Genomic DNA, 72,089 nt, shown 5'->3' with positions numbered 1-72,089 from the left:
AACATGGTGGAGACTGAAGCTGCCATTTGTTTGTTTGCTTAGTTTGGTCTTTGCTTAGTGGAAAGCAAGACCTGACTCTGTGGAACTCCACCTAGTACTTTGACCCAACCTCAATCCCCAGCTGGCCTTCTTTGGCCTAAGGGTAATTGGCAGGCCAATGGTGCTTGTCTGTTGGCTCCAAAGAAGCACAGAGGAGGCACAATGAAGCCCCAGATGGGACAGTGGGAATGCAACAGCCAGTGGCATGCACTAGCATGCCCTCATTTGGCCTTTCTATATATATATAGAAATATATTACTACTGTAAAGTAAAATGTAATATTCAATTCAATAATAGTAATAAATATTACAACTACTACTAATAATAATAATAACAATTGCAATATATTCAAACAATATCTCACAAGCAAGAGTGCTGTTGTACAGAATTAAAGTTTTAATCAATTATTAGTACTGTATTTGATCAAAGAATTAAAAATAAATAACTTCAATATTGTGTTTTGAATTGTGTTATGGGAAACTGTATAGAAGTAAGTGTTCTGTTTTCAACTGAATAGACAGCCTTTGGATTATAAAAATGATTTAAACTTTAAAACACATAATACAAAAAAAAAGAACAACATGGAATTTGAGAAAGAATAACACAGAATTTTGAAAAAAATTAAATAAAAAGGATTTTATAGGGCACAATAAAAGCCAAAAAACTTCAATCTTGATTTAGTGGGGGCCTTTAAAACACCTGTACAGTCTGTAACAGGGTTCAGAGGTGGCAATAAAACCTCTATAGGTCTGTGAATTGCCATAAGATACGACCTTAGTAGTAAACAATTTATATGAAAAGATATATAATGAGGAAAAGACCTCTTGTGACCTCAGGGGACTGTGTTGAGTATAGGTATGGTGAGTTTGTATGTCACCTCCTGCAGTCCCATTAACTATCAGTTCTTGTGAATAAATAGAACAATTTCAATTAATTCTGGCTAAAATACAGCTAATATTTCACATAAGGATTCACTGATTTTTTTCAATTATGTTAAACATATCACACAAGCTTGTATATGCCATAGTTTGAATGATCCTGATGTAATCCATTAGCTGCAATAGAGACCAGACCTTCGCCATAGTCAAAGTGAAAAGAGAGAGATAACAGTGCTGTAGAGTTCTGTCAGAGATATCTGGTGGTATCCTGAGATAACCTCTGTGGTCTGTGTGCCGTTATTGCAGTCTGATTAGTCTGAAAATCTCATGAAGGAATATGGAGCAGGAACTCTGTCTACAGACACTCTGTCTCACTGAACCTCACCATGTAAGTGTGCTGAGTGCCTCTGTAATAAAACACTTTCAGTGGAACATTCTCATACGACTTTAAAAGACAATGTGTCCACATTAGTGTGTGTGTGTGTGTGTGTGTGTGTGTGTGTGTGTGTGTGTGTGTGTGTGTGTGTGTGTGTGTGTGCGTGTGAGTGTGCGTGCATGCTTGCAAGTATGCGTGTGTTTGTGTGTGTTTTTGTGTGTGTGTGTGTGTCGAGGAGAGGGAAACGAAGAGAGATCACTTTCAAAAATCACAGTCTCCGATTGGTGAGTTGCTGTGCAGAGCTTAAAGGTGACCTCCAAGCTCTAATAACCACCCACTCCCACATAGTCTCTGATACTAAGTGTGAAGCCTGATCGCTTTCTGTATAGATTTCACTGAAAGCCTAACAAGAAAATTCACCCAAAAATTGCTCAAAAATTATTTTAAATTGTTATTATTGTCTGCACTCCACGATGCATTGCACCTTGCAATAACAGTCAAAAGCAGGAGAAGGAATATATTTTTACATTACAATGTATCCTTTTCCCATGTTCTTGGACAAGAGCACTCTTTCTGAGATATGAGTGCTCTAAGAAAGAAAGAAATGAAGAAAGAATGAATCTCAGGTTCAAATCACTTTACAATCCTAAAGAATAAAGGATAAACCGCTGTGTTCTCCATGGTGTAAAACTAACCCCCCTATAAGCCCAGCTGCCATTACTGTTGCAGAGGCTGCTAAGCTTTCCTACCTGAATCTGTACTTCCACAAAAACAGAGAGAGAAGCGATTGAGATTGAGTAAATTACCTCAGGAATTAATAAATAACACCTTTGTCAAAAGCACATTTATAGCTAGTAGGCTATACCAAAAAGGTTTCCCAACCCTCTACGATCATGTTAGAGAATGAATCGTCATTGGCTAATACATTTTTGTTTTTCAAAATGTTGTTTTCATTGTTATAAATCAAAAGAATACCTTAAGTCAGATCATGTTTACCTCCATGTTCCGATTCTCTCTGTCACTAACATAGCAAGCGCCACTAAATATAAAGTCTGTTTTTTCAACAAATAAAGCCATATAAAGCCAAAATGTCAACAGTATACTTCCACAATGCAATCTGATCAGAATAAAGCCTTTAGCCATCACTATGACAGCACCGTATGATTTTCTGTCACCTCTGACTATGACATAATTATTCACAAGCCTCTTATAGGACAGATGAGAAATCCTAACAGGCAATACATTTACATAATTTTACATTCAATTACCATGATCATTTAAAGTCTATTCCATTCCTTACAATTTAATAAGCACAATCTCTCTGATATCATCTGATATCTGTACACTCAGTGCACAAAAAGGTATAGTCTGTGTTTTTTATTTATTTATGAAAAGTCCTGGCTTGCTCCTAAATGGGAGAACGACCCTTTAAGACTGACAGAGTCGCCACTTGGCTCCATCTGTCTCGATTAATATTTGATCAGCTGAACAGGCCAGTCCTGATGCTTATTGATCTGTACTTTTACCCCACAGTTCTAATATCGATCATTGTTTGCAGGCGACTGTGCCTCCTCTCCATCCAGGAAGTTACTGTCACTCATAAATCTCAACAGAGCTCCTCAAGATCACATTCAAGGATCAGGGTTACTCAAATTGGCAACTATGGGTTGGGAGACTCTGATATTGAAGCAATAAGCCACAAGAGGATGTGTATCACCATAGTTAAGGGGTAGTGTTAGGCTTGAAACTCCATAATAACCCTGTTACAAAAAAACATAACATGGATGTGAGTTGAATATTGCTTTTATAAAATAGTTTTTAAAAAACAGAAATGTGAAACTTATAATTTTATAAAAGCTCTAACATTAATTCTTCTGTTTAAACTCATGTGTTATTTGAGCAGTAATTTTTTAAATCCTAGTTTTATGGTTGTTTTAGGGTTTTGGGGTTTACAGTGTTACATCATCATGGCAACAAGTTATACAACTGTATATAACTTTACACAAAAAAAGGTTAGTAAGCAATTTGATCACACTAAAATCATGTTAACTCCAATATTGTTTACATTTTGCGGCAATACTTTTGAAACAGTTTTTTTCTATTTACTGATTGGCCCCATTCACTTCCATTGTAAGTGTCTCAATGTAACTCAGATGTTTTATTTTTTTAATGAGGGACAAGTCAAAATTAACTTTTGTGGTAATCAACATTGTGCCACAAATTGTGCCGATTGAGCTTAACTTGTATTGAACCTGGAATATTCCTTTAAAAGGCTGCTTCATGTGTTAATGGTTTATAGCATCTCAGCAAACAACATAAAATGCAGTAGCTTATAGGGCAAAACAGTTTGGTTCCAAAAGTAATTTTTCCATAGTGGAATTTATTTTGAACGATAATACACATTTACAGATCTAAAATGAGCTCAGAGGTTGTTTATCAATGTTTCATGCTTCTGTAGAAGCCTACAGTCCACATTATTTCAACTTAATTTTAAAATGAAAATAGCGTGACTACCAACCCTGGAGTAGCGAGTTGGACTCGAGGGCATGCTGAGTGTCCCAGCCAGGTCTCCTAAGCAACTAAATTGGCCCGGTTGCAAGGGAGGTAGAGTCACATGGGGTAACCTCCTCGTGGTCTTAATTAGGGGTTCTCGTTCTCAATGGGGCACGTTGTAAGTTGTGCGTGGATAGCGGAGACTAGCATGAGCCTCCACATGCTGTGAGTCTCCACGGTGTCATGCACAGCGAGCCACGTGATAAAATATGCGGATTGACTGTCTCAGAAGCGGAGACAAAACCTGGATTGAGGTGAGTAACCCCGCCACCATGAGGACCTACTAAGTAGTGGGAATTGGGCATTCCAAAATTGGAAAATTGCATTTAATAGTGGAATTTGAGGTGAAGAATTACACTACCCATGACCCAGCAGATAAAGGTCCACAAATCAGAGAATTGTGGCCAACAAAGTACGCAAATGAGCTCTGCAGCAATCACCTACTACGATGACACAATGTGAAAAGCGTAATCAAGTTGTTTTCCACACAATCTCAAACTACTTATATATTTGTATATATCTGAATATTTTGCAATTAACTTAAATATATTGTAACTGTACTTTCAATCAACAATGTAGAATCGATAGATAATTTTCCCATAATTTTTGTATTCGATTTCATCGTTTGTAACGCTTCATGAGACAGATTCCCTCATGAAATACGTTAAGTACACAGTCTTGTCTTTAACCTTTTATCTTTTTGTATGATTTTCAAATACACTCTTGCTTGAAATCAAAGTTTTGTAATGTTGTGACTGACCTCAGATCTGCTTGGTTTGATAACTTAGAACTCTATTATGAAGGATTTTATGATATCCCAATGGAAAAATAATTAATGGTAAAAAAAATACCTTGGGAACCAAGACTGGGCAGGCACTGTTGTGTTCTGTTGCTTTATTTTATATAATCTTCAAGCATGCCTCACCCAATCAGATTTTTGAAACAGAACCAAATACCTGTTCTATAATCAAATGCTCATCATGGAGAAAATACCTAATAAATAATTATAACAAGAGTAAATGTTAATCAATGTATCATACAATCAATCTGCCCTTTAAAACACCATTAGGGTCTATGGTGGATTAAATCCAAGGGCATCAGAGCAGAGACAGCATCAGTCAAATGTGAGTTTTTAAATTAGGCAATGATTTTTATTGTATATAGTTGAAGTTTCGTTCTGTGCTTGTTTAGATCAAGTAACCAGTCTCCCCCACTCCCCACCTTTCTTTCTGATGTCTTTCTGTTGTGGAGGGCTATCAACCGTTAATATCACAGCACTACAATGTCTTTAAGCTCCCTGCAGGACAGCTGCTCTTCTGTGTGCTAAGACAAGCACTTCTCTTAAAGAAAATTGCCTAAATTAAGATAGGACATGACAGACTTGTTCTGTTGACTGGTGTGACCAAAGCCCATTGTTGAAATCTCAAGAGAGAGGCTTCAGAAGAACAGAGTACCCATTTGACCTCTAACCCTGGGAAGTGTTTCCTGTTACAAAATTGTAGGGACATCAATGTAATTCCCAGAGTACTGTATATATACTGTATATAGAGCTACATCCACAGACGTGCCCTGAATCACTTTGAAGACTGTGATTTACTGGATGGTATGGCTTGGTTTAATGATGGCAGAGGTGGGTAGTAATGCACTACATTTACTCTGTAACATTTACTTGAGTAACTTTATGGAGAAAATGTACTTTTAAGAGTCAGTTTAATTGCGGGTACTTTTTACTCATACTCAAGTGAAAATTGTATGAATAAAAACATTTACTCTTTGTTACAATTGGGGACGTTACTGTCGTTACATTACTGGTTTTAATTTAATAAGTGTTAATAAATGTGTAATTTATTGAGATATTTATGAATGGGACTTTTATGGCACCGGAACTGTCCAGCAGAGCTGTCACTCAACTCGAGTTTATCACTCATCATTCAGCAGCTGGCCAGCATCAAGGGTTCAAAATGAACACTTTTTTACACTCCACACAGTGAAAATGAAGAGTTACGTTTTTTGCGATGCCTTCATTCATTACCAAAATGTCAACATACAGAATTTCAGATTAAACTTTAGAAAACACGTTGCGGTAAGTGGTGGTGATGATGATAACGCTGGATTGTTTGCTGTGGTAATGGTCAGTCTCGGCTTGATTCTGTAACTACGAGCTATGTTCTATATCAGTGCTGCAATACATCAGTGCTTATAAATCCATGTTACAAACTGTCTACATTGGACGCGTCTGACATTTTGCTCTGAGGATTGTGTGTGTGTGCATTGAATTAGAGTGCAACAAGAATATATATATATATATATATATAATTTAATTTATTTTTTATGAATGCATGGTTATGTGCTCATGGAAAATATGTGTTTTGAGCCGTTTTTTGAAGACCGAGAGTGAGTCTTCTTCGCAGATGGAGTTGGAAAGTTCATTCCACCAACGAGGTACAGTGAATCCAAAAGTCCGGACCAAAAGTGATTTGGTGCATCTTTGTGTTGGTAGAACAAGGTGCCGCTCATTAGCCGACCCCAAGCTTCTGGTGGGAACGTAGCTCTGCAGAAATTATTTTAGGTATGATAAATGATAACATTCTGAGATCATTTAGACTCACTCTTGTTGATCCAAATCTTTGTGTCTTCATCTTCTATTGAACCAAAAACAAGGTATTAGGCAGAATTTTAGGGACTGACATTCTCATTCACCATTAACTTAAAAAAATTACAAACCTATGAAAGTGAAAGGTGACTGTGGCTAAAATTCTGTCTAACATCTTAATTGAAGGTAAATTAATTTCATTTTTAAACTATCACTGTAACAGAGGGTATAAAGTATCACATAGGCACGATTCATGCACGCAAGGTGTTAATAATAATAATCTGATCTAATCGGAAGTAACTAGTTACTCACTACTTGAGTATTCTTTTTATTCTATACTTTTTTACTCATACTCAAGTAATTATTAAAATTAATACTTTTACTTCTACTTGAGTTATTCATTTTTAAAGACTTTTTGGCTACTCTACCCACTTCTGAATGATGGTTTATGCTTGAAATCAGAAGAGTTCAACGTTGATGTCAGCTTTAGTACCCGAGTTATACAAGATTTGAAAGTGGGTGTTGAGAGCAAACATGCAGTATATGTGCTCATGTTCACTAAGCAACATCCCACGCATACATAGAAACATATATAGGCGTATCATACACCACATTCTCATCTAATTATGCATGCTGTCAATAAAACTGATTTCCACTGAGCATGCAACTGCACTGAGGTCACATAAATCTACAGTCGCTCAGAACTAGATTTCATTTTCAGAAGAAAATGTGATTGACTCTTGCAATACAAAACTTGCAGTTGCTGTGCAATTGCTAAGATGTTCTGAGTGGGTTTTAGTGTGATTCTATGTAGTTGCTAGTGTGTTATGGGTGGTTGCTAGGGTGTATTTTCATCCCTAGATAAGGTCCCTCTTTAAATGTAAGTCTATGGGGTATTTTTGCTTCCACAAACATTGTCTGATTGCTTAAAAATCTACCCCTCCTCAACAATTTGTGCAATGTGAAGTATAATTCAGTCCGTAGTGCAAATGTTTAATACTTGGGGTTATAGGAGTTTGAAAAAATCCCAAAACAGATGTATGAGTAATCTAAATAGCAATGTTTGTATACACCTCTAATAAGAAACATTAAATTCATTTATTCCTGAAATGAGACCGCCTTTTGTAAATGTAGAAATGCCTCTCAGTTAAGATCTCAAAATAGAAATGTTATCAATTAAAATATAATATACTTGATTCTCAGTGGCATAAAACAAATGGGTTTGTTTGTGTATGTTTTGACAAATTAGGTCATATTAAACCTTCAATTAATTAGAATCATCAGTTTTCATCCCAGCAGTATTCAAGATGACATTTATATGCACAAACAGATTGTCCCCATGAATCCCGAAAAACACTAATTTCTCTGTGTGCACAGTCTTAAACACTGACTTATTATGGTTCCCAATTGTTCAAAATGTTTTTGCTAATGCACAATAAAACTCTGAGACACAAGCCATATGGCAGAGAAACCAACTGTGGTTAGGTTGGGCAGAATTCAAGTGTCTTCAGACGAAAATGTCAATGGTCAGGCGGCAATGCTCCCGACTGTGATCAATAGAGGCAGAATGTGAATATTGATTATGTGTGTGTTTTATGAGAAGGAGTGTTCCAGGCTTTTGGGGGCTGGAAGCAATGCGAATAGAATGGAGCTCATGTCAAGGCAGTAAGGGGTTACTGTAGCTAATTAATCCCCTGTGTGTTGTCTCTTGACTGTTCCATATGTGATACTTCCAGTTCCCCGCTCTTATATGGGGAATTGACATCAGTTATGGGATTTTGGTGGGGGAGAAAAGCCCAAGGGAGAGAGATTCTGGGTGAAGCATGCCAGAGGAGATCACATATCCACACGCAGATGCTATACAGGTGTAATAGACCAGATGAAACTGGGCGAGTAGTGCAAACCTGCCAAGAGGCAACTGAAATTTGGATCAGGTTGGAGAGGTTACAGGTGTTCTGTGAAGTAAAACTCAATCTCAAGCTCTGGTTTCAGGCAAAGGTTCATGAGCTAACTAGCACTTCCTACATGCAATAATCTTCTGCTATCTGTAGCCAAGTGTGTCACAATAAAACATAACATAAAACAACAGCTGCAACATATTTATCTACTTAATGTGAAATTGAATATTTATATAAGAAAAGAGCAAAATACTGTGGGGGTGTTGAAAATAGTCAACACTGGAGTGATAAGTGTTCAAAAACAGCTGCTACGATGAGTGACAGGGAATTTGATATCTTTCTTATTCAGACAGTCTTAATCCATCTCTCTCAATTTTTTTTCCTCTATTTGAAAGTTGTGGCTGGCGTGGTGTTGGCTTTACGCTTTTGTTACGGCTTTTAAACGTGAGACCAGTCAATTCTCTAAATAATCATTTTAAGCTGAATATTGAAGCATGGGATATTTATTTGAACATTTTGGATATGGGAAAATCTTTGTCGTCACCATTTTTATTCAACCTACATTGTTTAGTCATATCAAACGGTCACATTGTAGGACAAAGCATCTAACTAACAGCAGTAATTTGATTATTTTTTGTACTTACAATTATCTGGTGATATCCACCCTTGTCCCGGTCCTTCTGATGAAATGAAAGCAAAATATATTCAAAACAAGGAGGAAGTCTCATAAGTACAAGTCCGTATTTTAAACAGAGATCTTATAGACTGTTTTAATAAAGGCAATATTAATTGCTCTACAACTATTGGTTCAAATCCATTGAGTGTAGGAAATTGTGATTACGCAATTCTAACAACAAGGACGATGATGATGGCGGGATGATTCTTGGGTCACAGTGAATCGGGGAAGCAGTAGTGTGGATGTGGATGGCTGATCCAGAAAAGAAAGAGCTCAATGGATTTCAGAAGACATTTGGTGGGAAGTCTTCGATAGCTGACGCGGACATGGAGAGGAGAACTCGCAATGTGATTGTGGGTTGCATTATGTTATATATTTTTTCTGTATATGTGGTATTTTTTGAATGTTTAACTTGTGTTGGGGAATTATTCTTATTGTTATTATTAATGATCAATTGTGATTACATATGGCTTTCCAGGGCAGTATTGCATCTGCCTCTGAGGGACTGTGGTTAAAACTGAGCTTCTAGCTAATACTGTTACAATAAATTTACTGTGAATTGTCCCTAAACAAATAAACAAACAAAAAATTTGGCTGAATGGAGTTGATTTCAGAGTTCATGAACTTGCAGGAACAATATGACGATTTCACATGTTGGTCTTGGTTTTCCCCATCTTTCCCCTCTGAACTATTGCAAAAATATTGCTCAACACTTAATGCAGAAAAATGCTCAAGGCCAAAAGTCAAATAAAAAGGAAATACTACAACCCTATTATAACACATTATGTTTTGAACTAGTCATCAGTAAAGAATGTTGTTAAAAGCTTAGAAGAAAACACTACAGGAGGTTTAAATAATTCCAGCACAAAGATTGATATTTCTGAAGAAATCTACAAGGATTTCATGTAATGGGGGAACATTTTTTACCACTTACCATTTGGCCTTAGAAAGGCCAGTAAAGCCTGTGCCATTGCTCATTGTCACCTCAGCAAGCCCATTTCCTCTGGCCCTGAAGGAAGCTTAGAATCATAATTTTTTATACAACATGTGTCACAGCACACACAGACACAAGTACACACCACCCTGACCAAAAGCAACAACGGCAGCTTTCCGTGGAGTGCCTTTCCATGTTCTCCTTCACCGCATCCCCACACCTCTTTACCCCTGCACCTGTCTGGAGCTTTGTTGATCGAGATTCTGTGCTCAAACCGCTCTTCCGAACGATGGCATAAACGGGATTCTCAGGATTTACACAGCAGGTTACAGATGGCTACAGAAAATAAAAAAACAGCTTAATCGTTCATTATCAGTGGGAAAGCTGCTAGAGTGTAAAATTGAATTTTGATGAAAATATATGCTGTGCCACAGCCAAGGGTGGACATTAGGGAAGCGTTTTGGTAAGTCGATTTGCGCTTAAAGGAGAATACTGAAGCAGGTACAGTGTATCTGCAGCGGCACAGCCACCCTGTGCTCAACAGTAAAGATAACAGCCTCATGGGAAAGCCAGTCCATCCTTTCTCTAATGAAGACAGAACTGTTAGTCAAGATCAGTGGGAGAGTCTAGCCTCAGGTGTGTTTTGGCATGGCGGATGTGCCGTGATGAATTACAGAGTGCATGGCTATTTACCTCCGCAAACAAAATCTCATTTAGCATTATCATTATCATTTAGACTGTTTACTGGATTCTGCATGGGTTGCAGTGACAAAAAGTCATTGAAAGTTCACGTTAATTAAAAATGGGAATAACACAAGCTTCTGCCTACAGTGATTAGAATCTCATAAACAAGATATCAGGCTAATAATCTATTGACAGTATTTGTACATTCAATAATGATTAAGCATAAAATCAAACTTTTAAACAGCCTGTGAATGTACTGACTGCGCATTATGTTACCATTCAAACTGAACCAATGAAATAAATAAAAATAAAATGTTTAAATATACTGAAACAGTTGAGTACAATATATAATGTAACTTATTTTATCTATGCAGGACACCCTGGACATCAACCCCAGTGAATACACACTATCTCTTAGAAATTTTACAGGAGTTCTTTATCTGGCTTGACTAGGGGCACCAAATCTAGCAGTCTAGCAGTCATAACACCTTTAATGTATGGTAATACATACTGTATATTATGAACAAACAGATGGCAAATGATAATCTGATTAATCCTGTGGGCTCACACATGGACTGCCATGTCCAGAAGAATCTCCAGCTTCATGTCCAAATAATGGCTCAAATCAATAACTTACAGCACAGCGGTACAGTGTCCCAGTGAGAGTGTTATAGGTTTGATCAAAGGTCTATGTGCAAGTTTAGTTTAATTAAAAGACATAGATGAGACCGTAAAACCTAGAGATACAGGATATGGTCATGCTCAGCTTTGACCATCCAGCCTGGCCTGACCACCTGTCCCCTTACTGCCCTGTCCCTCCATGAGGAAGGACAGGGTACTGACAGATGGTGCCTCAGGGCCTCAGAAGCTGTTTTTTCCACTCTACACCCCTCACGTCTCATTGAACAGCTCATCAGTGCCACCTGGACAGGCCAATATAATATACTATCCCCTAATTTACATAAGTAATCTCCTACATCTGAGGATAATCAAACAGAGTTAGATGAAGGGTGGACACTTTACTGCTGTGGTAGGTTATACTACACTACACCATATTGTACTACACTAGAGTTTTGTAATATGACCAAAATCTTACAATGACAATATACATCACTACTTCATACACACATATATATACGTATATACGTATATATATATATATATATATATATATATATATATATATATATATATATATATATATTATTTATTAACCAAATTGCAATGCCTATTTTTTTAAACTCCTGTCAGTGAATTAAATAACTGGAATCTTATGGATTACTTTAATGCTGCCTTTATGAGCTTTTTGGAGCTTCAAAGGTTTGGTCACCATTCATTTGCATTGTGTGAACCTACAGATCTGAAATGTTCTTCCAAAAATCTTTGGTGGTGTTCTGCAGAAGAAAGAAAGTCATATACATCTGGGACTTCATGAAGGTGAGTAAATGATGAGAAAATTTTCATTTTTGGTTAAACTATTCCTTTAAATAAATAGTTGCCGTAAAACATTTTTTAACTGCTTTATATTGTGTACTAAATGTGTACCCGCAATAATATCTTGCAGTTCTGCACTTCTAAATGCGGAAAAAGCATCACCATGAAGCATTTTGGTTACATTGTGTGTTCAGGAAGTGCAAAAGCCAAAATGTTTGACCAGCTCTCCGTGCCAGCAACAATCTGTCGGTGGATCAACAGCTTTCTGACAGATAGGCAGTAGCTAGTTAGACTGGGGAAAATCACATTCGGGAATCTCACTATTAGCACTGGTGCTCCTTAGGGATGCGTTCTCTCTCCACTGCTTTTCTCCCTGTACACAAATGACTGCACTGCAAAAGACCCCTCTGTCAAGCTCCTGAAGTATGTAGACAACACCACGGTCATTGGTCTCATCCGCGACGGTGACGAGACTGCATACAGATGGGAGGTTGAACAGCTGGCTGTCTGGTGTGGTCACAACAACCTTGAGCTGAACAAGCTCAAAACAGTGGAGATGATAGTGGATCCTTGTGTACGTGAGCACACTTGGCAAAAAAGCTCATTCTGATTCAGAAATGGTTTTGTGCCACTCTGTATTGAAGCCTTTCTTATTTCTTACTTATCTTACTTTGATAGTTTTGTGCAATAAGATGTTATAGTTATTTAGCGTATTTATTTGTTAAATATCTGTTAGTCACCATGTTGAAGTGTATCACTTAGCATCCGCATATCCATCTAAAAGGCTTCTGATTGGGGTCATGTGAACATAATGGAGCCTAATTATAGATTATTATCCTTAACACAGACTAGTCAATTAGTCATTCAAACAACCAACCAACTAGTCGATTATGAAAATTTAAAGTCTTGCATATCCCTAGAATCATCATACCTCGCCATCGGTAAAAAAAATGTATGTTTTCTCTCACCTCACCGAGTGATCTCAACTGGTGGGGAGTAAGACCTTTTCTCTACAGATGAAGAGTTCAACCAAGGAGATTATTAGATATTGAGATGAATTGGCAAAGAGGTGTAAAGTGAGAGAGCAGCATTAACTGTCAGCCAACACATTTCACCATAGAACTTCTCAGCATGCACGGGAGGGAAGGGGGAAGAGGAGGAAAACCTGATTACAGAGATAATGGCTGGCTGTAAATAAAGAGGCTATGACAGTCATTTTTCAATGAGCTTTGCTGTCTCAAATATTATGTTCAATTAGGCTCAGATATTTCTAACATGGGCCAGTGGCAAATGATCAATCAAGGCTGTCAGCAGTCTCTCTCTCTCTCTCTCTCTCTCTCTCTCTCTCTCTGTCCCTCTTGCTCTCTCCCTCTCTCTCTCTCTCTCTCTCTTCTCTCTCTTGCTCTTTGCATCTCTGGGAAGGAAGCCAACATTACTAAATCAAGGAGCACAGAGATATACTGTTCAAAATGGCAATTACTGTCTTTGATGTGATTTTAGTACTCCAGTTTATATATATGGTACTCAGAGAGCATTTAAAGTAACAGCCAGAGCATTACTGGAAATAAGCTGAAATAATTCCAAAATAGTGGAATAGTGAAAATGGGGATAATACTTCTTTATCACATCCCATGCAATACAATAATATCCCATGCAAACATACGCTTTGTCTCTTTTTCTATAAATACAATAAATTACATATCTACTTCAACTTACTTTTCTCTAAGTTGCTGAATGTATTTTTACAGATATAACTGCCATATTCCCTGTTGTCTTTTGTTTTTGTATTTTTATGTTGAAATTCTGGTTTAGTTCCTGTTTCCTGTTTTTGTAGTCCTTTGTAGTTTTATTCCTTTATTGGTTCTCCCTGATCATTTCTCATTCCCTGATTGTTTCCCCAGGTGTTCGTTTGTTCCCCTGTATATTTAAGCCCTTGTTTCCCCCAGATAGTTTGTCAGTTCTTGCATGTTTTGTTATGCTCTGTGTTAGGCTCTGTGTTAGGTTCCCTGTGTTTTCCTTTATTCTGAGTTTTCTTGTTTATTTTAATAAAGCTGCACTTAGATCCACATTTTTTGCCTGCCTCACTAGCACTAGACACTGTAAATGGCTAAATAAATGTGACTGCGGGCCACAATTAGATTCTTGTTTAGTCAAACTTTGAGGCTCTATCAGCCTGTCAATAATTTTGCGTGTTCAAAGGGTAGCCAATTGAAAGCAGGAAGCTAAGAATATGGTTGTTTAAGCAAATAATTCAAGTCAAAAGAGCAGTTGTCTGTTGATAGATTGTTGTACAAGAAACACTGAGACCAACACACTGCTGCTCTCCTGCTCCATCTCTGATTACAACAGTCTCAACGGTACAATGGCACCTTTAGAACGGTGGGATTTTGAAAAGAGGGGAAGTGTTTAATTCAGAGGCTAAATTTGGCAGGCGTTCCAGAACGGCAAACATCACTTACCTTTAACTTTCCAAATAATTCTAAAGAATATCAATATCAAATATACAGCAGTGGCCTTAATAAGTCAAAACAGACACACACTTTAACACTTCAAAATATGATTCCAAATTATAATAAACTCAGTGCAGTGAAGAAGATCAGATCAAACAGCCTTTCAGCCCAGGCATAAACACACTCACAGGCTCATCCTAATGAGGGGAATATGATGTCCAAAGCATCACAGCCAAAAGGTTTACAATTAGTGTCACTACCATTCCCAATAGCACAGGAATTTTCTCTCAGACATATTTCGGAATAACAACCCCAGTGAACTGCTGATCTCTGTCAAAAGCTTTTGCATAGCTCCAGGAACTCCCTTAGTTCAAATTCAATATTCAATGTTTTATTTATTATTATTTTTTACCTGATTGACTCTTGCACTCCCAAAATCTCTTTTTAACACAGCATATGTATAAACAGCATTCTTGTTCTTTGTAAATACACAACTAAACACCTTCAGGCAAAGTTAAAGCAATGCTTCTAAATGTCTATCATTCAAACTACTGTAGGAAAGGAAAGGGCACTTGCAGGCTTTGCCATTTTCCACTGTGTGTGGCCTAAATCAACATGGCCGCTGGTTACTAATGACACAGTAACTGTGTCAACTGAAGAGGAGTAAATGTGATTTACACAAATGCAAATGTATATGAATTCAGCATTCTTAAAAATCGGCTATATTTCAAACTCTGATGGAATACTGTGGCTATATGTAAACAAGAGATCAGCATGATTTATCTAGGTCAATGATGAGGAGTCAGGTCATGTATGGCCCTTAATAAACAGCGTCTTAAAACATTGGAAACTAAGCATAAAAAGGCCTCTCTGTGGCCTTGCTGTTTGTGATAGTTACAAACCATTGCTTAAAAAAAGACCTCAGGTTTTTAAGTGGTCAGAAAGCACGTAGGTTTCAATTGTTGATGAAATAAGCCAAGGATAAACCTGACATTTAAATCTATAATTTAACTGAGATTGTTAATTTATACTGAATGAAGAAAAAGCTTCATTCAGTATAAAAATGAAATGAATTGGAATGAAATGACCCAAACCGGATTTGAATCCTGGTCACCTGCAGAATCGCCACTGTGCAACATTACGGAGCATGTGCATCACCAGTCAGGCCACACCTCCAATTATATTGGGCAGTATCAAAACAAGCCAATTGAAAGGTACCATAGTACTGTACATAACTATTGTAAGAAATCCTACAAATGTAGAACTCATCTTAGTTTCTTCTTTTCACTAGTAAAATACATTTTCTTATCCTAGCTTACTATGCAAAGACAACTATAGGAAAAATTATAAGAAAGTCCTTCGTAGGTAGATTCCCTCGAAAAGTGTAAACACTGTGGCTCTGTGGGATATTGTTCTGGTGGGACTTTCGCAGACTGTTCAGACAGACTGATCTCACTGTGAATTCAACAACAGTAGGTTGCAAATTCTGCTGCTGAAATCAATCTCTGCTTATTGAAATTCAAACAACTGCCCCAATTCCTGAAGCTGGAAGTGTTAGCTAATTGAAATTTGGCATGTGTGAGCTCAAGTTTCTTGGTGAAATATCCATAGAATGGCTCCAAAAGCAACTTGTATATTTAGTTGTAAATGATATAATACAGTCAACAGGCATGCATAATTTATTAACTCTACACCCCAACCCTAAACCTAACCATCAGTGGAGTAAAAATTTCATTTTAGAGCGAAAATGCAACTTCCAATCCGTGTTCACCATTGTGTCTTGGAGAGAAAGGAGAAACATTTGAACTGATGAAAAAATGTCTGATAGTGGTGCTGGTCAGAATTAAGCAGAATGTGGTCAATTTTATGGTACATGAACTTTAGGAGGCAATATGTCGATTACCGGTCTGATCATGTTGGTTCAGAACACCTGTTTAAAAACAGCTATTATGTTTGCAAAAGCCTTATCTCACATAAAATTCACATAAAGTGTGTGCTGATTTTTCTTTAGCCGAAATCTGTATACGTTGACCGAATTTAAAAACACTGCCTCCAGAGGCTAAAGCGGTAAGTGTTTCAGAGCATATAAACAAGTGTGACTGGAGAGTTCACTAGATGCCAGTGTTAAAAAGAATTGTTTTCAGCTGAACAAGGAGTAAAACAGTGAAGATAAATGTTTATTTTATTTAATCTACCCCCCAACCAAAACCCAAATCTATTCATATACATTGTAGAGACAAAATGCAATGTTAAGGATAAAAATGCAACCTCCTTATCACGCTCATGATTGTTTATACAAATGTGATTACTTCTTCGTTTGGATGGGGATTGAACTGTAGTCTCCCATACAACTGACACAATGTGCTAACAGTCGTGCCACAGGGGAATGTATTTGTTGTTAAGCCGTTCCAACTTTGTCTGATGGGAGAAAGGGAATGTCAGTGAGTCAACATACTGTTGCCGATCCTAGGGTAGCAGAACTTTCAGAAACTGCATGCCAAAACAAGGTCCTAATATAAAATTAATTGCATCAGATTGAAAACAAAGTGGGCTTCACCTCAATGAGCAATTCTATGATGAAATGCATTCCCTGTATTCTTGTATCTCTCCCAGGAAATGTCATTTGATGAGGCAATAGCAGAGAGAAAACCCAATTACCCAATGCAAAGGCAGCTCTCTATAAAATCTATATAGCATGAGGTAATTGGGAAACATCTAACATTAATTCCAGGGAGACACCGTTATTTCACAAACAATGGTCCCTGTACTACAGCAGCTGTTTAGACCAATTCAAAACCACTGGTGTCAAATAACAGAGACTATTGTGCAATACTATTCACTGTGCCACATTTAAAAACACTTTGAATGATTGAATTAATTACTTCCTTTTTGATTTTACCCTCTTTATGCCAACAAACTTCTTTATGTCAGGATCTGTGTTTGTTTCTAACAAGTGTTCATCATGCTGGAAAACTGAAAACAGCAGCTGTGCTTTTTGCTAATTTAATTAATTGATGTTCTACTAGAATCCCAGGTGATCAATTTAGCATATCTAATCATGTCAAACCAAAAAAGGATGGTGAAAAAAGCCATTCACCAAATTATTTCTTTCAGCATTTGCAGTGTTCAAAATGGTTAAGGCATTTAGTAGTCCTCTAAGACTTTCCTTTAAGTCTGGAAGAATCCCATTGTCCCTGAAGAATCCAACTGGGCACCAGAGAGCACAAATCTTGCATCCTTTCTTCACGCTTCTTCACTCTTTACACCCAGCAAAACATGTCATACCAGGAGAGGCAAATGGATATTCGTTTACATGTAAAATCAGATTCCCAAAGACGGAAGTGTAACACAGGCCTTGAGGAATCACTAAGCGAATTAGTTCTCTTGAGAGAAGGATCTGCTATTTCTAAAAGGAGAAATTCGATGAAATGCACAAAAAGAAGAAGAAGAAAACAGGTTTGTAATGTCTGCCCTTAAGTTATTGTGAGTACTTGCCAATATAATTCTTGACCTCATTATGAACGGTTCCTGCAGGAAATCACACCTCAACTGCTGCTATTGGAGATTATCCAACTACTTACATCTATAGTATACATAACAGAACACATTGAAGCTAAATGTGTCAATAGTCGCTTTCACAGAACATGAACTGCAATTTTCTGTTTAGAGGTCATATGTGAATACGATCCGTTTTTAAAATACCGGTAAATTAGCTCTGGCTGTTTCCCTGAATAAGAAGTTGTTACATTCCTTTAAAAGTTCAGTTTTTATGCTGTGTGTGCACAAAACCATACAATTAATTATTTGAGCATGTTCAAGGACATAAGATATCTGCTTTGGGCCAGTTACAAAGTTCTGATGGAGATGATGCAATTGCACGGGAGTGTAGGGTGCTCCATGGCTCAAATCTATGATCATACGGTGATCAGCTAATGGAAATCGACTGCGCAAGGCAATGAAACTGGACCGCAAAGAAATCAAGGTGGTTGTGGCAGGGCGGAGGGCGGGGCCTGGTCGTGATCCTACACACCCGGTCCCGTATTAGGCTAATTAAGCCTCCGAGAAGGATAAAGGTGGACTGCAGAGGATCGTGCGGGAGAGAGAGATCGTTTTCGGACATGTCCGTCGTGTGTGTGTTTGTCTTTTAAGTTCATCATTAAAACTATTATTTATATTGTCAAACCGGTTCTCGCCTCCTCCATTCCATGGATCCCTTTACACTGGTGCCAAAATCCAGGAAGGAGGAGGGATACGCCGTAGTAGAGTTCTCGCCACTACCGTCCACCCCAACGGAGCAGCTGCGGCCATCTATTGGGGGACGAGGAGCCCAGCCGCCTGGAAGAGGATGATGGCCGCCGACCGCGAGGGGAGAAGGGGCTCCTAACCGACCGCCTAGAGCGGTCAGGGCCGCTGCCAGGGGCAGAGGAGTCGCCTACTGGCCGATGAAACGCAGTTGGGTTTGAGAGCGCCTACCGCTAGCGGGGAGGGGCTCGCTGCCGATCGCCTGGAGCGGGAGAACCGCTGCAAGGGGCGGGGGAGACCCCTTCTGTTCCCCGAGAACGCGGCGGGGCGTTCCGTCTGCCAGGGGCTTAAGGTCTGCCTCTGATCCGCCCGGAGAGACGCAGCTGACGTCCGATAGAGGGTGAAGGAGTGGTCGAGGAACAAGCTACGGCGTATCGGAGAACCGGCGAGAAGGTTTTTTTTTTTCATCTCTCTCTCCTCTCTCTCTCTCACTGCCGCTCTGCATTGGCCTTTTACATTTACATTTATGCATTTGGCAGACGCTTTTATCCAAAGCGACTTACAGTGCCCTTATTACAGGGACAATCCCCCCGGAGCAACCTGGAGTTAAGTGCCTTGCTCAAGGACACAATGGTGGTGGCTGTGGGGATCGAACCAGCGACCTTCTGATTACCAGTTTACCAGTTATGTGCTTTAGACCACTACACCACCACCACTCCATTCTGATTACCAGTTTACCAGTTATGTGCTTTAGACCACTTACATTTTCCCTCTCATTTAAATTTTAGTGTTTTTTTTGGGGGTACTACAGTTTCAGGAAGTACCCCCCATTTTAATTATTTCTGTTTCCCTCCCCTTGTCCCCTCCCTCGTCCAGGTAGATGGGGATGACCTGCCGGCAGACTAAGCTTAAAGCACGCCCTCCCCCAGGGAAAGAGGGGCGGGGGGTGTACGTCAGGCCAGGGGCTCCCCAGCCTGAGAGAACGAGGGAGGAATGTGGCAGGGCGGAGGGCGGGGCCGGGTCGTAATCCTACACACCCAGTCCCGTATTAGGCTAATTAAGCCTCCGAGAGGGATAAAGGTCGACTGCAGAGGATTGTGCGGGAGAGAGAGATCGTTTACAGACATGTCCGTCATGTGTGTGTTTGTCTTTTAAGTTTATCATTAAAACTATTATTTATATTGTCAAACCGGTTCTCGCCTCCCCCTTTCCATGGATCCCTTTACAATGGTGAACAAGAGCTCAAAGTGGAGCTTAACTTTTAAAGCCACTCACCGACAACTCATGTTGCATTCTCTGTACTTCCACTCAAGACCCCACCCATATGCGCTCTGCACATTTCTTTTGAGATTCTGAACAGAGTAAAAACAATGGCAGCACTCCCGTACATCCATGTTTATTTAAATCTGTCATTTGCCTCCTAGAACAGGGGTGCGTGTTTCCATGCAAGTTTGTGATCGGATCGACATGACAACTGGTGTCATCCTCAACTTTTTAGTAGTGTGTGTGTTGACCAGTTTTTCTCTGTCGATACGTGTATGATACCAGGTATTTTTGGATTCTGTTCAGACTTTATAAATTGTGTAGTTTAATTCAGTCTTAAAGCGCTTCTTTTCATCAGAGCGGATGAAGAAATTTGTCAACTGATATGATCACTACAGGGTGGACCAAAACAAGAAACAGAAAAAAGGGGACACTATGTTTGATTGCTCATATCTTTAAAATGCATATACAGTAGGTGTTTGCACAGTTTTTGGCATACTTCTATGACTTTTTGTAAACAACAAAATTATGTCATTGTGAATAAATAAATAAATATATAACAAAATTGCTGGCCCAAAAAACAACAACAAACATGGCCATTATGTCAAAAGAGAAGCACCCAAGTTTGTTGCCATTGAAAACTTAGCTAAACGATTTACTTATTCATTTATTTGCAGCAAATTGTTGCTCATGATGAATTGGTTCGTTGGTGGTTCGAATCCCGGCCCACAAAAGTCCATATGCTGAAGTGGACACTGAACCCCAAGTTGCTCCCAATGGCAGGCTAGCACCTTGCATGGCAGCTCTGCTGTCATTGGTGTGTGAAAGGGTGAATGAGACGCAGTCTGAAGTGCTTTGAAACGATAAGGTTAAAAAGGTGCTATATAAGTGCAGACCATTCACAGTGACATCATTTTGAGCACATTTTTTTGTCCACCATGTACATCTCAGAGTTTAATGGCATTTTGGTGCTGATGTGTGAATAGCAGATGTTGTACATTTACCAGTAAAGGCAATTTAACCATTTTATTGCAATTTAACGGGTTTCATGTGCGAAAGTGGCTAATGAATGCTGATGGCTTTACAGAAACTGGAAATTTCTGGCTCTTAATCATCATGAAACCATGATGTCTGTTTAAAGAGTCTTGGAATGCCAAGGATTTTCTTTCAAATACCTCGATAAAACAAAACGGATTCTCACCCAACTCTGGCATAAGTTCTTACATGCTAGACTTTTATAAAGTCTTTCATAACCTTCATTATTGTGTTTACTGCATGTATTTGAAAGCAGTCATAAAGAAGACACACAAATCTCAGCACAAGTTAATTAAGTGGCCATTGCACCTGGTGCTATGCTATTGGGCCATATGCCAAGGGACGTGCATGGCCTCAGCTGACCATAAATCATTAGATAATGTTCAGTATGGCCAAGGTGAAAGTGTTCCAAGTTTCTCCTTTAGCATGAAATCAAAATTGTATGTGTTTAAAGATTTAAATATAACTTTTCAATCAGTGATTCGAGAATCAATTCCAGCTACAGTACATAGTTTAATTGGGAGATGTGTATTACATTTAGTGAAAGTGTTCAAAAGCAATTTGGAATCATTTGGGAGCATACAGCTGTCAAAAAAAACGTATTGCATTAATTTCATGCTCTCCTCAAAATATCACAACATATCATCTAAAATTGAACAAAGTAGTGCAACTTACCCTTTTCTGATCTTCCAGACCATGAATCACCTGCTTCCTCTTCATAGGCTGTGATGTAGAAGCCTCGGCTCCCAACTCAGACATTTTCCAGACAAACTCCTCAAAGTATCCACTTCACTTCTGATACAAATCCAATGGAATGACTGTCTCCTGCCTGTTCTGGTCTCGCCAAATCCAAAATCCTTTCTTTTCAATTTTCCATCAGAGCAATGCAACCAAGCTAATTCCCTTTGCCATAGTAATGTCCATTCATTCATGTGAACCATTGAGCCTGGTGTAAGACAGACGTGTGATCACACCATGGTGCTTCCCTTCAGATGAAGCCCAGCACGGCTGCTCTGTGGCAGGCATCAGGAACGGGGGAAGGGCCTCTGTGACCAGCGACCCCAACTTCATAATTACACATTTTTTATTCACAATGTCATTTTCCAAATGATCTGGAAACTGACATGGCTGCGTTTGCAACTTTACATCAGAGTTGTCTTTTTTAAATCCTCAAAAAGTAGAAATCCAGTGATTATTTTTGTTCCCGAATTGATCTTCTTTACATAAGCAGGTGCATGCCTGTGTGTCAGGAGGAAAAAAGACAAAGCAAACTGTATTTCATTTTCATTGAAAAGTGACTAATTGAAAGGTAAATAAAATCCCCTAGGATTTAACTTTAAGCAAAATGGAGCATAAATGTTTTCCAATATTGTCACATGTAATTGCATTACATTTTCAGTTCAGTTCAGTTCTCTTTATTTATTTCCAGAAAGCAATTTGGTTGCAGCATTTTAAACAAATAACAAACTTTAAAAAAAAATACAGAAAAAAACACAAACACGTAACAAATACATAAACACACAAAGATGCAATAAGAAATGAAGCACCTAATTTTAAATTCCTCCCAGAATTTGATTTCAATTAAAAAAAAATAATTTTGCTCAAGCTTCCTATTACTTTCATAAGCAACTTTAGATGCTGTTAAACAATGCTTGAATGCGGCTGTTATAAACCTATTATATAGGCTACCTTACAGTTCATCATATGACATTCAATAAACAATAAGCCACATGCATATAAATAAACTTTCACCCCAAAAACACAAATACCCGCTATCACACGTTGTACTTTTGGGAAACAAGGGACCCACAAACAAATTATAATTTTAAGATTTTTTTTAAACACATAAACCCATTTATTCTGACTTCTGATTTCATGCACATAGATAAATACTTATTTTCAAAAAACTTGAAACTATATGTTCTTACTTATGTTTGCACATAGGTGAATACTCTTTTAATGTAGGTAACCACATCTCTGCCAGGCAGTCCCTCCTTCATCACATTCACAGATATTGTAGTCAAGGTCCCCTGATTCTTAAGTGATTCAATTTTAAAAGCTCACACTGCACCACAATTCTGACCCCAATGATATATTTAAGGTAATTAACTACGAGCACCTAGTTAAGACGATTGACGTGAATATAAAACAGAAAACTCACCCCAAACAGGAGCGCTGGGTCTGCCCTAAAGGATGAGGGCTGTGTTCCCCTGTCTGCGCGAGAGGAGCAGCAGTGGCAGGCAGAGTAGGCTGTGCACGCGGGACCAGCTTCAATACATCATATTACGTTATTCCGTGCACACTGGTCTTTTCTCCTTCGCTTCATCGCAGAACGTCTCCATGACAACGCGCACAGTGAATACGCACGCTGCCATCTAGCGGCAGACTGTGCTACAGGAATGAGATTTCTTTTTCTTATAATTTTTTATACCACACCAGTGGTGGAAAAGGTACTCAATTTCCATACTTAATAAAAGTACAGATACCAAACAAACGTATTACTTAAGTTAAAGTTAAAGTAAAAAAATAATGGTTTTAAAAATACTTCAGAATTAAAAAGTAAAATTACAAAATCATATCCAATTATCTTATAAATTTGACCAATTTTTAAAGCCATATAATTGAGTCTCATATAGGTAATATTGGATACAATAAATATGAACTTTTATAGTTTATATATTCTCTCCAATTTTCAAATGCTTTTGTTACTATTGTTTATTTTTTATTTATTTTTATTGTAATTTTTTTTTTTTTTCCTAGGGAAAAAAGCCTATCTATGGACCAGAGATATAAAGTAGCATGCGCTATAATCTCTAAGTACAATGCATCTTTTTTCGTTTTTTTTTTTTTATTATTATTTATGTTCTTTTTTTTATTATTTTATGAAATGATGTTCTTGTTCTGTCCCTGTACAAAAATATCTTTCAAAATAAATAAATAAATACATAAATACATAATTCAGTATACAATAAGTAAAGCTGAGTCCCAGGTGGATAAAGACTGGGCATTATATTCATAAAATAAGCCATAGTTCATATTAATGTACATGAACATAATATAATCAATTCACACAACATTTTCAATCATTTTATCATGTAGAAATTACTTTAAAATATTTACTTATTCTGTCCCTGAGCAATTTTGAGTTGAAGCAACCTATTAAATTAATCGAAACTGTGGTGAACAGCAGCATTTAACTAAATATTCAGCATCTCTAAAGTAATGTAATATTATTACATGTTATATTTTATTTATATATTAATATATTACTATTATAATTAACATTTATTTTATATACATGTAAATGTTTTTCACGTTCACAAAAATTACGTTGACAATGTTTTTTTTTTTTTCAAGCTTATATATATATATATATATATATATATATATATATATATATATATATATATATATGTGTGTGTGTGTGTGTGTGTGTGTGTGTGTGTGTGTGTGTGTGTGTGTGTGTGTGTGTGTGTACACCCTGGAAAAAGTCTTGATCGGGTTTTTACCACCCAGCCCCACTGTTGTAGTCGTCGCCGTAAGTCTAACTCCTCCCCCAGCCTTGGTTCCTCCAGCGGTGATTGGTGGAGATACTTTCAGGGCGGGTCGTGATGTAGCGCGCTGTGTCCAGTATCTAGGCGGGATGAATGGTCAGACTGAACAAATCAACTTTTTACTATGTCGGTTGGTTGTGTCAAACTTTTCTTCAACTGTGCTTTGAAAGCAGCCACTTTCTTTACATTCATCCACGTCTACGTTAATTTGTCTTGCGCTAACACACGGGAAGTGTGTTCTATCCGATTTTCTCGGAGAAAGAGCTACAGAATTGCGTAATATTTGCCTATCTTACGGAAATACAAGCACATCTGGATTTGAGATGAGTAGTATGTGAAAGTGACACATCTTTGTTTGGGTAAGTATTGTTTATATTTTGTCATGTTGTGTAGTTTTAGTACATGTAGTGAAATGTAACGTATGGTTGGTAGGTAGCTGTAAGCTTGTGGACTTCCTGATTTCAAGCTTGTTTGACTTAAAACAAATACTATGTGGTTGGTTAAATTACTCGAAAGCAAACATTTCTCCGTTATTATGTATTTTATTGTAAGCAATAATATAAATTTAAGCCACACGACCAGATTGGCGGCTTTTTGGGGACTTGAACCCGCGCTAACTGACTATGAAACAACCAATTTGTGTGTTATAAACAAATATGACTGTATTCTTTCTCTAAATATAACCATATATTCTGATATAAGAAAATCTTTGAACAATTATTTGGTAATGGTTGTAAAAATTTTAATTATATAGCATGTAAGTAAATGTGAACAGTAGCTCCTATACAGGTTGGTACTCAGGTCAAATTAATGTGACATGAACTGTGCTGTTGAAAGTGGTTTAAGTAAATAGTGTATTAATATTAACCCTGCATTATACAAAATGTGTGATCATTAGATGTTTTAAACGCTTTTATCAGTTAGAAAGTTAGCCTAGCACGTTCCGGGTTGACTCGTTTGGGAGTCGAGATTCCGCACCAAGATTTCAAAAAGTGTGGGGCACGCGGGACTCTTTGAAGTCCCGCCTCCCAACGCCGCGCTCATTGGCCACTGTCCGTTGGGGGCGTGTTATTTTAGAAATTCTCCGTCAGGATTCGATGGAACGCTTGTCAGTTATCGCTAAGGGCACAAAATCAATACTGGAATTTTAAATCAAAATATATATATTTTTTTATTTATGCGGATTTCTGAAAATCTGTTAAATCACAACATTTAGTTTTAGTTAAGCCAGACGTTGATAAGAGTTACAGCTGGAAAATCTTCATGATGCTGTCTCCAAGATTGTATAATGCTGTAAAGAAACGGTAGGGCTCATTAATTCATTGTAAACAATATTGCAGATGGGAGTTAAATGTTGTAACGTTGCATTGTGTGTTTGATTCCTTAGGTGGAAGATGAACAGTACATTACCAGATGGTCATAAAGTGGTCAAGAAACCTTTAAACAGTCCAGTCAAGGCAAGATCAGCAAATGAAAATGTCAGTAATGTCTGTTTTGTTTAAACAAATGTCATTTTGTCTTACCAAATTAATAGGATGTGTTTACTATGAAGAACATACAGTACGGCAGTGTTGTTTCCTGAAATAGTGCAAACCTAATATCCAATGTGTTTTCTGTGAAATAGGGGCATGTTTTTGTGGAACCACAAACATCATTAAAAACCTCAGGGAAATCTACATCTGAAGCTGTGTTACTGGAGAGCCATAAGACCATGGGACCTCTGACAACACCCACTAAGGGCCATGAGGCACTATCAAGTGAACCCTGGACACCCACCTCCAACCTAAAGATGCTCATCAGTGCAGCCAGCCCTGAGATTCGTAACCGTGAGAAAGAATGCGCTGTGGACAGCAGTGAATCTGAAAACTCACAGGTATCAGTAAAAGTCAGCAGAAGAGATTTAATTACACTTAAATAAATCAGTACTACTTTCTGGGTGATGGCTACTGAAGCAACCTAGGGTAAAGAGTCTTGTTTAAGGATATAGTGGTCTATTTGGTAGTCCATCTGCAACCTAGATTAAAAGGAATAGTTCACCCAAAAATGAAAATTCTATCATTGTTGACTCACCCTCATGCCATCCCAAATGTGTATTACTTTCTTTCTTCTGCAGAACTTAAGTTAAGTTTTTAGAAAAATATTTCAGCTCTGTAGGTCCATACAATGCTAGTGAATGGTGACCAAAATTTTGAAGCTCCAAAAAGGACATAATGGCAGCATAAAAGTAATCCATAAGACTCCAGTGGTTTAATCCATATCTTCTGAAGCGATCCAGTTGGTTTTGGGTAAGAACATACCAAAATGTAAACCGTTTTTCTCTTTACATTTTGTCATTGCAGTCTCTAGGCACAATCACGATTCCAAGCTCGATTACACTTATTGGTGCTTGAGCTATAGGAAGTGTAATCGAGTTGGAAATCATGATCACCAAGAGGACTGTTGTCAAGATATACAGTGAAAAAATTTGGTCTGTTCTCACCCAAAACCAACTGGATCACTTCAGAAGACATTGATTTAACCACTGGAGTCTGATGGATAACTTTTATGCTGATGTTATCTCCTTTTTGGAGCTTTTGGATTACTGGTCAACATTCACTTGCATTGTATGGACCTGCATAGCTGATATATTCTTCTAAAAATCTTTGTTTGTACACACATCTGTATACACATCTTGGAAGGCACTGCTCATTTGCCTGTCCATGTGTTTAAATATTTGTTTTCCTTTGTCACACAGGAGCCTGAGCAAGGGGAGGAGGTAGAAAAGCTTCAAATAAGTCGTAAAGACAAAAGCCTGGGTTTGCTGTGTTTCAAATTTCTGGCAAGGTATCCAAACTACCCCAATCCTGCTGTAAACAATAACATCTGCCTTGACGATGTGGCAGCCGAACTGAGTAAGTTGCTCAAAACACAACTACAGTTAATTCAGTCATAATCAAATTATGTTTTGTTTGGTCAATCCTAATTGCTGCTATTGTCTCTACACTTTAAGATGTGGAACGTCGTCGCATCTATGATATCATGAATGTCCTTGAAAGTCTAAGCATGGTCAGCCGACTGGCTAAGAACTGCTACACCTGGCATGGGCGGGCAAAACTCGCACAGACACTTGCTGTACTCAGACGAGCTGGCAAAGAGAACCGCTATGAACAACTGTTGCAACAGATCCGTCAAAGGAGCTTAGAGCGAGAAGAGAGAGTTTTCGAATTGGACGGAGAGGAAAAGGAAAATGAAGAAATGTCCAGTTTTGATATGGATGGAGACTCTGGTCAAGCAGAGCTTTCAGGAACCGATCCTAAAGCAGGTGTGCGAATGTGACATTCTGGCTGGCCCTTTGCTTAAAGCAGTCATTTCCACTGAGTACTGTTGTATTACAAAAGATAGTAGAAAATACTTATTTTATGGTGTCTCTGAAGCACAGAACACAAATGTATTGACCTTGTCCTTTTCTGTAGCAGCAGCAAACAGTCGGAAGGACAAGTCTCTGAGAGTGATGAGTCAGAAGTTTGTCATGTTGTTCCTGGTGTCCAGCCCTCCTGTGGTTAGTCTAGAGATTGCTGCCAAGATCCTCATCGGAGAGGACCAGGTGGTGGATCAGGACAAAAACAAGTTCAAAAGTGAGTGCTGTTCTCACCATGATATGTATTAAAATTGTACCCAAAATAACACTTTGGAATTTGTACTTATGGTGACAGTGTTATGGAGATATTCATGGAGATATTATTTTATATGGTGGTTATAAATCAACTACAAACAAAGCATTAAGGGGATATTTCAACCAATTTTTTTTTAAATGTTCTCATTTATTCACCCTCATTCTATCCCAGGTGTGTAAGACTTTCTTTCTTCTGCTGAACACAAATTAAGATTTTTAAAAAATATCTCAGCTCTGTAGGTCCATACAATGCTAGTGAATGAGCACCAAAACTTTGAAGGTCTAAAAAAATGGTCTGCACTTATATAGCACCTTTTTAACCTTAACAGTATTCAAAGTGCTTTACACTGTGACTTATTCACCCATTCACACACACACATTTGTACACCAATGGTGGCAGAGCTGCCATGCAAGGTGCTAGCCTGCCATTGGGGTTCAGTGTCTTGCCCAAGGACGTGGAGTCGTGTGGGCTGGGATTCAAACCACCAACCCTGCGATTAATGGCCGAACCACTCTACTAACTCAGCCACAGCCACCCCTATAAATGCATCAAAAAAGTAATCCATAAGACTCCAGTTGTTAAATCTACATCTACTGAAGCAATATGATAAGTGTGGGTGAGAAACAGATCAATATTTAAGTCCTTTTTTACGATTTTGCTTTTGTTTACGGCAATTAGCATTCTTCATGCATATCACCACCTACTGGGCAGGGAGGAGAATTTATAGTAAAAAGTCTTAAATGTTGATCTTTTTCTCCCCCACACCTATCATATCACTTCTGAAGATATGCATTTAACAACTAGAGTCTTATGGATTACTTTAATGCGGCCTTTATGTATTTTTTGGAGCATCAAAATTCTGGTCACTTGCACTGTATGGACGTACAGAGCTGAGATATTCTTCTAAAAATCTTTGTTTGTGTTCAGCAGAAGAAAGTAAGTCATATGCATCTGGGATGTGTGAGAGAATTTTTGGATGAACTATCACTTTAAATACAGTTAATCTTTAAAAATGTATTTAAAGAACCTAAAAAAACAATAGTAATTAAAACACATCTGTATTTTTACGGAAAACCTTTTTTCTTCTTCTTTTTCTGTTGCCAGCTAAGATCCGCAGACTTTATGATATCGCAAATGTTTTGAGCAGCCTAGAGCTGATAAAGAAAGTGCACGTGACTGAGGATAGAGGTAGAAAACCTGCTTTCAAGTGGACCGGGCCAAATGACTTGCCATCTCCAAAGGGTTAGTGTTCCATACATCATTATAATCCTTTTCTCTTGTGTATGAAATTTGGCCTGATCATAATCAAAATTATTTTGCTTTAATCAATGTACTTTTAAAAAATACACTTCTCACTTGAGGTCCTCAGTCCTTTAACAAAACAAAAAAAATGTAGGTGGTAGTTTGTACCACTATTTAGTGTTTGTTTGTTTATACTTATTTTCTTACAGATCTAAAGATCTCCACTTCATCAGCATCAAGGCTTCTGGATTCTCGTTCCTCCATAGACAATTGTGCTAAAAATTTATTTTCCTCCCCTGGAACAAAACAAGGTTTCACCCGCCATCATTCCTTGGTCAAGCTGGTCAAGAGCATTCAGGATGACCGCAGAAAAATAAATTCTGCACCATCTAGTCCCAATAAAATGACAGGTGAACCAGTTTACAGTTTATTGTCGATGTACCTTTAAAGAACAGTGACATGGATGGTTAGATTTTATCTTTGTTCAATAACTACTATTTCATTTTATTCTTGTTTTCAACATATTTAGTTGTATATTGTGCAGTACTAATACAAAAACATTAACATTAAATACAAATGTTGTTTTAAAACCAAAATGGACCTGAAAGAGCACAAAGCACTCAGCATTAGCAATTTAAAGTCAAAACATAACTAGATTTATTTTATTGTACTGCAAAAACTAAACGTTTTTACACTGAATACTTAAGGTGATTCTGCAAATGGTGTGTTCTGTGCAAGTAAAATGGCCCACCTTGCTGCCATCTGCAAAAGTCAACTAGATGAGCAGTCCATGTAAGTAAACTTGTGTTCCTTTAAAAAAAGATGAAAGGAAAATTAAGTACCTATTTGAGTGATCAACACTATTGTATTGATTACAGGGACATCCAAAGGCAATCTAAGAGGGAGGTGGCAGAATCACAGAATGGAAGCCCTTCAGTATCGTCTGTACTATCTGAATCCACACCTGCTTATGAACATCAGCATAATGGGCCTTCGGGGATGCAGATCCCATTTCTGCCTGTAGGGGCAATCTCATACCATCCTACCAAGTGCACCCCCGTCATCCCTGTTCTGATACCTCAGCCCCAGACAGGCGGATCATATGCTGTTTACATGCACTCCACCTCTCTTAGACCACCACCCAACAGCCTAGCCGTTCGCTCAATGACATTTGAGAGCCCAGGGAGCACAAACACAAAAACATCACCCCCTACCGTGAGTAGTGCTGACCAAACCCTCTACCCATCATCACATGACCAAGAACCAACGAGTCCCTCAAACCTTAAACGAGCATTTGAAGAAAATGGCTTAGAGGGGAGTCCATCCAAAGTCCAACGGACAGAGCCAAAGGTAAGTTTATGTTAATTATTTGTATAAGAATTTATAACAAATGTAAAGGTAAACCTGTTGAACTAAACATTGAAAGACATTGAAAGGGGTGGTAGAAATGTTTGTAGAACCTGTTTGCGTACAATCATTATTTTTGCAAATAATTTTTGGCAGCATAGAAATTATACACTTTACTTTGAACATATTAAAGTCCTTCAATTGAAAAATAAGTAATCTTTTGAACCGGCATTTAAGGCAGATTGCTATTTTACAGTTTGCCCAAACAAATTGTCAGAAATTAATTTAATCCGGGTGTGAAATTGACACCCACCAAATATCTACTTTTTGTGCAGCAGGGGGTAGTTTTGCTTATCTAACAGCCAGTGTGAGATGTACGCTCACTGAACACTATATTAGGAACACCTGTACAACTACTTATTCATGCGATTATAATCAGCCAATCATGTGGCAGCAGTGCAATGCTTAAACTCATGCAGATAGGGGTCAGGAGCTTCAGTTAATTTTCACATCAACCATCAGAATGGGCAAAAAATGTGATCTCAGTGATTTCGACCGTGGATTGATTGTTGGTGTCAGACGGGCTGGTTTGAGTGTTTCTGTAACTGCTGATCTCCTGGTATTTTTATGACCAACAATCTCTAGACTTTACACAGAGCGGGACCAAAAACATTCAGTAAGCAGCAGTTCTGCGGATGGAAACATCTTGTTGATTAGAGAGGTCAACAAAGAATGGCCAGACTGGCTTGAGCTGACAGAAAGGCTACGGTAACTCAGATAACCACTCTGTACAAGTGAGCCGAATAGCATCTCAGAATGTACAACACGTCGAACCTTGAGGTGGATGGGCTAAAATGGCAAGACCTCGTCAGGCACTTTATTAGGACCATTATATTCCTAATAAAGTGCTTATTGAGTGTATATATAGTGATTTGTGTTTTATAGTTGAATTGGAAATATAAAAACAACAGTTTCATTTGGGCAAAACATTTTTTTCCACCCTGAACTTCTTAGCTATGCATTTTATAGTCTAGCAGCCAGGTTGACCCTTTCTGCTGTTTTATCATTTATAGAACGCTTCTCCAAAGCTGTGTGAGATTCTCCAAGCGCGCCTGATGGCCCGAAGAGGTGCTTTTCTCTCTAACCGACCATCCCAGAGAGCTCTGCATCTGGAGTTCTCCAAACCCTCTGAGAACCATTCTTCCTCGTTGCCCGCCAGCGCAGCACCTCTGGAGCACAGCGTGGAGACCTTCCTGGAAGAGGAGGACAAGGTTCACACCTCAGACAATGAGACAGGACTGACCCCTGTCAGAACAGCACAATCACAGGTCCAGAAGGTCAGCGTTCCATTGCAGGATGTGGTGCTGCCATCTGGACCCATAGAGGTACGAATAGCACAGCATGTACTTGAATTCAGAAAAACTCTACAGCACCATGTCCAATTAATCTTTTGAATCCTTAGGTAACTTGGTGGTTTTGATTTGCATGTTTTTTATAATCTTGGCTTTAATTCTTGTTTGTTTCTCAGACTTTGATCCCTGCAGGTTTTTTGATTCCAATCTCCCAGCAGTCTCTTGTGAGCTTCAGAGATGTGCAGTGCTCCACTGGAGAGAGCTCCAAAGCCTCCACTCCAACTTATAATGTTTACCAGACCCCAACAGCAGGTATGCTAGTGTCCATTTTGCTTGCTGCCCATTAAGTCTCAAATCAGTAACTTATTATGTTTAATTTAATTTAGAATCCTGTTTATGTTGATATCTACCCATGTAGCCCAAGAAGTATGCAACCTGGACAGTGTCATCTTTGCTCATAGGCAAATCTTTTGAGCCACTCACCTAGGCCATAAATGCTAAACTTTAAGTATTAACTATTTGACACTGTTTAGAGCCCTCCAAACAATCAGTCACTGGCAAAACTTCTATTATAATATAATGAAACGTTTACAATTCATACTTTGTTAGACTAAAACAACTTTTTAATGGGCGTCAATGGAGAAACAAATGTTTTGCCAGCATAACATCTCTTCCTCACTCTTTATTTCCATTTAGATCTATTTGTTTAAAGCCTTTTCTGTAATGAGCTGAACGATTACCCATATTTTGTTCGTTCATAGGTTCCAGACCCAATCTTCCTCAAGAAGTCACTCCCACCCGCCTCCCTCTCCATCGGATACCCACCGTCTCTCCTTTCTCTTCTCATGGCCATCGTATCCACAGCCCCAGTCCTACCATTCTCAATTTCACCCTGCAGAACCTAGGTCTTATCCCTGGCACCACCGCACAAAACTCTATTACAGAGCGGGCCAGCTCTTTGGCATCCCCTAACCTAGGCCTGCCACCACGGGGCATGATATTTGTGAAGCCCCTCTCTCCTGCTCAAGCTCTGCAACCAGCCTCAATACAAGGGCAGCCCATCTCCTTCATCAGCATACCCCAGGTAAGACCACTGTAAATGCTAAGGATGCGCTAATACTGTATGTAAAATTGGTAGCATAATGATAATTATAAAATGGATAGTTCTGGTCCTGGATACTGAATGGTCAACAGCCTTGCTTTATTCATGATAAATTGCAGCTCTGAGCGCTTCACGGATCTTCTATTTGTATCACTCCACATCACCCATAGCAGGGTATCCGCAGGTCCTTAAAAAGTCTTACATTTACTTCTTAAATTTTAAGGACATAAAAAGTCTTTAATAAATTACATGAAGTCTTAAATTTCAGTTGCTGAGGTCTTAAATGTTGGGGCGTGAATAGAGGAGACGATTAAAACAAAATAATCTCTCTCGTGCTGACACTTAAGTTTAGTGTGAGCACATGCAGGGAAGCGCATTTTTACTGAACTTACGATGTTAGACATGTATAAACCTGTGAATCTGAAATGCAAATAGCGTTATTCTGCATCTGTAAGACACTATCACTCCTGCTTATAATCGACAAAACTGTCAGCATTGCAATTTGCAAGCGTGCAATGTTGGAGCGGTCTTTTGATGCCTTTAAATTGTGGCGCTTCCTTTTTTAAATCACCTTTGACAATAATTGTAAAGCTAACAGAACTACTCAGCTGCAGAATTACACCTGTTAAATCTCTCATCTCCATCTTTCTAGAGCTCCATCTGACATATGCAGGTATTTTCTCTGCCATCTGAATCAGTCCATTTAAAAACATTTCTACTAATATACAAAACAATAATAATATAATTATATAAATATAATTGTGGCACCAGTGTAAAGCAGTTCAATGGAAAGGAGGAGGCGAGAACCGGCTTGTAAATATAAATAATATTTTAATAATAAACTTAAACAAAAGACAACAACACACACACACACGACGGACATGTTCGTAAAGGATCTCTCTCTCCCACACAATCCTCTGCAGTCTATTCCTAGGCTTGATTAGCCTAATAAGGGACCGGGTATGTAGAATAACGACCCGGCTCCGCCCTGCCACAATAATATACATAATATATTGTATCTATATTTAATATTTGTATATAATCTGTTTTCAATATACATTATAACTAATTATGCAGCACAGTTCTCTTTCATTATTTAATCTGTTAACATTTTCAATACGTCTTGTCAAATTTAAATGGCTATTTTTGAAGGTAACTTGACAGGTTTTTACTTTTACTTGAGATAATTCACATAAAAATTTTAATTGTCAATTGTCTTACCTTCATGCTGTTACAAACCTGTAAGACTTTCTTAAAGGAGATACTAGGAAGTTTCAATCACCATTCACTTTCATTGAATGAAAAAAAGATGCAGTGACAGTGAATGAGACTCAAACGGTTTGCTTAACATCTCCTTTTTTTTGTTCCATGGCAGAGAACAATTCATACAGACTCAGGGGTGAGCAGTGATGACAGAATGAACTGCCGTTTAACTACCTGTTAAAGTATTTGTTAAATGTATCTGCCAAGAAAAAATATATACGTTTTATTCATTACATGCTAGAGTCTAGCTGATATGGCCTGTGGGCCATATGTTGCCCATGTCTGTGCTAGACCTTATTCACAGCAGTGCCATATTTCATTTTAACGAGAATGACAACGAGGCTGTGAGGGATAGACGTACAGTCTCTTCGATGAGATGTACTGCAGTTTAATGTGTTTTTATATCATTCCGTGTACAAAACATTGAAAAAAAATGTTTTTCAAGGACACTCAGTAGACAAAAAACTCCAGACAGACAACATGAGTTGTGAAAAATCATATCTAGGAGCTGTTTACATCTTTATACCTTGCATGCCATTGAAGAGATGGTCTCTCCTAAACAGCTTAGTTTCCATTCCCATTAAAAATCAAACATCAAACAAACTGTGAATAAGGTCTATAGACCCAATCCTCTTGTTTTACAAAGTGTCAACACATGTGCAGTGTGGTGGCAGAATGCCCGCTGACTGTTGTGTTAGATTTGACAGATTAGATGATAAACGAAAGTATGACACAGAAGCATCTTAAATACAAGCATATTCTTAGCGATACAATTACTATAATGAATTGAGTTAATAACAAACATGTAATCATGTACGCTTAAATATTTGCTGCAAATTTGTGAGTTGAAATTATCTCCTCAGTCCAGTCAGCTCTGTTGATGGCTTGAAGATTATGTGCAAAATGACAAAGACCAAACTTCAATAATATATTCAAATATTTAGAAAAATCTATAAACATTTATTAATGTAAACGTGTTTTAACTAGAGCTGTCACGATTATCAAATTTGGCTGACGGTAAGTTGTCAAAAAAAATTAAAATTGTGATTATGATGATTACCGGTAATTGTCAGTTTTAGGGCTTTCGTGATTATGAAGAATAATTGATTTATCCATCTTAAGAAGAATTTATTTGTATTTAACTTGAAATCATATAATAAAATAGGGCTATAACATTTCCTTTAAAGCTTTAAATACTAACTAATTATATTTTAAATATCAAACTATTTCCAATATGTCTCTTGTTGGAGACAAAAAAACTTAAGTCTTGTTCCATTTTACATTTCCACTGTTTTTTATTTTTTTAGAACCCAGCCTATTATACAGTATACTGTCTTCACTTTCACAAGTTATTTTAGTGATTTATCCCACCATTTCTCATTAAGGAATACATTTGAGATTATGTTTGTTTTTCAAAATATTTGTGTATTTGTTTTCTTCAATTTATCATCTCCACAGAAATAGCGTAAGCAGGCATGTCCTGTCTGTCACTGCATGCAGCGGCCATAAACATTTGCCTCTATCAGTATCCTTACCAATATTTTTGCGGGAGTTTGCTGCAAAACTCTGAAGACAGCACGTGCCTAAGAGCACTTCAAGAGTGGTTAAAGGGATAGTTCACCCAAAATTATAAATTCTCTCATCATTAACTCACCCTCTCGCCATCCCAGATGTGGATGACTTTCTTTCTTTTGCTGAACACAAACAAAGATTTTTAGAAGAATATTTCAGCTCTGTAGGTCCATACAATGCAAGTGAATGGTGACCAGAAATTTGAAGGTCCAAAAAGTACAGAAAGGCAGCATAAAAGTAATCCATAGGACTCCTGGAGTTAAATGCATATCTTCAGAGACTATATGAAAGTAGAATGCGAATTGTCAAAAACAAAAGAAGAATGTGGAAGTGAAAGTGAAATTGGAGATTTTTTGTATTGTGTAAAAATTACTTAAATATTGATCTTTTTCTCACCCACACCTACAAAACAATCCACTAAAGGCATTCACTGATATAGAACTTCTGACAGATGGCAATAATTATTTTTGTGAAAGGCAGATAACCAATATGATGTAAATCTTGATGTCTAGATTCATTACATTTATCTATAGTCTCACATGGGTGAAGTGAAATCAGGCATCAAAGTAATACTGTATAATGTAGACAGAATTGATAACTATTTTCTTCCAAAGCCAGGCATAGAAACTGTTTAAATTGAAATAATTTGCATATTTGTTCTCTTTATTCCAGGCTTTAGTAACCACACCCAAAGGCAGTCAACCTCTCCAGCAGAGTTTCTTCCACACCCCGGTCTCCTTCTCTACTGTAACCAACAACACAGTACCAAGAAATATCTACATCCCTCAGAGAAAGCTTGATGTAAGTTCAGAAGATACCTGAGTAGATGACTGAGGACAACTACACCTGCAGACCTAATGCTGCTAAAAACAGTTTGTCTGTTTGAGCCATTATGTGTTTATCTTTTGATCATTGTTTTTATGTTTTTGCCTTTTTATTATTTTACTTTAGGGTCTGCATTAACGTCTTGTGTATTTGTGGTTCTCAATGCTTTTCATGGTGCTGAGACTTTGAGGAAGCCAGGACAGCATGCAAACATGGTGCTACTCTTTAACAGGAAGGCAGTTGAGGGTTTATCGTGGAAAAAAATAAAAGCACAATCGAGGTGGCCTTTTTAAATGAGTTATTGCCTAAAAAATGCTGTAAATGGATGGTTACAAAAGAATGAATGAACAATGCATGGTGCAAAGATTTGTATTAAATGTTAACAGGAAATCTAATTTCAGGGCTTCTAGGAATTGCCAAACCTTTAAATGTTTATAAGTGCCACAGAATATTAAATTGACATAATTTGGCATTATGTTAAAATATATTAATTTGTGAGAATGTTGTTAGATTGAGGGTGTTATGAAATGTTGTAGATGTATTTTATGTTAATGAAATTTAGTAATATTAAAATCTGCACATCATTTATATGAGCTGTCTCCTGTACAATGTGGTTTCTTTGTAATAAAGATAAATTAATGTGCACTAAATATGCATTTACTTTTGTCTGTCACTGTTTTCTATTTACTGTTAATGGCATAAATAAGGAAATTACCCTCCCCTGATTTTCAAATCATCTATTCCCTAAAATTTCCTAATATTCCCAAATAAAACAGCACTAGCATTGAGAAGTCTGATTAGTTAACGATTTGGTTTGTTCCAATGAACCGGTTCAAACTGGATTAATTTGAGTCGTTTAGGAGTCACCATTGTTGTAAAATAAATACAATACCGATGTAAAATTTTGTATTACTGTAATATGAAACCCACCTTACTTCTATCCCTAAAGTTCTACTTAACATGTAAGTAACTGACAAAAGTTTTGCATGTTGTTTCAAAAGAACGATTAAAATATTAATCAAACGATATGCTTGAGCTGTGGCCCGGCTACTATCTTATGCTGACGCATAACATTTATCGTCTTCCTATGGAATAGTTGTTTTTTTTTTAATATAATGAAATTAATGGTAAATATATATATATATATATATATTTAAACCACTGGAGTCATATGCTGCCTTTATATGCTTTTTGGACCTTCAGTAATCTGATCATCATTCACTTGCATTGTACGGACCTGCAGAGCTGAGATATTTTTCCAAAAATCTTTATTTGTGTTCAGCAAAAGAAAGAAAGCCATGCATATCTGGGAAGGCATGAGGGTGAGTTAATATTTTGGGGTGAACTATCTCTTTAAGAGTTCATTCATACAGAAATGTTGATTTAAGCCATTAACTGATTATGCAGCAAACGTTTTCGAATACACCCTACATCACTCCAGGTAGGTTGAAAATGGATTGTTTATAAATCACTTTCATGTGTGGAAGAGAACAGTGTAAACATTCTTCCATCTCCTTACAGGAGCAGTGTTGGGTGTAATGCATTACTAAGTAATGAATTACTGTAATTTAATGACTTTCATTTGAGGGATTACTCTTAATTTTTCAGTAATTTAATTACAGTTACTAATGATGTAATTGTGTTAAACACTGTATAGACTATAGAACAATATATAAAACAATAGTGAGTTTAAAATCTAATTTTACGTCTAATGCTAAAATTTATGTTTTCTAATGAATGCAGCCCCTTTGAATTCTTTGGCCAGTTCATGAATAATTTATTTGATTTTATATTATTTATTTGAAAGAATTAAAAGTAAAATTTCATGTCTATCCTTGTATTTTCCATCTGCACAAGGTTGATAAGGGTTTTAATTAGTAATAAGTAATGCAATTACTTTTCAGACAGTGTAATTAGTACAATAATCTAATTACATTGTAGAAGATGTAATTTGTAGTTAGTAATTAAAAACTTTTTTAGAGTAACTTTCCCAACTTTGTACAGGAGGTGTGGAATGACAGTGAGTGTTGATAGAATTTTCCTTTTTATTGGAAATTATGTACTTGCTTGTGCAGGCACATCCCTTTGGGTAATCATCTAAAACTTGATTTAATTTTCAATCAGTATAATTAAATTTGCCATTGTTTTCCTGTCAAATTATTATAATGTATTTCTCTGACCAAATAAAACCAAGTTTATATAGCATTGATTCTGTTTGGGCTGTATTTAACCAATCAAAAACACACTAAACAATAAAACAAAATAAACAATTGGCTGAAGTATACTTCTATAATGTGTACACAAACAGAGAGTCATGTCATGTGAATATCAATTGCATTTATTCATGTTTTATATCTGTGATATCTGAGGGTGCAAATATATGTCAAATAAATAACATATAAAAGATAAGATTAGGAAGTCTTTAACCAAAATCATTGCATGGTTAAGTTGATCTTAGAGACCATTGGCGCCAATGATTTAGGCTAATTAGGCTGACAATGCTTTTGGGAAATGCTGCCCTGATATGGCCTGTGGCCTGTTAAAATGACAGAGCATAAGAGTTAATCTCACTGGAACAATGAAGCATTTTAAGAGCTAAACAAATGTTTTGGTGCTTGTAGTATAACCCACCTCTGGATTGAATATCACTGTAATTGCATTTCATTTGTGTACTGTCAGCAGATAATTTAAGAGCATGGCTTCATTTAAGTGTCAGCACACCCCCCTGCTCCTTTCCAGTATATAAAGACTGCTCAAAGAGGGTCAAAAATGGACATTGTCAGGCACCCTGAGCTTCACAGAGGTGAAACTATTATTTTCAGAAGATGCCTTACATAACCCTAGACTAAGTAAGTAGAATATAAACCTTTACAATTGAATGTCTTTCCATGGCTTGCTAATATGTTATTTATTGCATTTGCAAATATTTTTCATATTAGTGTTTGTTGAAATAAGCCTATTATAAAGATATTCTTGAAGAATTCATCAGGATTTTAATGTTGTGAAATAGAGAATGTGAAGTTTTATTTGAGTAACGATGATTGGGTAACACCTCTAATAAGTTTAAAATTGTATAATGTTATTAACAAATCAATCATTATTGTACATTCAAATAGTAAAATAATTCACAAAACATTGATTTATATATTCATATATATTCTTAGCGACATATAATGTTTGTAAATCAATGATTAACGGAAGTATTATATATCATACAAGTTTCATCCTTTATGTGAAAGTGTTACTAATTATTGTTATTTAACTATTAGTCTTGACATTGTTATGCCTTATTTTATTCGTACAAAATAGAGATCAGCAAATTAATTTAAACATATACAAAGAATATAATAACAACATGATAGAGGAAGTTTTTACTGTATTTAGATTATTTTAGTGAGTTCTACAGAGCAGACACTTATATACTTGCATACTTTTAACCCAGCAGCATCGGCATCAATAAAATATCTATTTCTGGACCCTTATCATTACATTCCACACTAGTGAGGTAATCCTCTGCCTGCTCAAAGAGAAGAGATAGAAAGAGATTAAAATGACTCATTACTTTAGGATTCATCTATTTTTATATCTGACCATAAGATATCACATAAAGTTGGCATTTCTCATAAGAATTTAAAGAATTTGAAAGATAAATGGGAGGTTGCATTCCACAGTAAGCATTGTTAATTAGCTAATTCTTACACTCATCACCTCGGGTCAATGTCTTTGGCATATTGGCATCTATAACCTAACTGTCTTTCTCCCATCACTGTAAAATTCAGATTCATTTCCCCAGCCAAGGATGCCAAATTGGGGTGGAGGAGCCAAATGTGCAGCCTGTGAGAAGACGGTTTACCATGCAGAGGAAATACAGTGCAATAGCCGGAGCTTCCACAAAACCTGCTTTATTTGCAGTAAGTCTGCAAGAGGTTTCGGGTATTAATGAGGAGCATGACAGTGAAAGAAACACCATTTGCTCAGGCATTGGGCAGTGTGTTGAAAATGTGTTACTATATATTGAAATGAATATTAACCAAGATTAATAAATGCTGTAAAATGATTGTTCATTGTTAGTTCATGTTAACTAATGTAATTAAGTTATGTTAACAAATGGAAGCTTATTGCAGTGCTTCCGAGATTTTTAACTAGATATGTTTTAGAATTATTCATTCATGCCAGAACACAACAGAACATGAACTGAATGGTGTTTAAAAAAAAAAAAAAAGAAAGAAAAATCTGTCAATAACCTGATGTTTACCAAACATTTAAATTTTATCTGGAGTAACCAAACATTTACATTTTCTTTCCAGTGGGAGCATTATTATATTTGGTTTAGATTAGAGTCAGCATCAAATCAAAATTTACCTGATTTACTTAATACAGGTATGTGGTCTCTGTAATATTTCATCAGAATCACTTAGTAGCACACTTTCCATTTCCCCTTTCTCTCTTCACTTTCCAATCACGAAAGGGGCATAATATAAAAAAAAAATAAAATAATAATAATACATGAGCCTAATGAACTTTGACACCAGCCATATGGTACCCAGTCCACAAATTCAAAATGCCACCAAAAGCAAGTTTTAGCAGTACAAATGTTGCTCCAGTCATCAAACCTCTTTCAGTAATACATCATTAATTCTTTAAGGGCTGGGCCACGCCAAGAGGGTGATGATAGTTTGTTTAAGACTGGTAACACTCTGGTTGTGTTAACACCCCTGCAGTTAGCTGCCAATCTGGGGCCTCTTTCCATCTGCTGTAGATGGCATAGGGCAAAAGTGCTTTGGTCTCCAAGAGCCTCTTGTCCATCCAGCCCAAAATTAGACTCAAAGCTTAGCTCCCATGAGCCTCTTGAGCTGCTCTGGCTGACAGTGGAGCAGCTGGCAGACACAGACAGGAGATGACAGCCCTCTGGAGGAGCTGTGAGATCATAGCCCAACTCTAGACTCTCTTTATCTCTTGCGGTAGATTAAAGTCTTTGTGCACCTTATAAATATAAATATAAAAGAGCAAAGTCATTTTTGTTAAATGTTTCCAGGTCAGTAGGCAGTGGACTTTGACTCTGTACTGACACCTATTCATTTGAATAAAAAACAAAACTTTTCATCTACAGATGGCATTGTAGAACCCCCCTTTTATTTTCACCCATGGTTAATCTTTTTTGTTTGCCAATGAAAGTGCTGACAATAGGGGGTTAACCAAGTGAGAAGTATTCTTTTGGACATGTAATCTCAGCATCACATGTCTCAAATTTTTCATCTTTTTCTCACCTGGCTATTTGATTGGACAGCCAAATAAGTACCATTTTTACACAAACTTGGATAAAAAATGGAAAAGAAATTATTTCGATGATGATAACTGGATGGCATTCACAGAATTAAACATGCTTATAATGATGTCATGTGACAAAAAGTGTTACTTAAAAAATAGTAATCCACAACAAATTACTAATTATTTCTCTAAAAATTGTAATCACATTACTTTACAAATTACTTAATTGGAAAAAATAATCACACTACTAATTACTTTACTTTTACTAAAATTCTAAATAACATCTATCCCCCTTGTTTATTGTTTCAATTCAAACACTTAGCACCTCACATTTCTCCTTCACAATGACTCGTTATGGGGCCATAATTCATGTATATTTGCATAAATAATATATTTGAAATCATAAGCATAACCCTATAATGTACTTAAAGTAATTCAATTAATTGAGAGTCAGTAACTGTAATCTGATTACAAGATTTTAAGAAATTTCACTACAGTACTTTGTTTTACTAAACAGTACTTAGATTGCAGTAATTACTTTGTGACAAAATATGTAGCATTCTGCTACATGCTTGAAGTATTTATGGTTGTATCATGTGTACATACTACTTTAGAAAAAATAGTAGGAAGTATACAATAAGTATGCCCAGTATGCCGTATAATAAGCAGTAGGCCAGTATTACATTTTGAACAGCTACATGCTCTTTCAAATGTATTATTATTATCCTTTTTTAATGTGGGAAAAAGTACTTTACATTAAATAAAATGTATTTAATCAAAGGACAAATCTTGAGCAAGCAGTTAATTGGGGATTTTAATTTGCATAGAGGCTAATTTATAATGAATATGATTTACTGTTGCCATGTCAATTTCTTATGAATATTTATTCCTTATGGAAAAACTATGGGATTGTTTAAAATCATTTCACTCAGTCATATTTTTAAAGAGTCAAAACTGTTTCTATTTTGTAGTGGTTTGTCATAAAGGTCTGGACAGCACAACAGTTGCAGCACATGAGTCTGAGGTTTACTGCAAATCCTGCTACGGCAAGAAATATGGTCCGAAAGGCTATGGGTACGGTCAGGGTGCTGGAGCATTGAGCTCTGACCCGGTGGATAATGAAGAACTCAAGCCTCAAGAGTATGTCACAGAGAAAGTACCAGTGACATATTCTAAGACAATATAATAACCATTTCATGCTTATTCTACAATTCTAATTCTACAAACAATACCCCATAATGACAATGTGAAAGAAGTTTGTTTAAATCTAAAAATAAAAAACGAGAAAATCACATGTACATAAGTAGTCAGCCTTTGCCACAACACTCAAAATTTAGCCCAGGTGCATCCTGTTTCCACTGATCATCCTTGAGATGAATAAACTTCTTTCACGCTGTCATTATGGGGTATTGTTTGTAGAATTGTGAGGAAAATAATGAATTTAATCCATTTTGGAATAAGGCTGTAACATAACATAAAAAGTTAAGCGCTGTGAATACTTTCTTTCTTTCTATATAATATTCTGTATATATTTGTTGAAATTACACACAAAAACATTTCTTTCATATAATAAGAAATCAAAACCACTATGGTGAATACATTATTTGAGATGAGTAACTATTAAATAAAACAATTATTTTAGTTCAAACCATTTTGACCATTCAAACATTAGCACTTCAAAAATAAATTTTTCTATTGATCAAATTGATGATTGAGCTTTAGTATGAACACAGCCATGTGTTTATGATGTTGTTGGTTTATTGCTGTTTTGTGAAAGTTTTGTGTTTTTTTGAAGGCCCAAACCACCTCGTCCCTCATCCACTAACTCAAACCCAAACAAGTTTGCACAGACGTTTGGGAGCACAGATCGTTGTCCACGCTGTTCAAAAGCTGTATATGCAGCAGAGAAGATCATGGGTGCTGGAAAGGTAACAACTACACCCAGAGAGTTTGGCAACAAGAAAATCCCTACTTTGAAATTATTCATCATATTAATATTAAAGAAACCGACCCCAGTTAAGCTGCACATCTCAAATTATATTGTTGCACAAATGGGGTACAAAGTAGTTTCTAAAAAAGAGGATCTTAGGGGGGATTCTGCCCATAGACATCCAGTCTTTTTGGGGAAGCCCCACCCTTCCCCCATGTTTTGTGGAATATCTCAGCCTCTGAATGGACTATAAACGTGATACTGATGTCAGTTGAACGCAATGAACCTCTTTTCGTAGGCCTATTCGTAGGATGACATTAAACACTCAATAAAACAGATTTTAAGAGAGTACTGTTCTCATTCTCAGCACTCCTGCAATATGCTACTGTCACACATGCTGTGTAAAGCGTATTTCACTACAGTGATTTATCAATCTGTTACTGGTTCTGATTCAACAGGCCTGGCACAAAACCTGCTTCCGCTGTTTATTGTGTGGAAAAAGCCTTGAATCCACCACAGTGACCGATAAAGATGGAGAGCTGTACTGCAAAGGTACCATCAATCACATCAGACTATGCCACCTCAATGCAAAGTCTCAAAAATATAACTTAACCAATTGATAGACTGTCTGTTTCAGATAGGCCTATTCATTGCTTACTTGTTTACTGCCTTTAAAGTCCACCTAATGCAATCAATAGCTCAAATACTGTACTAGTGATTAAAGTCTAAATGATGCTCATTAAATGCACTGGATCTAATGGAAGCAACCCGCTGACTGCATCTGATCGTGCCAACACCAATTAGCATTAATAATTAAGATGTGGGGGATAAAGAGTCATCTATATTCAGGTTTCCCACACCTTTTGACCCATGAATTTCTAAATGTTCCTTATTACTGGATGAATATAATTTATAGAGATTGCTCTCAAAAAGAGAATGATTTATTTTAGAGCCGAGCATAACTGGAAAATATATATATTCAGTATAGACATTTCTATGACTTTAAAAGCTTACCAGGCCTGAAAATCACAATTTTAATGTTCCCAGATATTTTCAGGTATATAGTACATGACCATGGGTACCTTAAGATGCTGAAATATTTACTAGTCAAACTTTAGTCGATTGTAATTTATTTATTTGTAGATTTGAAAGACAACATTTGAAACATATTTCATTGACCTGTTTCTATCATTCTTTTCAGTTTGCTATGCCAAAAACTTTGGTCCAAAGGGGCGAGGCTTGGGGAACCCAGGAGTGGTCGAGGAAGGTTAATGACAAGTTTAGACCAGCATGGGCATTGTTCACTAGCTGATGTTTTGTACTTAAACTTGTTCTACTGGTGATGCTTTGCACTGAGTAATGCATACAACTTATATATTAATAATAGTGTATATTAATTCAGTCTATTGTAACTTTACATCTTATGTCATAGCATAAAAGCATAATGATGACATTAAGGATTGTATATGTGATTAAAGACAATGGACCATCTGAAATGGGTGTAATAGTTTTGTTTTAAAGGACGACCCTGAAGGCATTATACTCACCGAGGCAAAGTACATTTACAAGATGTAAAACATCTGTCAATTTAAAAAGTTATACAAAACAATGATGCATTCCTGTTCATTATCACATATTTATGTGCACTTCATCTATTGCATGCTACTTTGATAAGAAAATGTCTCTTAAAGGTATAGTTCACCCCAAAATGAAAATGCTCTCAACATTTACTCACCCTCATGCCACCCCAGATGTGTATGACTTTCTTTCTTCTGCTGAACACAAACTAAGATTTTTAGAAGGATATTTCAGCAACATTTTGAAGCTCCAAAAAGCACATAAAAGCAGCATAAAAGTCATTCATATAACTCCAGTGGTTTAATCCATGACTTCTGAAGTGACCTAATTGATTTTGGGTGAGAACAGACCAACATGGAACTCCTTTTTTACTTAACATATTATAATTGCAGTATCTAGGCACGATAATGATTTCAAGCTTGATTACAGTTCCTAGCGCCATCAGTGCCTGCTTCCAACACTAGAAAGTGTAATAGAGTTTGCAAATGTTTTCACTCTAAATCTTCACATCAGCAGTCTCCTTAAAGATCATGATTACAAAGCTCGATTACAGTTCCTAGCGCCATCGGCACCTGCTTCAAGCGCTACAAAGTGTAATCAAGCTTAAACATTATAGTGCCTAGAGACTGTAAATGCAATATGTACAGAGAAAGATGTTACATTTTGGTTTGCGCTCACTCAAAATCTAGAACATTGTTTAAGAAGACATTGATTAAACCACTGGAGTCTTATGGATTATTTTTATGCTGCTTTATGTATTATTTAGAGCTTCAACGTTTCGGGGACCATTCACTTACATTGTAGTTGGATATATTTTTCCAAAAACCATTTTCTGACACACCCAATTCAGGACTTGGAGTCTTTTTGTTTTCTGCAGAAGAAAATCACACATCTGGGATGGCATGAGGGTGAGTAAATGAGAGATGTGACATTTTTGGGTAAACTATTCTTTTACAAATGTAAATGTAAACAGTTTTTGCCCATTTAGGATTCATGAATATGGTGATGTTTGAGGCCATGTTTAATTGCATTGGCCTTCACAGAAACTGGCACATAAAAAGCACATTACAATTAATTATATATTAGGCACGAATGAAATACATTCATCTCAATGGGAATTTCGCTGTGCAAAGGTAAACATGACTGTGCCTTAAAATGTCTACACACAATAAAGTGCACATTTTCACAGCAACAAGATGTGTAAATGAAACAATGCATCCATATAGAGCTATCTATAGAGACACTCTGTGAGAAAACAATCCGTGCAAAGAAACAATATTTTTTTTGTCACACTGGTCATTTTAGAAAACTCTCCAACCAATTAGAATATCCTTTTAAAAACCCAAATATACATCAATCTGACCATCAAATTACAAAAGTCTGATTTATTTAAAATCACAGAACAGGTTTAAAGAAAAGTACATTTCCCTTGAAGACATATTAAGTAATAAATGAGAAGATGAGGAACAGTATTTGAAAATTGCAGTCGATGCAGTCACACAAGGTTTTGCACTATACAGTGGTTATAAGACTTAAGAAATAAAATATAAAAACTGATATTGAAAATATCCTACTGATTGCTCAGGATAGGTATGGTGGGAAATCCTTATCCAAATACTTAAAAACTGATTCAATTTTAATTGTTCTGTACAGCTGGTATGTATTGATTAATAGAATCAACATATTGTTAGCTCTGGAGCATGGAGATACATCTGGTAATTCAAGTTTCAAGTAAATTTAAATGTACTTGATTCATGGTGTAAAAAAGAGATTAAAGTTTGTCCAGGAAATATGTTTTTCAGCTGAAGTTTCATATTAGCTACTAAATTCAGCATTTTTTTGTAATAGCATTTATAGAAGAGCTTTTGTAGCAGTTAATCACAGATTTTCAAAGCTCTTTAACAATAGTGTAAGGACCGTAAAAAAGATTTAAGTTCAAAATATACCAGTATACATATAAACATGTCTTAATCCTCTTGTATAACTTAAAGGTTGTAAGGCAAAACCAAACCTTCATTAGTTTAATTGACATATATATACTACATTTTGGCCAAATATAAAAAGGGAGATTTTCTTGCAAAAAAAAAAAATCAGTCAATTCCTCATTTCCATCATTTAAAAGGCATTCAAATCAATTCAATGGCTCTGTGGCTGGGTCAAAGTGTCCTGAAGGAGATGTTTGCTTTCCTTGAGTGAGCGACTGGTCAGTAAGGGTCAAACAGCATCCAGGCCACTGAACATGGGATGTTCTCTGCCATGACCCATAGGAAACTGCTGAGTCCAGTCTAGCACAACTGGCTTACATAAACCACAGCATCGCCACTGGAAGAAGTTCACCAGGTTCCTCACCACTCCAAGACTACAAGGAAAAAAGAGAGGAATGTTTTGTCAGAAGAGCTACTGAGAATACATTTTCAGATTTATTACCAGTCAAATGACCCATGACATCATAAAAAGGACCTAATACATGACCTATTGTTTTGTGTTTTGCCCTCAGATTTGTAAGCACTGTAACAACAGATGAGGACCAATGTATTTCTTTGAAACTTTTGGGGAGAGGTGATACCATTATACTTAAATGCAGCAATTCCTGTTTTAGCCAAATTGATTATGTAAAAAATATAGTTGAGCGGAGATTACCAAGCCTCTACAGACACAATGGACAAAGAATTGCCATTGGCAAGTAATTACTTTTGTCGACAAGTAAGCAAAATGCAACTGAGAAAGATATTAGGCAAACTGGGAAGGGTGCATCTTCATAGTATTCATATGACTTATTATGCTATAGTATGTGAGAGTGTATATTTTATTTGAGATTTTCATAATTTTAAATCACATTATAGCTTTTCAAAAATTTGCAAATTTCACATTAGATTAATTTATATGATCTAATGGAATTGCATTTATAATAATGATACAAGCTGTTGTTGCTTCACTTCAGAAGGTCTTTATTAACCCCCTGGAGCCGTATGGATTACTTCTATGACGGATGGATGCACTTTTTTGGGCCTCAAAATCTAAAGTACCATACACTCCCATTATAAAGCTTGGAGGAGCCAGGATATTTTTTAATATAACTCTGATTGTGTTTGGCTGAAAGTAGAACGTCATATACAACTAGGATGTAAATTATGGGATCATTTTCATTTTTGCGTTAACTAACCCTTTAAAATCAACAAGTTTCTAGCCTATTGATAATAAAACAGAGATTTTTGTTTGCATTTTGTGAAAATTAATCAAAGATAACTTCATCTCTGGAATGGATAGCAAGACAGACAACCAAAACTTTGAAATTAAGAGTTCTATGCTTATGATGAAAAATATTTCCATTACTTGATAATCAGCCCACAGCTATAACTACTGTATAACTATAACAGTATTTTTAAACCGCACTAATTACATGTACATTGTTCGTTTTTGGTAGATCTGCATTTTAAGGAAAATATAAAAATGGTTCATTAAGACTTTTTCATACACGTTCTCTCAGGGGTTATCTTTCCTATATACGGTATATACAAATGGTAGAAGATCCCTCATAGTCCACTTTGGTTGCTTTTGGGCCACAATGTCCTCATTCTTGCCAAGTTCTGTGACTTTTTGACTGTTGATTTGAAATTTAAAATTTTACTGCAAATGTTTATTGGTCCCAAATATCGGTTATCAGTCTCCTGGATTACTAATAACTATCATCGGCCCTGAAAAAACCACGGCGGTCATCCCCTAGTAGCCATGCTGTTAAACGGAGAATGTTGCGAAAACAGCCCATGGAACAATTTAAGCCAGTGGTTCCCAACCCTGTTCCTGGAGCACCCCCAACACTGCACATTTTGTATACGATACAACACACAGTGAAAGTATCTTGATGCTACATTTCTTCCTCATCTCTACACAACTCAATCTGAATATCAAGTGGCTCATAACAGAGATGTTTTAGTTGCATATGCATGTGATTAATGTAGAAGGCTAATTATGTGTACAAGAGAGCATGCTGGACTACAATCTAACACTTTTTCATAATATAAATTAGAACATTTCCAACTACTCAAACTATGGAAAAAGCTCTAAATCTAAATTTGATAATTGCTCAAATTTAAACAGAAATGATGTAGACTCACATGAGATTATTGTACATATAGTGCTGGGAGCACATTTATGAGTGCCGCCATGTTGCGATTAAATGACAAGCCGAAAACAACTTGATAATTGAATGTTTTCACAAGCAGAAAATAAACAAATCATGGCTGACAACAAATAGGACATTTCTACAATGGCACTGGTAACTAAGAATTTCTACTCTTGCGTGACCCTGAATTTACAGTGGAGCATTGTTGTAAACCTACATTGGTTTCAACTAGTTAAAATATTCTTTATCTTACTTGAATGGGTTTTGTCTGAGAGAGGAGGCTTGAGGAAGTTTCCTTTGTCTGTGCGTAAGGTTCGCTCTTTCGGCTGTCGTCAGACCAAGAAAAGCAATCTGAGGGGAAAAAAATTGGAAATCTTCAGTATGTTTAGTCTGAGTTAATGTAATGTGTTTATCCACACATGAATATTCTTCAACGTTTAACTACATGAAAACACCTTAAGGAATTCTGTCACCTCTTCAGGTCATTGAGTTTAAAGCCTTCCTGTCAAGTGCATTATTCACACTTTTCTATTGTAAGACACATTATTTGTATCTGTTCATCATTCAAAGCTGATGTAAGGTTTTTCTCCTAGGAGGGTTTTTGAGAACTAGGGATGCAAAATACAATGGTAATAATATCAGTAATGGCTAATTTTGGTATTGGTATGCTTAGGTTACAATTGGAAGAATATCAATTCAAACAGTATGCTCTTTTTCTATGCCAGGTTTCAAAAATACACAATGCCAAGGTGTAATCAAGCTTTAACTAATATTAGCCAAGGAAACATCAAGTGTCAAGATATATAGTGAAACATTAGTTCTATTTTGGCCCATTTCTCACCCAAAAACTATTCTATTGCTTCACAAGACATGGATTAAACCACTCAAGAAATTGTTGGACCCCATGGACAAACACCATCATATATCTTTCAAAAAAATAAAAAAATCTGTGTTTGTGTTCCGCATAAGAAAGAATGTTTTACGAGTTTGAGACAGCATAAGGGAGAGTACATGATGAGATAACTATCATTTTTGGGTGAAATATTCTTTTAAGGTAACTACAAATTAAATCCACATTGAAGGGGTTGTGGTTTACCTGCCAGAGCTGCAACACAAGTAGGATGGAGGCCCAGGAGGTGTTCAAGAAAGCAAAGCAGAAAATGTAGAGCACCCAGGGAGAGCATCCCATCAGAGTGGTTAATGCCCCCCATACGCCTTCCTCAGAGTAGTGCAGCGGGCAGTGTTTTGACCAGTCTACACACACACTTTTTATTTTTTATTTAACATTTCTTCTGGACAGACTAAAAATGCCAGACATTATTGTAAAGACAACAATTTTAATATGCCAACACAAGTTTTGGTGACTTACACATAATACTGCCATAGAACATCCAGATGCAGTGGAAGTTCAGAGCAACCAAGAACAGCACAAAGAACGAGTGATTTCTGGCCCCTGTGAGAAAACGCAAGAAAGAGGGATAAGTGAAGAGAGGAGAAATAAGCACATGCCTAGCAACTCTCAGTTTGTGCACATTACCTATGCAGCCATTGATCCAGATGGAGTGGTGATCTTGTTTAGCAACACATGAATTGCAGGTAAAGCAATGACTGGCTCTCATTGGCTTCCTCATCTGCAAAACGAAGACTTTAAAAAGCAGTTCTAATATGCTGATTTGAGGGACAAACCTCTAAGAAACAATACAAAACAAATTATATTATTTCATTGAGATAATAACTTACCATACAAGAAGTACAAAATATCCGGGGATCCAAACAACCCGCCTCTGCCAGAACCACAATATTCTTCAAAGACACAAATAAACCAGTATGAGAATGGAAAGCGTGTACACTACATACACCAACAGAATCAAACAATCATTACATTGCTTTTTTTCTATTCCAGTTTACTATTGAGATTTGATTTTATGGCACTGCTAATATTGCTGGATCCTTTATTATTAATCTCTTGTGTTAGTCCTAATTTTTAAGTTACTTAAAAGTGTCTGCGAAATGAAAATGATATATGTAAAGAGGCTCCGGCAATTCAGTCGCATTGAATAAACCAATAAGAGCATACTGATCTCAACAGTCACATGTAAATAGCAAGAATACCAATATTAAAGGGATAGTTCAACCAAAAATTTAAATCATCTCATTTACTCACTCTCATGCCATCCCAAATGTGTATGACTTACTTTCTTCTGCTGAACACAAATAATTATTTTAGATCTTCACAATGCAAGTGAATAGGTACCAACATTTTTAAGCTCCTAAACCACATAAAAGCAGCATAAAAGTAATCCATACGACTTCAGCGATATGATAATTGTGGGTAAGAAACAGATCAATCTCTGCTTTCATTTTTGGCAATTTGCCATTTTTTTTAGCATATCGCCACTTACTGATGAGGGAGGATCATTTATATTAAAAAAGGACTTTGATCTGTTACTCACCACACTTATCAAATCACTTCTGAAGACATGGATTTAACAACTGGAGTCGTATGGATTACTTTTACGCTGCCTTTATGTGCATTTTGGAGCTTCAAAATTTTGGTACCCATTCACTTGCATTTTAAGGACCTACAGAGCTAAAATATACTTCTAAAACTCTGTGTTCAGCAGAAGAAAAAAAAATGTCATACATATCTGGGATAGCATGAGGGTGAATAAATGATGATAGAATTTTCATTTTTGGGTGAACTGTCCCTTTAATTTCTACACTACATATACAGTGGGAGTCCACTTGTGCAAATGCTTCTATTTTGTAATAAAAAAAAAATGTACATGAATGTTATAATTTACATACTTTTAACATGGAAAATGTCACAAATATGCTTATTTGATTAGTGACCTAGAAATAGTACTGCATATTTTTTTTTATTCGGAAACCAGGTCACGTCTCATAATAAACAATCTAACTGTTCAAAAACGTAGACTCTAACTGTAAAACTATTTTATATAAAAAAATAAAAAATTATAATCTTTGACACCTTGCTCTAGTTATTTGTTAATTTAGTAATGATTAAAATGGTTAACTCAAAGACGTGACAATCTCACAAAATACTGTGACACCAAACAAACAAACCAATCAGAATCTCACTACAATCAACTGACAGAAGCAAAATGGCAGGTAATCACAAACAATGTCAGCCATTACCTTTTTCTTCTCCTCCTCGGTTGCCCTGACAATGCCAGGGTCTGTCCTGCAGGAGCGCAGGTAATAATAGAGCAGAGCTGTTATGTTCACTGTGAAGAGAATCTGGACTGTAGCGCTGTGGTCATGTGAACACACTTATGTTAAGGCCATTATGAAAACCCAACAGATATAAATTGCATTTCCTACAGACGATTAATTTTACTCTTTCCTTTCTCATTAATGAGATAAGAGTAGAGATCCAATTCATTTATCAAAATAAAAGCAAAACTGACATAAAAATCAGTGTGACAGTGGATATGCATGCAGTTACTGTGATTCTGCTAGTTCACATTAGACACTATATTTGAGACCCACATTCAGAAAATGCAATGCCAACTACACATAAGATATAGTTGGTGTATGTAAATATTAAAATCTCTAAATCATATTTTTTTTTTTTTACACAAAACTGCCATGAATATTTATGATTCTGTACAGAATAAACCCATTTATTCATCATAAGAGGAAATTATTTCATATATAAATCTACAGGATTCATATTTTATCTTAGCAGAAGGTAAAGTTACAATGGCGACAATTAACTTCATAAAGCATCAACCCCCCCTGTGATGCACTAAACCTGCCCCCGGCCCCTCATTTCCTTAATTATTCTGTCATTAGGATTAATCTGCATTGTCTTATAATCAGGAAGACATGCGTGTAAAATGAATGTATTTTTATTTGCAAGATGTTTTGCATGTTGAATATGCCATGGCTGACATGAACACAAGTGTGTGTGTGATTGGAGTGTGGTGTCTGGGTATTATAAAAGGATATCAGGCAAAAACCACAAGCCCCAGGTAACTACCATCCAAAAGACAGACGCCATAAGACTTGTTGAGGGAATCAAGGACTGTACTGCCACAGTCGCCAGCTGCCTAAAAAGTCAAACCACACATACACACAAATGGAAAAGCATTGTTATGGGACTTCTTATAGTGGAAATAACAGATCTACCAAATTTTCCCTGGACACTGTGCCAACCTGAACTTTACCCTACAGACAATTTAAAGATCTCCCAGTTCTTCTTTCCTGCACTTACAGTGTCCTCTTGTGGAGGTAAAAAAATCAATGTCACTGCAAACTCAATTATTTGCCCAGTTAAACATTTTGCATTCAACAGACATACCAAAAAAAAAATAAAAAATTAAATAATCAGATTTCAGAAATCAAATGACTACCTCAAATAAAATCTCTGATGAACATTAAACTAGATTGTTTATTTTCTGACAAAAATGCTTGCCTAGGGTGATACTTTGCTTTGCAGTTGTTAAGGTATTCTTTCTAGTGGGTTGCTTTTGGTGTTTTGAGAATAGGCACCAAATTCATTGCTAAGGCCTATTCATACTAAATGCAAAATTGTGGTATGAAAAGCATGCACAACAAGCCTTTAAAACCAAACATTGTGCGTCTATGAACTCTTTCATGAAAAAATACTGCCATGATCTGTTTTTTATTTGTTGGTGGCTGAATGATTAATTCAGTTGTTCAAACATTTTCAGACAATTATGAAAAGTCAGCATTGTATTTGGTTTGAATAGTTTTGGGGTCAAAAATAGCTGTGAACATTTTATAGTGCCTGTCTGTGTTGTTTTGTCACAGAATTTCGCCCTATTTGGACGGGAATAGTTTTACAGGACATATGTCTGTAAATAAATGATTACTGTGGAAGTCTGCAATGTTTATCGTTGATTCACACTGGATAAATGATGTCTGTATAAATAGCAGAGATGGGGGTGTCTACTGCATTTACACACTGCCGTCAGACATAACTGACCAATCAGAAAATGTATAGATGTGCTGATTATGTAGGAAATATTAACCATGATCATATCTATTATTATTAGAAATTGATTGGAATATCTGGCTAAATACAACATACTTGGTGACATAGTGAGCCTGTAATACTATATTACACTCACGAAAATTTTAAATATGGACAATCCCTTCACATTATGCAATTGTATTTGTCCCTTCGGAATACACTGTAGAAGTTCCATAACGCAGGGCCCAACAAAACTGCTCGTTTCCCTTTCTTTTACATGGCTAAACAAGAGTAGAAAAGGAGTACAGGACAAAAAGCTTGAGGAAAAACATGCATCAGTCCAAACGCAACAAACAGCATTATCTGAACTTGTGAAGAGAGTCTTCCATTTTCAGCTAACTTTTCTTGACCAAACATCCACTTCAGACAACTTAAGAGACAGCGATATTTAAAGGGGCGATTTACAGGCTTTTTACCAACATGTCAATTCACATGGGATTATTATTACTAGGGGTTGTTTCTACAGGGCGTTTTATAGTAGGTAAAACATGCTGTAATTTTTACCAGTGCTGTGTCGAACTCTGTTCGCAGAGCAGATCTGTATGGGGGGGAACAGTATATGATGGTAACATTCTCTGCTGTCAGAATGTGTTCCCCCATGCACAAACCTAAACCTAAGCCTAACCCTTCCCTATCCTAACCTACGCTAACCCAAACCATACCCCCATACCCTATCGGGGGAAGGGGAAAACAGATTCTGACGGGGAACACAATTTGATACAACTCCAGCACCGAAAAGCACAATCCATAAAAAGTCCTGAAAAATAACTGATATGACCGTTTCACATGGAATAAAAATGACTGAGAATCTCTGGTAATCATCCCCATGTAAAATTAATCCTATCAAAATAGGGTTCCTGTATGAACAAGTTTCTAATCCAGATAGATATATCAAGCTGTACATTAAGTGTGCTTTGACACTTGATTCGATTGATTGGACCAAACACAATCGATGTGGCATATCACGACATCATATTTTTTGTGTCCGAACCACGGTCCAATTACATAACCAACGTGAGTACAAGAGGCTTACTGTTTACTACTGTAACTAGGCAACATCTCAAGAAGACATCAGCTTCGTTGTGTTATTGAAGTATTCATCTCTTTGGATTTACCACCAAAACTTTACATGCACAAAAAAATAAAATATTATGTTTGTCTGCTACGGATGCATTGAATGTTCAATGATGTGAAGAACAGTGGTTGGAGCTCAATTTTGAGTGTCATGGCAAATGCAGTGAATACTTATGTACATGTGATTTTCTTTTTTTTAAAGAAATTTGCAAAGATTTCAAACAAACTTCTTTCACGTTGTCATTATGGGGTATTGTTTGTAGAATTTTGAGGAAAATAATTAATTGAATCCATTTTGGTATAAGGCTGTAACATAACAAATTTAGATATGGGTGGGGTTAGAAGTAGGGTTTAGATTAGGGTTGGGATAGGGTTAGGTTTAGGGGTAAGATAAACAGTGTAACTACAGATGTAATGAAAAGCAGGTAATTTAAATGCAAGTACAAAGCAACAACACGTATGTCCATAAAAGGTTGCAACAGAGCGTTTATATGAAGAACAATTTAAGTCAACTATCAGGAATCCTTCTGTTCATGGTAAAGTGTGTGTGTTAGCATATTTGCTGACCTTGAAGTTAGGTTGATCACGGCCATAATACAAGCGAGTAACACTCCCTTCAGTAACCAAGACTCTGTCGTCATGTCCAATATGGCACCGATGGCCCCGACCACAACAACACTAATTAGACACTGTAGATAGACCTGAAACAGACAAACACTCATTATAACAACACACTTTATAACACATTCATCCTCTGAATAATGAAGTCTTTTCAACCACAATGAAAGTCTAAAACCAGGGTTACAGTGGTGGAGGAATGTGGGTCAAAGAATAAGTGGAATGTTACTTTCTTGTTTCATTAAAGGCTATAAATGGAGAATTCTCCAGGGCCAAACACACATTATGGGAGAAATTGCCTGCCATTGTTTCTGAAAGCATAATTCAAGGTTAAATGCAGCTCTGGGATTTCAAGTATCTAACTAACATCTTTCTTAATAAGGTTTTTGAAAGCGGTGTGTGTGTTAAGAGTGTTTGCATGGAACTGATTTCAAATCCAAGCCATAAAAAAATGGGAATTGTATGAGATGCGACAAATTTTTTCCACCACCAGGAGATGTTACGTGATTAATGGGGCAAAACATCGGTGATAAGTGGCTCCCAGCTGATGACCCCATAGATGGACAACTGAAGGCACCAGCGGACATGCCTCAGGCAGTACTGCCCAGCAGGTTTAAACATTTACCTGTGCATCAGGGGCCGGTTGCACCAGCTATACGCAAGTTAAAACAGTGTAGTTGTAGTGTAAATGAGCACTAAGTCACAATTTATGCACTACTTAACATGCGAGCATTGCACCATTAAACTTAGATAAGACGTAACCCTACCCTTCAGCTTGTGTTAGTATTTTTTATCTTACTAACTTACATTATTAATATCAGATACAGCTATTGAATATTGTTATATACATAGGCTAAATATACCATTAATGAAATCTTGTTTTATTACGTATCATATTTCAATGGAGATATAATCTATTACAGCTGACAGTTACGTGAGCATTTGACGACACATGACCTACTTTGGTGAGTGTACATGGGGGAGACAGGTGAATTTTAGCAAATTACTTTAAGTGAAGTCTTGCCTTAAGAACAGGTGGTGCAACCAAATTAAGCACCGACTTAGTTACAAACAAACTAGTAGTTACTAAACCCTTAGTGTGACTTTTACATCTCAACTTAAGTGAGACCCTACGCACAACAGGCGTAACCCTACCCTGATGAACACTGTGCAGTACATACAGTATATTGCCTACTATTTTTAAAGCAGTATGTGTATATGAACAAGTGCAGATTCTGTAATTTTTGACAACGTGATGCACTTTGCATGCTTAATTCAGCTAACAGCATAGTTACAGTATCTTCTCTGAAAAAATATTTAAATTCCAATTTAAATGCGTCAATGTTTAAAACTGTGGCTGATTGGCTCATTCAATCCAAACTGAAAATGGAGGTTCAAGTCAAGCACACTGCATTCATACAGATAATCTGCATATTGTGTACAGTAAACATATTACATGATGCAGAAATAGGAGTAGTATGGTAGTATGTTATTCTAAACATATTCAACATTTTACCAAGAAGTCTTTATTTCATTCAAAGTAATTTACAGTGACTGGTAATGAATCTACTTAGACCGAAACATACACAAACACATTATTCAAACAAATACAAATGGCAAAAAAAAGGGTTAATTAGCAAAATACTCTAGATATAAAGTATATAATGAAGGTCATAAAATAAAAATGAGATTTGTTTTATTTATTTGTGTGTGTGTATTTAAACTTTATATTGGGATAATCAGATTTTAAAAATGTACTTTGGTAATACTGAACCATGCATCAAGTTGAACTTGTTGTAAGCTCATCCAAGCATGAATACCTTGTATTTATTGAGCACTTTCAGACATGCGGAGTTGGCTCGGATTCTTTTAGTCTTCACTACGCTGAGCATGTGAATGAGCAGAGGGCTGTGCACCTGGTGCGCAAGGTCGATGGGAGTGTGACCCTGAAAATAACAAAAAATGTCAGCAAAAAAATCATCATACAAGCTGAATGTCTGAGTATTACCTGAGCACATTGCTTTAGGACCAGTTTGACATCTATGGGTAAGTAATGCTCTTTTGTTCTGCTGGGCCAAATATCACCATTAAAGCTTTGGATTTAGTGAGTGGAACTGTAATAACATGTAATGAGCCATTTAATGTCTACATGGAATGAATTTGCAGAGTATTTTCAGAAAGGAAAGTACAGTTATTGTTCACAATTCATCTGAAAATGTGATAACATTCTCCACCTTTGAAACAAGTTACCATTTCTGCTGATGTAACCAAGGTAATGCAGGCAGGGAAACTGAATATTATCCAACAAAGTTTCTAATTTTCTAAAGAAAATGTGAGTGGTGTTTGCATGTGTAAAATAGAGTTGTGCAAGCATAGTCGAAATTCAGTTAACTGTTCAACGTGCCTGTATTCAAATACCAAAATCACTATTCGGTTAATCTACACATGCAATTAAGGTCTTCAACCCGATCCGATCCTGACGGTACCTGAACCATCAAACTGTTGGGTTAAGGGCAGGCACAGGACAGTTTTTCCAAGTATAGGGTGAGTTAGGGGGTGTTCACAATGTTTTTGCATGCATTTGCTCTATGTAAACATGGTACAAAGAGCATCCCTTGTCTTACAATTAGCTTAGCCTGAAATAGATGGCCTTCATAGGACAAACGGAAACATAACGTAACATAACAGTGCCCAACCGGTCGCTTGAAATCTACCAGTCGCTCGTGTTACCCCTGTGATTCAATTGCAAGATGGATTGGCAAAAATATTAAAAAGCGATCTTATCCTACAAATGTTAATCATAAACATTTTAATAAACACAGACGATCAGCCTCAACTGAAAATTATAGCCTCATCGCCCCATGGTCATCCCTAAACACAGGTGTAAAACGGGTCCTAAAGTGTTTTGTGATCAGATTAAAAAAAAAAACACATATGGAGGTAGTCAAAAACGCATGTGACCACGTCACATTTGAGGTGTGAAACGCAAACCATCCTGAATGAATCCTGGACATCAGCGAAGCACAACCACTCACCTGTCAATACACCGCTGTACTAAAACAAGAGACTTTACTGGTTACGTTAAGTTTTAAAAGGAAATAATCGTCCTAATACAGAAAAGCACTTCACAGATTTACTTCAGTGTCTAGGAGACATCAATGACGAGCACACACATCTGAAGCTCTGGTTAATACAGGTACTCTACTAAAACAACAGAGAATTCTGCTCGAAATGTTGCATTTGTACTTTGATCAACTTTCAGCTGCATCTTGGGAAAATTGTGCCGCTTTTATTTTTTGCTTTGTCATTACTTTTTTGCAGTTTATTATCTTGCAGTAACACACTGAGATTGATCCATGTCGTCATGAAAACAGAGATCCTCCCCTCGAAATCCAAACACAAAAGGTCACAGGAAACACATTGAGACATATGGCAATACCAGGTGGAAACAGCAATGCGTCTCGACTGAACACTTGTGATCGGATCACCGAAAATGCATCTAAATATTGTTTCACCTGGCAAAGTTTCAGCACTTGATAAACGACAAGCCAATGTTTTTTTTTCTTCTTTTAGCTCTGGTGTGCAGACAATAATTCCACAAGTTATCTGCTAAACCAATTAAAAACCAAAGCATCCCAAAGAGGCTAATAACCCGCAGCATTGTAACTCCACGCACATAACAATAATGTTCAATGCCGCACGAAAATGTCAACCTCCCAGGGCAGAGCACATATGAGGTTTAGCACTAAATTACATGTTTTCTGTTGGCTTTCCATGAGTGTTTGATTATTTTTGTATGACGTTCATAGATTTGAAGATCTATGTATTGTGCTATTCAGGCTCATAGCTAAATTTGCACTTTATTTCCTGCTATTTTGTGTATCGTTTGACTACCCACTCGCAATGAATCATTGTGGTTAACCGAATACAAATGGTTACATGCACATTCTTAGTGTAAAACTCTTTACCATGATACAAGTGTGTTGCAAGGTGGTTAATAGGCAGTTGTTAGGGTGTTCTGGGAAGTTGCTTGGGCATTGCTAGGTTGCTGATCAGGTGTTCTTGGTGGTTGCCTAAAGGCCCAGGTTAAAAGAGCCCACCCCATAATATTCTGGTTACTATATATGGCACAGGTCCCTCCTTCAATGCAAGTCTATGGGACTTTTTATGCCGTTTTATAGTCTGCCAAATTAAAATTGTAAGACCAATCACTTAGAAAAGAAATAGCACACCTCTCCTCAACAAGCTACACGATTTAAGGTATAAAAAAACAAGTCCCGCCCTACATTATTTCCAAATAAATATTTAGTTTCACTAGGAAATAAGTCACATTATTGAAGTTAAAGCTGAAAAGTATCACTTCTTCAGTGGTAAAATACTCTACTATCACAGCATACTAAGCAGAGACAATTTAAGCCATTCGCAGGTTCATTTTCTAAAACTGTAAACACTAATAAAAATGTCTGTTTGTTTTGAGAGGCCCACCCAGCCTGACACAACAACACTGACTCAGCCAATGGCATCAGTTGGGGGTGGGAATATCTGTTTATTCGTTCAACAGCAAACAGGGGGCGTTCTCAAAAAACAGTTTGAAAACAATGAGATTTTTGCAATTCATTCAGTAGTGCATAATTCCACACTTCAGCTTTGAATGCATTATTACTCGTTACCATTATTAATTCAAACTGTAATGTTGCTTTTGACCACCAAGACACTTCTAAAATTTGGGTTGCAACTTTATCATGCCCAGATTCTCTCCAGTGCTATTCTTAATCACATCAACACAAAAGATTCATTCCCATCAGTGCACACTTACATTGGCATTTTCCAGGTCCACACTGGCTCCAGCCTCCAACAGGATGTTGGCTGAATCTACATTGCCAGCCAGCACAGCACAGTGTAGCGCGCAGTTTCGGTTCACTTTATCAACAGCAGTCACTGAAGCGTTGCACTTCAGCAGGAAGTTTGTAGGTTCAGGTCTGTATTAGAGGAAACCACAGAGACAAGTGTGAGAAGAGAGAAATATCATGGAAGGAAAACCACAGCCCTCAAGATAAAAAAAAAACTTCTAGCTGCATCTATTATACTAGTGATTCTCAATCCATTTGCTTCAGGATCCAGGTCGTGTGGCTACCCAACAAAGTACTAAAATTGTTTATTGTACAAAAGTAAACAAATTTCCGACAATGACCTACATAGGCTGAATGATATGCACAATGTTATCATTTATTAAGGCAAATTATTTATTATATGAATTCTATCGAGTTAATCGGAAATTTTACCCAATTATTTTTTGTGCTGCCAACATCAATGAAGTCTGTCCATTTATGTCTGGGGAATCCACTTCCTAAAACAACAACAACAACAAAGTGGATTCAATACAAGAAAATGTTTTTCACATGCAAGTATCTAGGAGCTAGTTCTCCCAAAAATTTAAATTCTGTCATCATTCACTAACAGCTATGTTGTTACAAACCTGTATGACTTACTTTCTCCCGTGGAACAAAAAAGGAGATGTTATCAGAATGACAGCCTCAATCGCCATTCACTTTCACTGTATGGTAAAATGATGAAAGAGGCTTTCATTCTGATAACATCTCCTTTTGTGTTTCATGGAAGAAAGCAATTCAAACAGGTTTGGAACAACATGAGTGTGAGTAGATGACCTCATTTCAGTTTTGGTTTAACTATTCCTTTAATAAATAACAATGGTCTGAATACTGAGTAATGCCAGACATTCACATTGTTATTTATAGGAATATTCTGGGTTCAATACAAGTTAAGCTCAACCAACAGCATTAGTGGCATTGTGCTGATTACCCCAACAAATATTTCTACTCATCCCTCCTTTTGTATGTATGCATGTATTTATACACTCACCTAAAGGATTATTAGGAACACCATACTAATACTGTGTTTGACCTCCTTTCGCCTTCAGAACTGCCTTAATTCTACGTGGCACTGATTCAACAAGGTGTTGAAAGCATTCTTTAGAAATGTTGGCCCATATTGATAGGATAGCATCTTGAAGTTGATGGAGATTTGTGGGATGCACATCCAGGGCATGAAGCTCCCGTTCCACCACATCCCAAAGATGCTCTATTGGGTTGAGATCTGGTGACTGTGGGGGCCATTTTAGTACAGTGAACTCATTGTCATGTTCAAGAAACCAATTTGAAATGAATCGAGCTTTGTGACATGGTGCATTATCCTGCTGGAAATAGCCATCAGAGGATGGGTACATGGTGGCCATAAAGGGATGGACATGGTCAGAAACAATGCTCAGGTAGGCCGTGGCATTTAAACGATGCCCAATTGGCACTAAGGGGCCTAAAGTGTGCCAAGAAAACATCCCCCACACCATTACACCACCACCACCAGCCTGCACAGTGGTAACAAGGCATGATGGATCCATGTTCTCATTCTGTTTACGCCAAATTCTGACTCTACCATCTGAATGTCTCAACAGAAATCGAGACTCATCAGACCAGGCAACATTTTTCCAGTCTTCAACTGTCCAATTTTGGTGAGCTCTTGTAAATTGTAGCCTCTTTTCCCTATTTGTAGTGGAGATGAGTGGTACCCGGTGGGGTCTTCTGCTGTTGTAGCCCATCCGCCTCAAGGTTGTGCGTGTTGTGGCTTTACAAATGCTTTGCTGCATACCTCGGTTGTAACGAGTGGTTATTTCAGGCAAAGTTGCTCTTCTATCAGCTTGAATCGGTCGGCCCATTCTCCTCTGACCTCTAGCATCAACAAGGCATTTTCACCCACAGGACTGCCGCATACTGGATGTTTTTCCCTTTTCACACCATTCTTTGTAAACCCTAGAAATGGTTGTGCGTGAAAATCCCAGTAACTGAGCAGATTGTGAAATACTCAGACCGGCCCGTCTGGCACCAACAACCATGCCACGCTCAAAATTGCTTAAATCACCTTTCTTTCCCATTCTGACATTCAGTTTGGAGTTCAGGAGATTGTCTTGACCAGGTCCACACCCCTAAATGCATTGAAGCAACTGCCATGTGATTGGTTGATTAGATAATTGCATTAATGAGAAATTGAACAGGTGTTCCTAATAATCCTTTAGGTGAGTGTATATATATATATAATGTGTGTATATAAAAGCAAAAATAAAGGTAACATTGAGGCACTTACAATGGGGCCAATTTTTGGAGGGTTTAAAGGCAGATATGCAATATAATTCTAATTTTTTAAATGTATTTACATTAATTCCTCTGTTACCACTTCTGAATGGTTTGAGCTGTTAAGTTGTTTAAATCGTCATTTAAGGTTGTTTTAGAGTTTAAGGTGTAATTATGTTCCAGTGTTTATGGCGTCATGGCAACACAGTTGTAGATTTCAAAATAACTTTACACAGATGTTAGTAAGTGATTTTTTTCCCCCCACACTAAAATCATGTTAACATGGTTATTGTTAATGTCTTGTGGCTATACTTTTGAATCAGTGAGCATTTTAATGTTTATAAATTGGCCCCATTCACTTCCATTGTAAGTAGGGCTGAGCGATATGGCCAAAAATATTATCACAATATTTTTTTCATTTCGTTCAATATTTATCACGATATACTGTCACATTTTCACATTGCAAACTTCTTCGAGTCATTGAGTTTATCAATCAAGTGCAGTTGGATATGAATGGTAACACGTCATCGGTTCATTACATATCATTTTTACATTATTTGTATATTTCGTTACATTCAGATACCAAAGTTTGGGGTTATAGAAGGACTTGTGACTGAGGAATGATACTGTATAGGTGTTCAGGGGTATCCCCTGAGAGAACATTTTGAAAATGTAAAAGTCTGAATGTACCGTTTTATATGATCATTACAGTGAGAAAGACAAGACTACAAACTAGATATTTTATTGTCTATCCTTGTCATCCATGCCAGAGATGATGACATCGGATTAATTTCATAAAATCAGAACAGAAATCTATTTGTTTATTATTAAAGGCTCATAACATGCTGATTAAAAAAAGCAAAATTTAGAAGAAGAAAAAAAATGTTTCAGTCAAAAAGCACTCTGGAACTACGTTAACTTATGCGGCACCTCTACTCACATGTGGGGAAAAGAGGCAACGCATGCAGAGCGGGACAGGGCATAACTGAAGTGTGTTTGGTGCTAGAGAAAAACATTAAAGAATACAGCACAGAAAAATCAGATATGGTATACACAGCACTGTTGTTTTGTCGCGCTGCTCACTAGAGACGATGTGAGGCCACAAACATCATCATGATGATGATGTTTTGTGGTCACCGCGGTCTGGACCCCGGATTGATTGCTTTTTTTTTTAAAGAATAGAAGGGACGAGTCAAAATAAATTTTGTGTTAATCAACATAATGACACACATGTTTTAGATTAAGCTTAACTTGTATTGAACACCAAATATTCCTGTAAAATGACACTGTTTGTTGCACCTGTCCTTTGGCCATAAGGTAAGCAGCGATAGGCATATGCTGAAAGAGCACAGCCAAATGGAGGCCACGATACCCCTCTCCATCTGCTAATGATGGGTCAGCTCCATAACGCATGAGCTGAATGACCATAGACAAATGACCCTGTCTGTTCAGAGATAAGGGAGAACAATGTCAGGAGATATAAAAACAGAAATCAAAATCTCACATTTAAAGTTAAGAACAGAATACAGCATTTTGTAGTACATTTTTCTTTACCTGATATAAGTTATGGTATTTTGTATTTTTATAAAACTGTCTGTCCATTCCATGCTTTTGCCAATTGCTTTAGCCAACTGCTTTTGCCAATCACTTTAGTCTATATCTGGGTCATTTTATAACAAATTTAGCATTTCCAACATATTGTACCGAATATGACATAATTCACCTCATTGTTTAAATGAAGGATTTATCTAATACTTACCGTATGGCCCAATGGAGTGGTGTAGAATTGAGGTCACCACCTATTTGGTCTATGATGGCACCTTTAGATATATAGTATCTATGACACAAATCAGAACAAATTACAATACAAATTAGAAAAATATAAACATTTAATTGAATGAACTTTTACATTTATAACACCTTAAACATCATTTACAGTCTTGAACTTGTCAATGACAAAAGCCATTTAACAAAAGAAACCCATCTTACTTGACGATATCTGCTCGATTATTGATTGCGGCCCAATGGAGCAGCGTAACATTCTCTTTATCAGGTTGTCTGACATCATAACCAGCCTCTATAAGCTCTTTACACCTCTCAAGAGCCCCATACCTACAAATTCAAAGAAGCACAATGGAAATATTTGTTTATTTTTGCATCAGAATTGACTTCTAAATATGTTTACAGCCTCATACACTCAAGTTTCCATGCATGAACAACTGGTAGAGAAGATCTGTGTTTACCAATGAGATATTACCTATTTGTGCAGGTGAGACAACAGATGAATAACAAAACGGAGGCTTGGGTTAATGGAAACGTAGCAATTACAAAAGCACCACGCAATGCTGTATTTGAACTTGTTTATATCAAAATTTTGTCTCTTCTACACAGGAAAGATCGATGTTATGTTTACAAACTTTCTTTACACACCGCTCAGCATCATTACAGCTAGATCTCAGAATAGGTTCACAATGGAAGGGTGAAATTCCCTGAAATGTCATAACTCACACAAATACCTTACAATCTACAGCAGTGACCATATACATTAGAGGTTGACCGATAGTGGAAGGTGGTGTTAAAGGCCGATAAACGATTAATCCTAAATGATAATAATCGTTTAAAAAATAAATGTATAGAATGATAAAAATAAATGTATCTTTCCTTACAGTAAATGGCACATATATTAAGGCTCCAAGAGTCCAAAATAAATAAAATAACAAAAGCAGTTAATTAGACAACCAAAATCTCCATAATAACTAGAAAAATTCAGATTTGGTGCACTGCTTTAAAAAAAGTCTGAAATACACCAGGGACTCTTTATTTTGAAATGACAGCGACTTGGCTAACTTAGGATGCTCTATATGCAAATATTTACCAAATTACACTTTTTACAGCCTATATTTTCACCAGATGAAAAGACTATATGTATTTGTTTTACCAGATACTTATAATTGACTATCGGCACAATTAATCGGTAAAAACGATATATTGGTCTACCTCCAATAATGGCTAGTTGAAGTCTATCAACATCAACATTTTTGGTTAAAATGTAAATGAATGTTTAAGAGAAAGTGTATATATTAGGTCCTGTTTTCCCATAATTTTTTTAACTTCAGTAGTTCATTGTAAATGGTCTTGCGGTGTGGCAAATACATTTTTAAAAATACAAATGTCCCATGCAGTCTCTCGATTAATATGAGCTTATAAGCTGCATGCATGATACTTTAAATAAATCATGTCACAATGCAGGACATGTCAACAACCCATTTCAAAAGTATCTTTACAACATCATGGCCAGTTAAATATTCCCCTCTCATTATAAAACTATATACCACTGAATCGATTTCATCTTACTGTGTTGCCTTGATGATGTCCCAGGAGCTGCTGTCCTCGGGGTGTGAAAACTTCCTAGGTTGCTGCGTTGGATCAAGAGGCCCAGGGACGATAGGACCATGGAAGCTGGGCATGAAACCACCAACTCCAGGACCTCCATGCCCATGGCTGTGGGAGTGGCCACCGCCATGTTCATGACAACTGTCACCCATATGACCATGTGAGTGGCACTGCAAAATATGACAATAATCATCTAAAAGTGAACTGCCCAAACAAAAAGTTAGGATATTGCCTATATGAAATATGATTATTTCAAACCAGACATACATTACAAATTGTTAGGCTACTGGCAATGACAATTTCTCTTTTATTATCAGTTGTTATCTTTAAACTTCCTTGCTTTTCTTTCAGTTAAACTATTCCAGTACTATACTGAAGTGGAAAAGTGAAGATGTTATCTAGTACACTCTATTGCCCCTGCTGACACTTTTAGAGTGTCTATGGTGCATGGCAGAAACACAGCTGCTATATCAATAGTATGTTGTCAATAGTCAACTCCGACTGGTGGTGCATGTTTTGCTCTTTGATCATGTTAATAGAACCCCCCTATGATTTAAAAACTGCAGTAAATCTATAAGCATGTTCAATAATTAGCCACTTTATGGTCAATTATAGCTGATTAACCCCAATGATTACCAGTCTAACAAGCCTTACAATCATAATAAAATCTGCATCATATTACAATGTGACTTAGCTCGTATCTAAATCTTTTTAATTATCGATTTGTCAGAATATCTTGTGTATCTTGAATGACTGGCCGTTCAGCTCGACGTAGACACATGCACAAACACAAAGGTGATCAGTTAGCATTTTAAGCTGTTAGCTTCACATGTCTGTTTAAACTGATCAGTCCGACGGTACTAGAATATAAATATTTTTCTCCAACTTACGGCGTCTCTTTCGTTCCAGTCCATCACTTATGTGTGAGGTTATCCGTGATTGATCATAAAAAATTGATCATCAATTGAAGTCGGGCGTGCATTCACTCAAGTGCATCTACCACTTCCTGGATACGAGTGACGAATCGAGCACTTTGATTGGTACGTTTGTTTCTATGACGTTCCTCAGGTTTACCTTATTTGGCGCGTTCACGCCCAACGAAAGAAGCTCACACAAAATGTTGTTTGTCACAGGATCAGTTAACTTACATGTAATTTTCCTGTTCAACACGATGTTCCAGTTCAGTTTGTGAAATCTTGAGAAATGTTATTGAGAAAATAACTTGAGAAAACTGAGAAATGCATAAAATTAATACAATTCAATATTATGGTCCAGTAACCTAAATACCAAAGGTATCACATACCATGTAACCAACACATTACTTTTTTTGTAAGGGCAATTGGTTACATTCACTACTTTTGGTTTATTGGTGGTTAACTTCTTCACTTGCATATTTACAAGCATAATTTGCATGTAGCCTACATCCTGAAAATTTCTCTCACCACGTGTTTAAAAATATCCTTACATAAAAATATATAAAACATTGTGTTGATATTTAAGACATAAAGATCCATTTGTTTTATATATACTTGCTGTAAATCAGGGGCGTAGCTAGAGGGAGGGCAGCATGGGCAACTGCTAAGAGACCCAGTGCTAACATTCAGCGCAGCCTCACAGTTGATTCCTGCTATTGTCATATTTATCAGCAAAAAAATATTTTTTTATTATTTAACTGTTTTTTCTATAAAATTATTAACAAAGAGGAAGGGTTAAAGGAATAGTTCACCCAAAAAGGAAAATTCTCTCATAATTTACTCACCCTCATGCCATCCCAAATGTGTATTACATTCTTTCTTATGCTGAACAAAAATAGAAGAATATTTCAGCTATTTAGTTCCCCACTACAAGTTGTTAAGCTCCAAATGCACATAAAGGCAGCGTAAAAGTAATCTCCAGTGACTCCAGTGGTTAAAACCATGTCTTCAGAAGTGATATAATTAGTGTAGGTGAATATATATATATATATTTAAGCCTTTTATTACTATCAATCTCCTCTTTCACTTTCACATTGTTCTTCTTTTGTTTTTGGCAATTTGCTTTCTTTGTACATATTGATCTGTTTCTCACCCATTCCTATCAAATCACTCCTGAATATCAATATAGATGTAACCTGGAGTCTTATAAATAACTTTTATGTGGCCTTTATTTTCTTTTTGGAGCTTAAGAGTTTTGGTCACCCGTTCACTTGTGACGACTTACAGAGCTGAAATGTCTTTTTGAGATCATATCACCAAGAGTGAGATACTGAGGTCATGTTAAATTTAGTGGGTGTAGGAATGCTCCATCAAGGAAACATGTGAGGGTGCATGCAGAATGTAAGCATATCTGAGTGAAATATTCCTCTCTACTGGAATGCACGACCAAGTGATCACAAGATGGCAGTATTTCCTATAAGTTACTAATGGCAACTCCTCAACCAGGAAAACCTCTTACAGCATTTGATGCCAGTAGCAGTACAATTGATTATGTTGCCACAGATCAATCAAATCCTTAAGAGATCCATGTCTACACCACAGTGCATTGTGGATTGTGTACAACTGAACTAAGATCAGTGGCAATCCGTTACAACAGGAGCTATTGCAGGCCGTAAAGGAATCTGCATGTGCAGAACTCTGCAGCCTCTGTCATTCACAAAAGATCTACACATCCCCCTGGTATGTTTGTTTATTCAATATTTTTTGCTAATTTGGGTATGCTTTCAGCTAGCAAATAAGTACTCAGCGCCATGTAAAACATATTATGTGTTTAAATAAATTCAGCTGATTTTCCCTCAAAATCAGTGCAGAAAAAGTCACCAGATTCCATCTTGACTTAGGAAGTGTTAGAAGAACAGTTAATATATCCATCCATCCATCCATTCATTTGTTCCAGTTTTTCTGTTAGTGTTCCCATTCATCTCAGTGGCAGTTGCTTGGCTGGCACATGACCCCCGGAAGTGAAGGCTGCCATCTTTGCTCATAGGCAGTCAGTTCTGACACCATGTGTCATGTGAATGATCACTCGACAAAAGCAGTACATATATAAAACTCAATTTCGCACTTTTAAGAAAGTATAGGTCTCTGTGGAAAAATAATGAGCGTTTCCCAATCTGTGGTCATTTTCAAACCGGGATGGACGTTTTTCAACTATCCACTGAAAGTAGGGAATCTTAATGTAGTAATCAGTGGACGTTTCCAAACCAGGAAGATCATTCATGAAAGTAGGGAATCTCAATGTAGTAGGCAAATTGTGTTAAGCGGTTGAAAAATGCTCATCCCAGTTTGAAAACGCCCACTGATTGGGAAACACCCATTTTCCCTCCAAAAATGATCCGTTACTTGAAAATCATATACAATTATATATTGAAATACTTAAATTTTTATTTGTATAAGTAATACTAATTTATATGTTGCTTGGAAAAAAAATGTTCTTCAGAAAACATGGTTACTTTTTTAGGGCCATCAATGGGGAAACATGTGTCTGTCTGTCTGTCTGTCTATCTGATATTTACATTCACAGTTTATTGATATTGAGTTCACAGTAAAATTCTGGGCTTGAATGAACTTGAATTATAGGCATCTAAAAAAACTTCTTCATGATGTAGATTTGAGAAGTTAAGAATGGTAGTAAGTCTACGTACATACAGCTCATTAATACCTGTCGAAGACCAACAGTTTATTAGTATAATTAATTTAATCAACAGTGGCTTGATTTCTCTTTCTCTCATTTTTCTCAGGGCTGAGAGCCTCATTAACAGTAATATATGTGACTGAGCATTCAAACCATTGTGAAATGTATCTCTGAAGTCAAGGCCCTTTTGTCATAAAGTATACTGTATATGTATTGTGGATTTACTGTATATGAGTCTTAAGAATGTAGCCATGTCTATATGACAAAACTCTCACAGATACAACTATGTTGATGTGCCAAAACATAACCACTCACAGTACTATATTAGTTTCCTTCAGCATACATCCCTTCCCAATCATCTAAGTGTGCTGCTCCACACTTTGAACTTTCTAAGTTTCATCACACCTTTTCCTCTTTCCCTTTGCTTACTGCTAATTATTTATATTGCCTGTTTAACTTGTGTATCAACATCTCTATTCACAAACAAAAAGTACCAAAAAGTGGCATGTTATTATCATGTTTTTTTTACATGTACCATGGTAGTATCGTGATATTCCTAAGAAAATTGCATCTGACACCATCACTTTACCATGGTTCCACCACAGTATTATTTTGTAAGGATTCTTTTTTTGCTTTTAATAAACATTGTGACTGATTTCTTACTTTTTTCTTTACACTCTCCCTGACTCACCTGACTTTAGCCAGTGTTACACAGGTCACTCCAAAATGAACCAATTCAAGCTTGTCCTCTGGTTCACACTATCTCTCTTTTCTTGATCATCCTTCATTGACTTTCTTTCAGTAACCCACACAAATTTTCACTTTTTATACCTCTTGATTAGTTGTTTCTGTTGCTATTGTTGTTAATTATTTTAACTGTAATACATGTTATATGCACAATACATGTAACATGTAACCTACCTTGTAAAGAATACAATTCTTCGGATTTCGGGTGACGCAATGCAAGAAATAGACTTGTGAACGACAGCTTTGTGCACTTTGCTAGTTTTTTTTGTTATTTTCATGCCTAATCCGGTGAGATTCGATGCACCCAGTTACATACTTGCTCTTTGAGGTAAACATGACAAAGAAGTCAAAATCCTCAGACTCTGGATACATTAAAAGACACTTATGTGTTCAAGCTGAAACCTCTGACAGCTTTGCGAGCCGGGGACTCGATTTGGAGGGCGCGACGGGAGAAGAAATTCAGCGTCAACTGTCCAACATCTCAGTGATGCTGTCGAAGGTTGTTGCTGAATTGGAGAATTTGGATCATCATTTTGGGATTCACAGATCTCAGTTTTATAGGTATTTACAGCTGTGCCACAAGCTCTGTACTGTTTTTGGGAGCAGCACACACCCCCCC

At 36.9% G+C, this 72,089-nt stretch overlaps 3 protein-coding genes across 3 annotated transcripts; 2 read left to right on the top strand and 1 right to left on the bottom strand.

The window, feature by feature from the left end:
* Positions 1 to 24,666: 24,666 nt before the first annotated feature.
* LOC127661464 (transcription factor E2F8-like) lies at positions 24,667 to 37,603 on the top strand. The gene is made up of 14 exons (XM_052152207.1): positions 24,667 to 24,968; positions 25,997 to 26,087; positions 26,234 to 26,482; positions 27,344 to 27,500; positions 27,599 to 27,910; positions 28,062 to 28,223; positions 29,367 to 29,504; positions 29,714 to 29,914; positions 30,212 to 30,296; positions 30,383 to 30,854; positions 31,925 to 32,236; positions 32,380 to 32,515; positions 32,965 to 33,287; positions 36,813 to 37,603. Exons 2-14 carry the CDS (start codon positions 26,004 to 26,006, stop codon positions 36,960 to 36,962), a joined length of 2,781 nt encoding a protein of 926 aa, XP_052008167.1. The 5' UTR covers positions 24,667 to 24,968; positions 25,997 to 26,003; the 3' UTR covers positions 36,963 to 37,603.
* A 2,124-nt stretch (positions 37,604 to 39,727) lies between these two features.
* LOC127659465 (cysteine and glycine-rich protein 3-like) lies at positions 39,728 to 45,659 on the top strand. The gene is made up of 6 exons (XM_052149309.1): positions 39,728 to 39,814; positions 40,745 to 40,876; positions 43,205 to 43,373; positions 44,029 to 44,161; positions 44,622 to 44,715; positions 45,365 to 45,659. The coding sequence occupies exons 2-6, from the start codon at positions 40,765 to 40,767 to the stop codon at positions 45,433 to 45,435; spliced, it is 579 nt and encodes a 192-aa protein (XP_052005269.1). The 5' UTR covers positions 39,728 to 39,814; positions 40,745 to 40,764; the 3' UTR covers positions 45,436 to 45,659.
* A 130-nt stretch (positions 45,660 to 45,789) lies between these two features.
* LOC127659471 (putative palmitoyltransferase ZDHHC13) lies at positions 45,790 to 68,128 on the bottom strand. The gene is made up of 17 exons (XM_052149321.1): positions 68,005 to 68,128; positions 67,076 to 67,284; positions 65,711 to 65,833; positions 65,481 to 65,558; positions 65,021 to 65,165; positions 61,862 to 61,926; positions 61,396 to 61,558; positions 58,400 to 58,525; positions 56,529 to 56,662; positions 53,840 to 53,940; positions 53,024 to 53,148; positions 51,605 to 51,667; positions 51,402 to 51,495; positions 51,234 to 51,317; positions 50,961 to 51,118; positions 50,118 to 50,215; positions 45,790 to 48,100 (listed from the first exon to the last, which is right to left on the bottom strand). The coding sequence occupies exons 1-17, from the start codon at positions 68,026 to 68,028 to the stop codon at positions 47,956 to 47,958; spliced, it is 1,935 nt and encodes a 644-aa protein (XP_052005281.1). The 5' UTR covers positions 68,029 to 68,128; the 3' UTR covers positions 45,790 to 47,955.
* Positions 68,129 to 72,089: the final 3,961 nt, after the last annotated feature.

The sequence above is a fragment of the Xyrauchen texanus genome, chromosome 2 (assembly GCF_025860055.1).
Source record: "Xyrauchen texanus isolate HMW12.3.18 chromosome 2, RBS_HiC_50CHRs, whole genome shotgun sequence".
NCBI classification, from domain to species: domain Eukaryota; kingdom Metazoa; phylum Chordata; class Actinopteri; order Cypriniformes; family Catostomidae; genus Xyrauchen; species Xyrauchen texanus.
This window is presented reverse-complemented; position numbering and strand designations above follow the sequence as displayed.

Coding starts and splice junctions, on each gene's coding strand:
- LOC127661464 (XM_052152207.1), top strand. CDS start 26,004: ATGAACAGTACATTACCAGATGGTCATAAAGTGGTCAAGAAACCTTTA. Junction 27,501..27,598: donor CGATGTGGCAGCCGAACTGA/GTAAGTTGCTCA, acceptor CTACACTTTAAG/ATGTGGAACGTCGTCGCATC. Junction 30,855..31,924: donor TCCAACGGACAGAGCCAAAG/GTAAGTTTATGT, acceptor TATCATTTATAG/AACGCTTCTCCAAAGCTGTG.
- LOC127659465 (XM_052149309.1), top strand. CDS start 40,765: ATGCCAAATTGGGGTGGAGGAGCCAAATGTGCAGCCTGTGAGAAGACG. Junction 40,877..43,204: donor CAAAACCTGCTTTATTTGCA/GTAAGTCTGCAA, acceptor TCTATTTTGTAG/TGGTTTGTCATAAAGGTCTG. Junction 44,162..44,621: donor AGATCATGGGTGCTGGAAAG/GTAACAACTACA, acceptor CTGATTCAACAG/GCCTGGCACAAAACCTGCTT.
- LOC127659471 (XM_052149321.1), bottom strand. CDS start 68,028: ATGGACTGGAACGAAAGAGACGCC. Junction 65,559..65,710: donor AATCGAGCAGATATCGTCAA/GTAAGATGGGTT, acceptor TTTGTGTCATAG/ATACTATATATCTAAAGGTG. Junction 50,216..50,960: donor TTGTGTTGCAGCTCTGGCAG/GTAAACCACAAC, acceptor TTTTCCCCTCAG/ATTGCTTTTCTTGGTCTGAC.